The sequence below is a fragment of the Odontesthes bonariensis genome, chromosome 16 (genome assembly GCF_027942865.1).
Source record: "Odontesthes bonariensis isolate fOdoBon6 chromosome 16, fOdoBon6.hap1, whole genome shotgun sequence".
NCBI classification, from domain to species: domain Eukaryota; kingdom Metazoa; phylum Chordata; class Actinopteri; order Atheriniformes; family Atherinopsidae; genus Odontesthes; species Odontesthes bonariensis.
In genome coordinates this window covers 35,851,762-35,917,837 of record NC_134521.1, presented here as the reverse complement: position 1 = coordinate 35,917,837, position 66,076 = coordinate 35,851,762, and the positions used below count along the sequence as shown (strand labels likewise).

General features: G+C 42.1%; 5 protein-coding genes across 9 annotated transcripts; 4 read left to right on the top strand and 1 right to left on the bottom strand.

The window, feature by feature from the left end:
• Nucleotides 1–1,060: 1,060 nt before the first annotated feature.
• mks1 (MKS transition zone complex subunit 1) lies at nucleotides 1,061–13,717 on the bottom strand. Of its 3 annotated transcripts, none has more exons than XM_075486979.1 (18): nucleotides 13,408–13,717; nucleotides 13,214–13,335; nucleotides 12,403–12,458; nucleotides 12,077–12,244; nucleotides 11,423–11,520; nucleotides 11,056–11,184; nucleotides 5,230–5,334; nucleotides 4,486–4,594; nucleotides 4,319–4,375; nucleotides 3,971–4,013; nucleotides 3,814–3,876; nucleotides 3,646–3,716; nucleotides 3,493–3,562; nucleotides 3,296–3,403; nucleotides 2,677–2,810; nucleotides 2,351–2,433; nucleotides 1,857–1,954; nucleotides 1,061–1,566 (listed from the first exon to the last, which is right to left on the bottom strand). In XM_075486979.1, the coding sequence occupies exons 1-18, from the start codon at nucleotides 13,482–13,484 to the stop codon at nucleotides 1,463–1,465; spliced, it is 1,695 nt and encodes a 564-aa protein (XP_075343094.1). In that variant the 5' UTR covers nucleotides 13,485–13,717; the 3' UTR covers nucleotides 1,061–1,462. The 3 variants fall into 3 exon arrangements, with proteins under 3 accessions (XP_075343094.1, XP_075343096.1, XP_075343095.1); XM_075486981.1 differs by having other exon boundaries at nucleotides 11,423–11,517; XM_075486980.1 differs by having other exon boundaries at nucleotides 12,403–12,455.
• A 7,742-nt stretch (nucleotides 13,718–21,459) lies between these two features.
• zw10 (zw10 kinetochore protein) lies at nucleotides 21,460–32,484 on the top strand. The gene is made up of 16 exons (XM_075486975.1): nucleotides 21,460–21,657; nucleotides 22,323–22,457; nucleotides 22,725–22,826; nucleotides 22,904–22,981; nucleotides 24,237–24,396; nucleotides 24,750–24,902; nucleotides 25,107–25,304; nucleotides 25,419–25,555; nucleotides 25,640–25,822; nucleotides 27,674–27,891; nucleotides 27,995–28,066; nucleotides 28,160–28,329; nucleotides 28,476–28,606; nucleotides 30,678–30,809; nucleotides 31,182–31,384; nucleotides 31,494–32,484. The coding sequence occupies exons 1-16, from the start codon at nucleotides 21,553–21,555 to the stop codon at nucleotides 31,612–31,614; spliced, it is 2,298 nt and encodes a 765-aa protein (XP_075343090.1). The 5' UTR covers nucleotides 21,460–21,552; the 3' UTR covers nucleotides 31,615–32,484.
• Nucleotides 32,485–32,841: 357 nt separating this feature from the next.
• On the top strand, nucleotides 32,842–39,281 carry LOC142401520 (G protein-activated inward rectifier potassium channel 3-like). 3 transcript variants are annotated; one of them, XM_075486977.1, is made up of 4 exons: nucleotides 32,842–32,918; nucleotides 35,526–35,762; nucleotides 37,212–38,298; nucleotides 38,980–39,281. In XM_075486977.1, exons 2-4 carry the CDS (start codon nucleotides 35,568–35,570, stop codon nucleotides 39,174–39,176), a joined length of 1,479 nt encoding a protein of 492 aa, XP_075343092.1. In that variant the 5' UTR covers nucleotides 32,842–32,918; nucleotides 35,526–35,567; the 3' UTR covers nucleotides 39,177–39,281. The 3 variants fall into 3 exon arrangements, with proteins under 3 accessions (XP_075343092.1, XP_075343091.1, XP_075343093.1); XM_075486976.1 differs by having other exon boundaries at nucleotides 37,113–38,298; XM_075486978.1 differs by lacking the exon at nucleotides 35,526–35,762 and having other exon boundaries at nucleotides 32,876–32,918; nucleotides 37,113–38,298.
• Nucleotides 39,282–40,163: 882 nt separating this feature from the next.
• On the top strand, nucleotides 40,164–55,489 carry pom121 (POM121 transmembrane nucleoporin). The gene is made up of 13 exons (XM_075486974.1): nucleotides 40,164–40,755; nucleotides 43,471–43,677; nucleotides 43,960–44,109; nucleotides 44,435–44,515; nucleotides 44,614–44,785; nucleotides 44,871–44,959; nucleotides 45,034–45,113; nucleotides 46,203–46,324; nucleotides 46,432–46,531; nucleotides 46,654–46,926; nucleotides 47,117–48,598; nucleotides 49,616–49,714; nucleotides 53,818–55,489. Exons 1-13 carry the CDS (start codon nucleotides 40,184–40,186, stop codon nucleotides 53,916–53,918), a joined length of 3,528 nt encoding a protein of 1,175 aa, XP_075343089.1. The 5' UTR covers nucleotides 40,164–40,183; the 3' UTR covers nucleotides 53,919–55,489.
• A 606-nt stretch (nucleotides 55,490–56,095) lies between these two features.
• tbl2 (transducin beta like 2) lies at nucleotides 56,096–62,417 on the top strand. Its single transcript, XM_075486973.1, has 7 exons — nucleotides 56,096–56,290; nucleotides 57,273–57,394; nucleotides 57,642–57,826; nucleotides 58,252–58,403; nucleotides 58,955–59,081; nucleotides 61,349–61,501; nucleotides 61,795–62,417. Exons 1-7 carry the CDS (start codon nucleotides 56,164–56,166, stop codon nucleotides 62,252–62,254), a joined length of 1,326 nt encoding a protein of 441 aa, XP_075343088.1. The 5' UTR covers nucleotides 56,096–56,163; the 3' UTR covers nucleotides 62,255–62,417.
• Nucleotides 62,418–66,076: the final 3,659 nt, after the last annotated feature.

Below are 66,076 nucleotides of genomic sequence, written 5' to 3'. Positions count from 1 at the left end.
CAAATAATCTTTCTCTCTGTACAGTGATGAACTCTATTATTTGTAATATGCTTTCAAAACCCTTCAAAGGTTGATTGGCAACGGTTATTGCTTCTCTAAGATAATTGATGATGTTGTTACGCCTCTTAAATCCTCCCTTCCTCCATCTTGAAGGAATAATGACACAGTGTAAATTGTTATTTGTTGTCTTAAGAATGGTCTGTGTAATGGAAAATGCAGCTTTTTTGTGTGTGTGGTTATTGCCTATGTTCAATGTGTATATTGTATGTTGTTCATTTGAGGTTGCATTTATCTCATTTTAATTTTAAGACCTAGTATGAACCAGATATTTTTTCTAATAATTCCTGATGATAAAACCAAATAACTGAAAGAGGGGACACCTTTTGTTTACACAAAATGCAATAACTATCTGTTTCATGCTTTACTGTGTACAATACAAAGCATCAGTGAATAACAGCCGTACAGTTTAATTTGATAATCTAATTATATTGCTGTTGAATTATTGTTTTAGATATATCATAAAACGCTGACAAACTGTTGAAGTGAAGCAGAGAGAGAGGTGTGGTTGAAATCTTATGAGACAACATGGACAGCTCACGGCCAGCAGTTCAAAGTCCAAGATAAAGAGATTCTTTTTTCCCCTTCTTCTGCATCCTCAATAGTGCTCCAAGCTTGTCCATTTGACCTGCTAGTGATCTAGTTCCCAGGTTTAAACTTCCTCCTCCTTTCTCTCCATTTGTTTCTGCTCTGCATTCTAGACATATCCTCTTCAACTCATCTGGATTGGGGCTCTATCCTGGACATTGGATAGCTCAATCAGATAGTTCAACATGAAAAACATTCCTGTAGGCAAGGTTACACATCGTAACACAACATGTGTTATGATCACTGCCCCAATTACTTTTAGTGCCCCACATGTAACACACAATAGTTCTTGTAAACAAAATGTACATGGTCTTAAACTGTCATGTATCAAAATTCTAAAAGCAAACCTTGTTTTGTATGACATTACAATGAAAGTGGTTATAATCACATCGGAAAAAGTACACAAAAACAGTGGTAACTGTTGGTATTAAATGTTTATTTTACAGAAAGTATGGTGACCACGATTGGACATAATCCACTGAAAATAAAAAATCTAAATGTAAGATTTAAATCTGCAAGTTACTCTAGAAATGAAACCTCTCTGGATTGAGATACACAGTATCTACATAAAGAATTGCAATACCAAATTAAATCATACTTAGCAGACATAATGACACAGCTCCTTTTGAATAATTATTTAAAACCAAACCAGTACTCCTCCCAGCATCCTGCTTAGTATCCATATATACACAGAGCAAAAGATCTATATGCTGTACTCTGCTCTTTTAGTAAAATACACTGGTTACAGCATTAGGGTCAGTTGGTGTATTGTCACTCTTGCTGGTAATATAACTTCTGGTAATATAACTTCCACTAACTATGCAGTGGATTCAAGTTGGAGTTGAGAAGTGGAGTCGATGACATCTCTTGGAAGACTTTCTCTGGCCTCCTGCATCTTTCTCCTGGCCCTCTGGAAGGCCTCTGAAAGAAAAAAAAGCATGTGAATAATAATAATAATAAATAAAAAAAGATTGCTATAACAATGCTGTATAAAGGTCAATATGTTTTTTTTCTTGAAAATATTTTTGGTTTCAATAACCAACCTTACTGCAATGTGGAGTTTTAATTCTGTAATACTTTGTGCATAAGAGCTGGAAGGAAGTTGTGTCTTCAGAAACCTTCCAACTCATTCTGACTTAAAATCTTTCAACCTCTAGAACTTTAGCACTCAGGATACTGAAAATCTAGAAATTTAATGTCAGTGTTTTTACCCAGGACAGTGCAAACAGCTCCCTGCTGACTAAATCCTCCCAGCTGATCGACAACTTTCTGTCTTCTCTTCTTCAGAATGGCAGCATCAACAAAGGACCTGAAACATCCAAAAAACATTATTATTATTATTATTATTCGTTATTAGGAAACCTTCAATAATAAAAGCAAATAATCTTTGCGTGTGCACTGATGATGTATTTAAGGAACGAGTTCTCTCCTAAGCAGTTTGCCTGTGAGGAAAGCAAACTGAAACTTGCTCTGAAACTAGAGCTCATCTTTGAAAATGATTGAGTTAACTGAATCTTCCATCAAAACATGTGTCAGTGTGTTGATACAGTATGTTGATACCGTGGTGCTGGAGATGTGTGATATTGCAGAAATGCTGCCGTGATCAAACTTATACATTAAACAGAACTCCAGTGACAGAAATGTAGAAGTATGTTTATTCCGGCCCATGGTTGACATGGCACGCTTGAGACCATCCTGTCATTACCTGGCCTGCTGGATGCAGTGGAGATTAAAGGTGACACTTCCTGTGGTTTCAGTACAAAAGCCAAAGCGACTGAGCCTCTCTCCCTGAAGCCAGACACAAACATAATAACTTAACGTGAAACATATCATTAAATATTTTGTAACAAACCTGCAAAATATGCCTTTGCTGATGCACAATGAATGTAACCACCAGAGCGGTATATATATTTTTTAATTCTCAGGGTATATTTAAAAAATTTTAACTCTTTGGGAGCTCCATGTCAGAACAAAAAAACTGAGAATCAGTACTCCTGGACTTTGTGTGTAGTTTACCAGTTCTGAGCTCACCTTGAAGGTCCCTGGTATTCGGACATAGCTGTGATCTTCAAGCTCCGCAGAACCTCCAATAAAGAAGCGCCTCAGAGCAGAGACGGTCCCTGTCTGAAGGGGTCTCCATGTGTGACAGGTCACTGTGTGTTTACCTGGCATGCACGCAAAAATACAAACAAAATATATCATGCACGCCAACAAGACTAAGAAACTAAGCAATTTATTGAGCAAATGACAATTAGCTATGTTTAGATGGTGATTTGAAATTCAAAGATAAGGGCATTCATGGACGCTAAATGAAGAGATCTGATAGGTTGTGTTTTTACATGCCTCAGAGAATAAGCGAACTGGGCCTGCCGCTAAATTGTGTTAAATATAACAAAATAAGGAGAAAAGGCTGGTTAATTGATGAACTGGATATATTTAGGCTTTGGACTGTTGGTCAGAAAAGACAATAATGGGGATATTTAATAATGGGAAAAAAATTACTTTCACCTTTTTAAAATTCTAGATAAAAAAAATTGTATAAAAGAACAAGCTGCAAAATTATTTTAATAATAAAAATGTATGTATTTTTTTTTTATTATTATTATCAGCCTTAAGTTAAACCAGTCGGTTTTCAGTGCATGTAGTGTACCAGGCATGGCAGGAAAAAGGAGATATCCATAGCCTTCAGTTCGATAGCGCTGCCACGAGTCCAGAGACAGAACCTTGAAATAAAGGACTGGCCACTGGAGAATTGATTCTGAAATTAGAAGAAGAAACTTTTGTATCAGTAAAATCTTTTAAATTTTGTTATCAACTTAAAGTTAGCATTCACTGGTTGATACGAACCCTCACTCTCCTTTTCACTCATGTAAAAAGCCTCAAAGTTGAAGGGGTAACTAAACACAGCGACGTTTTCCTGTTGGCAGAGATCAAATTGTGGTTATTATTATCAATCGCAGTAGCCATCCTCTGAAGCTATGCATACAGGAAAATACACACCTTCCCAAATGACTTGGTCCGGCAGGTCTGAGTAACACCTGACAGAGACTGGAATGGCAAACTGGACCAACCTTTAACAAGCAAATATTAAAGAATTAAACTGGCAAAATGAGGTCTCAACAACACCAAGGCAAGTCAAGTAAGTTCCATATACTGCATGGGACTCACTGTTGGGCAGTTCCATGTAGAAGTGAATGTATAAGTTATCGTATTCAAAGCCTTTAGCCAAAACTGTGAAGAGAGAAGAAGAAGATAGAATGCTTGTAAATGTTAATTGTGAATCTAAAAAGATATCTTTCATGATGAGCACAGCCTTTCTACTCACCAATCTCTCCATTCATCAGGTAACGCAGAATACCTAAAGGGGGCTAGACGACAGACATGTTGTTAATGCAGAAACCTTTGCATGGCCAGTTATCAACTGCAATTTAATCTACTGTTAATATGTGATCCATTGTTTTGGATATTTTTCATCAGATAACGACAAACACTTTTTAACTCCAGAGGCATATACTGTGTCTTTAAAAAAAAATTATTTTTAACATGGTCATATATGATATTGCTATTTTAAAGATAATCAGATTATCCACTGTTAAAGTGATAAAACAGGCAATGAGAACATGCACCGCTCAGCTGTTGGAAACCATTATTAAATGCCTGTTAAATGCCTCACCATTTCAAAGTCCAGTCCAACAAGGCTATTAAGATAGTCCTTGTGCCTCACATACAGCTAGAAATAGAAAGAAGTGAACGTGTTAATGTCTTCATTTCACTTCATAATCAATAATCTCAACATGAACAGTTCTTGGTGGTCCTGAAGAAAAAGTAATGGTGACTCACATCTTTGTACATGTTCTGCTCCCTGTCTTTTTCCTCTGGCTTCATGGCTGTGGATACATTCTCCAGAGTAAGACGCCAAACTTCTCTCTTCTCCCCTTGTGTCACAATCCTGCACAAATATACAGACACGCTGGCTTTCATTTGATTCACTGTGCATTTTTAATTGTAGTGAATGTTATCCATTCATTCACTAATACATTTTCTATACCCGCGGCAGGACGCCAGCTGCCACTGGACGAGAGGCATGGTTGCCAATCCATCAAATGTCCAAAACAGACAAATGAGATGAACAACCATTCACGCTCACATGCAGTCCTTGTGTCAACTTAGAATCACTAATTACCCTAACATGCAGGTTTTCGGACTGTGGGAGGAAGCTGCACTACCCAGAGAGGACCCAAGCATGGACGTGCGAACATACAAACTTCACACAGAGACGCTCCAGCTGAGATTTCAAGCAGAAACTTTTTTGCTATCAAGCGACTTTGCTAAGTAGGTTTCTTTGGAGCCCTCAGAAAAAGTCCCATATTTCATCCTTTCTTATCCAGTGTTGGTCAATCATTAATATTTCAGTCAGGATCAATGTGCAGATATTTAGCAGCTAGTGTAGCTAAAAATCTGTAATGAAATGTTAACTGTGTGTTTATATCATACAGTAAAAATATGATATTAATAACACGATAATATGACAGAAGATTGGGTTCTGGATGAGGCCCAATGTGTCCCCTGATGTTACAGACTTACCTGTAGGGATCTCTGCCTTTATTGAAGTCAGGTTTTATAATGATTGTTCCACTGCCATCTGTTTTTATGGTCACCAGCAAACACTCATTCTCTCTCTGGCCTAGCCTGGGAAATAGTGACATGGCCAGTGAAGCTTGGTATTAGACAGCTCGGAAAACAATTTATCCAACATGTTGCAGACAAGCTCTTCCACCAATAAGGATTAAAAAGGCAGGTTATTTACAGTACAGGGAAAAATTCTTAAGACAACCCCTCATTTCTTTATATTCTGCTGGGAAAAGGGGAAATAGATGCAGTGATTTATTGAAACATGCGAACCGGAACATGCGAAATGGAAAAACAGTATATTAGGAAAAAAACAGAGCTTGTGTATTTTAACGAGCTTGAATGTCAGTATTTGGTCTGAGCTCCTTTGTTGTTCATCACAGCCTGAACCCTCTTAGACCAGCTTTCTGTCCTTACTTTAAGGAGTCTTCAGGAATAGTTCTTCAGGCTTCTTGAAGGACATCCCAAAGCTCTTCTTTGGATGTGGGCTGCCTTTTGTTCCGTTCTCTGTCAGGATGATCCCACACTGCTTCAGTAATGTTGAGCTCCGGACTCTGGAGAGGATTCATCCCTCCATCAGACCTGCTGCCACTGATTTTCAGTCCACTTCTTGTGTCCTTTGGCACAGCTCAGCCTTTTCTCCCTGTTTCCCTTCCTTAAGAACGGCTTCTTGACAGCCACCCTTCCATGGAGCCCATTTCTGATGAGGCTTCAGTGAACGGTAGATGGATCAACTGAAGAGCCAGATGCATCTCTCAGGTCCTGTGTCAGGTTTGGGATTTTCTGCTGGATTTTTTCCCTATTTCTTCACTTTCAGATACTGTTCAATAGCAGTAGCCGAAGAATCGTCAAACTGTTGGTATCAACAGAGAATATGTAACATCACCCGGAATAAAGTTAACAAACAGATTTTTACCACTGTCAGAGCCAAATGTGACTGAGTGTAACAGACAGAGAGACGGTACAAAGCAGCAGATGGACAGAGAAACTGTGCCGAGTGTCAAGGTCAAAGATACTCTTGTGCTTGGAGACGTAGCCATATCTAATATAAACATAAACAGAATGGTTACATGCAGCTATCCAAGTGCCACTGTCTCTGACATCACAAGATTACTACCAGAGGTACTGGCAAAACACCAAGGGGTGAAACAGCTGATTGTGCACGTGGGTGCAGTGGACATCAGAGAGAATCAGTCTGAAATCTTAAAAAAAGACTTTGAGAAACTGTTTGAGAGTCTTGATAAAGTGACAATACCAACATTCATAAGTGGACCTGTCCCAAACATCGACAGGAGGATCAACAAATTCAGCCGGCTGCTTCAGTTGAACACATGGCTGTCCAAAGTCTGTGAGTCCAGAGGACCTCATTTCATTGAGAACTTTAATCTTTTCTGGCAAAGAGATGATCTCTTTCAAAGAAAAGGCCCACACCTGAACAGAGGTGGAGTGAGACGACTGACGGATAATCTTCTCCACGCTCTGAGGCATCAGAAGGGGCCAGGGCCAGGACCAGGACCAGGACCAGGACCAGGACCAGGACCAGGACCGGGTCCTGTGCTGCCGCAGAGAGAGAAGACGAGCCAGAGAAGAGCTCCTGCCTCGCCACCCAAGGACCCAGCAAAGGATTCAGCCACAGCAGCCACAGCAGCACCTCCAGCATCCCGAACACAGGATTCAGCAGCTCCACCATCGCCTTCACCACGGCCCTCACCACAGGCCTGGGACCCACCTGCTGCATCTACACCCTCCAGAGATGTTTCACCATCGTTCTCTTCTCCACCGTCACCCAGGAGATTCCCTGATCACCTTGAAAGCTTGGTGAAATCGGGGATCAAAATGGTTCCTCTCACGCCAAACATGGCAAGATCAAGAATTCTATCCTCAAAGAAGCATCGAGCCCCTCTCCCTCCCCAGCCTACTCCATCGACCAAAGCCCCCCCAGCTTGGCCCCCACCACCGGTGCCCACAGCTGTCATTTCCAACAGCGTCAATGCTGTTGTCTAGGACGCTAAGGGCCTCTGTGTTGGTAAACACCATCTCAACCAGAGGTCCAAGGATGGAGTGAAGAGAGGGACAATCAGACTGTCCAATCAGAGAAATCTTATCCATATCCCTTGCAAGAACACAGCATCCAGTTCAACTATAACTAATCTCAAACACGCAGTACTCAATGTCAGATCTTTAAGTAACAAATCATTCTTAATTAATAGTTTTATTTCCTCTCACAATCTTGATTTTATGTTTTTAACTGAGACGTGGCTTGACAAAAACACAGCAAATGCAGTCCTGATTGAGTCTAGTCCACCTCACTTCAATTTTGTGTCTGAAACACGAGAAAACCAGAGGGGTGGGGGTGTTTGTGCCATGTTCAGGGACAATATACCCACCCACAAGTTGTCATTTGGGGTTTTTTTCATCATTTGAGTATGTGTCATTCAAAATGGAGATAAAACAATCTTCCATACTTTATATCACCATTTATAAACCACCACAGAATTGTTTTATTGATGATTTTACTGAACTACTTTCAATTGTGTGCACTGCTTTTGACTGTTTAGTCATAACAGGGGACTTGAATGTGCATGTGGACGTAGCACATAACAAGGAAGCTAAAGAGCTCACTGCTGTCCTTGAAATGTTTGGTCTAACTCAGCATGTGACTGAGCCCACCCACAACAGAGGGCACACTCTAGATGTGCTCATTTCAAGGGGTGTTGTTATTTCAAACGTGAATGTCGTCGATGTTGCTTTATCTGATCATTTCTGTGTTTTCTTCGACCTATCTACTTTACCCAAAACACCAGCTGGGTCTGCAGTTGTTCGGGGAAGACTCATAAATGACAGAACAGGGACACAGTTTATGGAAATGATTAGGTTTGAGAACACCCTGTGTTCTGATGTTGATGATCTGTTGAACTCTTACACATCAAGTCTCTTAAATGTTTTGGATACCATTGCTCCTGTCAAGGTTAGAATGGTTAAAAGTAGGCAAAGGGCACCATGGAGGAAAGAAGAGTCGGTCAGGGCACAGAAAAGGGAGTGCCGGAGAGCCGAACGGAAATGGCGCAAGTCAAAGCTCCAGGTTCATTATGAGACTTACAAAGAAAAGCTATGTGTGTTCAACCAGACTTTGCGTAGAACAAGGGAGAGTTATTTTTCTGAAATCATCAAAAACTGCACTAACAACTCTCGTGTCCTGTTTGCTACAGTAAACAGATTAACAAACCCTCCAGTTTCACTGCCTTTAGAACTCATTTCTACATCCAAGTGTAATGAGTTTGCAACATTCTTTAATGACAAAGTTCAAGGCATTAAAAATGCAATAATTTCCACAACACAAATAACTACTCTGCAGCCAGCTAGACACCTAGAGCTGACACATTTCACACCTGTTACTGACAAAACAGTCGAAGAGACCATCTGCAGTCTGAGTTCATCAACGTGCTGCCTTGATGAGTTGCCCACTAGATTCCTAAAGTCTGTGCTGAGCAGTTTGTTACCACAACTTGCTCATCTAGTCAACATCTCACTCCAGACTGGAACATTTCCAAAGGCCTTAAAAACTGCTGTCATTAAGCCTCTTCTAAAGAAGAGCAATCTTGATGCAACAGTACTGAACAACTACTGGCCCATATCAAACCTGCCATTCTTAGGCAAAGTCCTAGAAAAAGTTGTATACCAACAGCTTAGTGACTTTCTCCTGTCTAACAATGCTTTTGATACTTTCCAATCAGGCTTTAGGCCCCACCACAGCACTGAGACAGCTCTGATCAAGGTGATAAATGACATCCGCCTGAACACAGATGCAAGTAGAGTGACAGTCTTAGTTCTGCTGGACCTGAGTGCTGCCTTTGACACAGTTGACCATGCGATCTTATTACAGAGGTTAGAAGACTGGGTGGGAATCTCTGGTCGTGCTTTAAACTGGTTCAAGTCCTATCTGGAGGACAGGAAATATTTTGTTGAAATTGGTAACTGTGTCTCAGACCAAATGGCTATGACCTGTGGGGTTCCCCAGGGGTCAATCCTGGGACCCGTATTGTTCAATCTGTACATGCTTCCACTAGGCCAGCTTATACGCAGCTATAATGTGTCCTACCACAATTATGCAGATGACACTCAGATCTACGTGTCACTGACGGCAGGAGAACACGGGCCTGTAGATACACTGTGTCGCTGCATCGAACAGATCAGTGTGTGGATGCAAAACAATTTCCTCCAGCTAAACTCAGACAAAACTGAAATCATTGTCTGTGGCCCACAGAAACAAAGAGAAAGTGTTATCAGTCACCTTGAGACTCTCTCTCTAAAACCTAACTATCAAGTTAGAAATCTCGGGGTAATATTGGACTCAGACCTGAACTTTAACAGCCACATTAAATCTGTAACATCAGCAGCTTTTTACCATCTAAAAAACATTGCCAGAATCAAAGGAATAGTGTCTAAACCAGACTTAGAGAGACTGATCCATGCGTTTGTCTCCAGCAGGTTAGACTACTGTAACGGCCTGCTCACTGGGCTCTCTAAACGGGCTATAAGACAGCTGCAGTACATCCAGAACGCTGCTGCTCGAGTCCTGACTAGAACCAGGAAATACGACCATATTAGTCCAGTGCTCAGGTCTCTGCACTGGCTTCCTGTCGCTCAGAGAATAGACTTTAAAACAGCTCTGCTTGTTTACAAGTCTCTTCACGGTCAAGTGCCAAAGTACATCTCTGACATGTTAGAGCCATATGAACCAACTCGGGCTCTGAGAACCTCAGGGAGGGGTCTCCTGCTGGTGCCCAGAGTCAGGACTAAACAAGGTGAGGCTGCGTTTCAGTTTTATGCCCCTAAAATCTGGAACAGTCTTCCAGAAGATGTGAGACAGGCCTCAACTCTGACAATGTTTAAATCCAGGCTGAAAACAGTTCTATTTAGCTGTGCATATGACACCTGAAAGTATTTTATCTGCACTCTTCACTTTTTAATTACTTAATGATTATTTTAATGGGTTTTAAATTTCTTTCTTTTTAATTTCTTTCTTTTATTTTTTTTATTCCTTTTTAATGGTTTTATTGCCTTCTTGTGATTTTATGTAGCTGTAAAGCACTTTGAATTGCCCTGTGTATGAATTGTGCTCTATAAATAAAATTGCCTTGCCTTGCCTTGCCTAGATAGTTTTGTTTTAGGCCTAACACTTCTTTTGTCCTCCACTTGTCCAGTTTCCTCAAATGACTTCATTAAGGACACACTGCACACCATACTGAGATTTACCAAGTTTTCAGCTGATAGCTGAAATTTATGTCTGTCAAACTGTGTTATCTTTGACATGGGAACTAATTATGTGTCTTTGTGACATGATTCAAGTGACAAAGTGCTTAAATATACAACTTACAATTGCCTGGAGAACTACTGATGAAGATCTCCTCAAAAGATTACCATGTCTGCCTGCTTGGAAGCAAAATCTAACGAAAGTTTTCAGGGGAGGCTCAAGACATTTGGACAGTGCTGTACAGCATAACATATTCATTTGAGATGAGACGTTGCACGTTTACAAACAAGTCAATGAGCACCACCTATCTAATTTACATAGTCACATATCTAAGATTGCAATTTGAGCAGGTACACATCAATAAGAATGTGATGACATATAATTATCCTGTAAACATATCCTGATACAGACTGCGTGTTATAGCAGGTGGACCCACATAAATGAGGTTAATGGATGAGTGTTGTTCCTCCATTTCCCAAATAGGATGATATGACTGAAGTAACCCTAACTGAGGTTTCTGGTCTTACCTTCCTGGGGGGCCCAGGTCTCCCATGATGTGCATGGTCTGCATCGCATTATTCAGCACATGACTGCTCTGCACAAACTCCTCTGTGGGCTCCCAGTTGATGATTCTTGACTTAGGGATGCTTGAATCCCTGCAAAACATGCCAGACCATTAACTGTAGAACAATGTCAGTTGATGCCAGAAATGCTGTCCTTGAGGATTAAAAAGCCGTATTTGGGTGGAGGTCCTCAAATGCACAGCATTTATAAATGAACATAATACAAGTTTTATATGATCCACAGACAGAAACTCGAATTATGAGTATTTCCCAATGGAAGACAATCTAGGTTATGAATCCATTTGAAAACATAAGCTGGTCTTTCACCTACATGGTCCGCCTTTCTTGTCGTCTGTGTCTCACGCTGGCCATCCTCTCAGCCAGGAAGGTGGGGCTGGATTTGGTTGTGGTCAGTAAGTCAGTGTGCTGCTTTCAGGGTCAAAAACATTCAACTTCAGCACAGTATTCACAGGTATGACACCCCAAAAAATGAATGAAATCTTCAATTTTTCAATGTCTTAAGGAAGCATCTTTAATTTTCTCAAAATAGGAACCAATCACCTTGGACTGTGCAACTGTAGACAAGAGTTAACGTCTTTTTGAACAAATTCATGAAACTTTCAAAAGTAATGAAGAATATCCTTACTTTTTTCGAAAAGTCAAGCCATGGTGCTCTATCTACAACATTTTGTAATTCAACAAAGTGATGTAAGATATTCAGAGATTGAATTATGTTTTTTATAAAAGAAATAAAGACTGCAACTTTTCCTTTTAAATATACTGGGTTTATCTGGATGTTAATCAGCAATGATCGTCTGACATGCAAACAATTAGGAAACTCGATTTCACTATGTTTCTACTGAATCTTATATAGGCTTGAGTTTTATGTGGTGACAGAGTAAAATAATGCTATAGCGTATATTACTGGTGACACTGTCACATTACTGGTGACAGTGTTAAGATTGTGGGATGGAACATGAAATACCAGTTGGTGGAGCGGAAGGCAGTTGGTGTAGCGGTCATGATCGGTGTATGTGAAAATTCTGTGGTTACGACGGCACTTGGCCTTGTTAAGGGCCTTGATTTCTGAGTGATACTGACGGTCCAAAGGGGTCTGACATGCTTCCTCGTTCTGGAACAGCTCCATCTCATACTGGAACCACAGACAAATAGACACAGTTTTGGAGAGGGTACATTACTGGGACACTGTTGTCATGTTTTAGTGATAAATTTAGCTTCAACTGATGACCTTTTGGTTGTTTTCACAATCATTTGGGGTACGATGAGGACACCTAACACTCAAACCTCTACCTGACTGAAGAGTTTCTCCTGCCAGCCCATCACCATCTCCTCTTCATTATCACCTGCTAACAGAATAACAATAACGTCAAGTTGTTGAAATGTGATTTGAAAGAAATACCCACCGTATGATAAAGCATAGTGCTTTCTGTGGACAGCAGAACAAAGACAATATGACTTCACTGTACGCTCTGCATTCAATCAAAGTAGGAAACGCCTGTTTTTCTGTGTTTACATGTGTATTTCTGAGGATTACAATCTTCACAACTAAAAATAAATAACAAAATCACAAAGTTTACAGCAGCTCCCCTCTGCATGCGTGGAGCTGGTAAACGATTTCCAATCCCAAGCTATTGTAAACTATACAGGGAAATACTAACAGGAAACAACACAAACTGGCATGAGATGTGTACGGCTGAGGACGGGAGTGCCCTCAGAGTGATATCAATGAGGTCTTTGTGCTGAGCTCAAAGGATAATAAAAGGCAAAACCCATCTCAGCGCTGTTGAGAGTGGTACAGAATTGAGTTCAGATCACTTTCTTTCACCAGGCCATGAGAAAACTAAATTCATCTTGTGCTTTTCTTCACGAAAAGCATTTGCATTTCATCATTTACACATGCTTTTTGTTGTTTTTTTATTTATTTTTGAAGCAGCATAATAGGACTAAATTTGAAATTTCTTCACATAGTCTTGAGTTGTATCAGTTGTATCAAATGAAATCTTAAGATTGAATTTTTTTCGATTAGACACAAAAATGGTGTCAGCAAAACAAAAAAAGAGGTTGTTAAACTGTCCTCTGACAGTCATGATAGATATTTTACCTGTCTGGCCTTGTGATGTGAGGGTTTCCAGCTCAATATCTCCCCGGTCTTGCTGAGAGAGAACCTGGTGCTGAAGATGCTGAGAGAGGACTGCAGTGGAGGTCACCCTCTCTATGTGCACCCTGTAGTAAGCACACAGATTGATACCATGATCAAAAGTCTAATCTTATTCCACTTTAACTTTAGCTACTTACTTTATTTTCAGATTTTTGACAGTATCCCGGGAGCGGTACACAGATTCCCCGGTATCTGTGTTCCAAAAGTCTGCCATGGGAAACTATTGCGCTAGCATCCACGACAGACTGGTTTGCTATTAGCAACTGTCATGTTAGCAGTTAACACATTTTACTTGCACGCATAAAGCTGAAACCTGTTAGCTAGCTGCACTTAACATTTATAACTGTAAGCGGCGAAAAATATAAACCGAATAGATTATGTTGTATGTAAACGCTACAATGAGAAGATAACGCGCTAACAGTTCCGTTCAGACCACTGCAAATAGACGACGCTGAAGTTGGCATCCGATTCGCCAGCCTCCGATTCGCGCATTAAAGGGGTGGGCATAAAGGGCCATTTCACTGCTTTTTTGCATTTTGATCGACCAAAACAAGGTCCTGTATGGAAACTACAAAAGTTACACTGCTCAAATCTGGATGGAATTATTCTAAAGAGGTTGTAGATTCATTAAAATCTTGTTTGGGATTTGTGAAACCTTTTTCTGATTTGTGAAAATACAGAACAGGGCCATTTCACTGCTTTTTTGGTATTCTGATCACCCTGAACTGGGTCCTGTATGGAAACTACATTACTTAGACAGCTCAAATCTTGATATAATTATTCTAAAGAGGCTATAGATTCATTAAAACCTTGTTTGGGATTTGTGAAACCTTTTTCTGATTTGTGAAAATACAGAACAGGGCCATTTCACTGCTTTTTTGTTATTCTGATCACCCTGAACTGGGTCCTGTATGGAAACTACATTACTTAGACAGCTCAAATCTTGATATAATTATTCTAAAGAGGCTATAGATTCATTAAAACCTTGTTTGGGATTTGTGAAACCTTTTTCTGATTTGTGAAAATACAGAACAGGGCCATTTCACTGCTTTTTTGTTATTCTGATCACCCTGAACTGGGTCCTGTATGGAAACTACATTACTTAGACAGCTCAAATCAGGATGGAATTATTCTAAAGAGGCTATAGATTCATTAAAACCTTGTTTGGGATTTGTGAAACCTTTTTCTGATTTGTGAAAATGCAGAACAGGGCCATTTCACTGCTTTTTTGTTATTCTGATCACCCTGAACTGGGTCCTGTATGGAAACTACATTACTTAGACTGCTCAAATCTGGATGGAATTATTCTAAAGAGGCTATAGATTCATTAAAACCTTGTTTGGGATTTGTGAAACCTTTTTCTGATTTGTGAAAATACAGAACAGGGCCATTTCACTGCTTTTTTGTTATTCTGATCACCCTGAACTGGGTCCTGTATGGAAACTACATTACTTAGACAGCTCAAATCAGGATGGAATTATTCTAAAGAGGCTATAGATTCATTAAAACCTTGTTTGGGATTTGTGAAACCTTTTTCTGATTTGTGAAAATGCAGAATAGGGCCATTTCACTGCTTTTTTGGAATTCTGATCACCCTGAACTGGGTCCTGTATGGAAACTACATTACTTAGACTGCTCAAATCTGGATGGAATTATTCTAAAGAGGCTATAGATTCATTAAAACCTTGTTTGGGATTTGTGAAACCTTTTTCTGATTTGTGAAAATAAAGAACAGGGCCATTTCACTGCTTTTTTGGTATTCTGATCACCCTGAACTGGGTCCTGTATGGAAACTATATTACTTAGACAGCTCAAATCTTGATATAATTATTCTAAAGAGGCTATAGATTCATCAAAACCTCGTTTGGGATTTGTGAAACCTTTTTCTGATTTGTGAAAATACAGAACAGGGCCATTTCACTGCTTTTTTGTTATTCTGATCACCCTGAACTGGGTCCTGTATGGAAACTACATTACTTAGACAGCTCAAATCAGGATGGAATTATTCTAAAGAGGCTATAGATTCATTAAAACCTTGTTTGGGATTTGTGAAACCTTTTTCTGATTTGTGAAAATGCAGAATAGGGCCATTTCACTGCTTTTTTGGTATTCTGATCACCCTGAACTGGGTCCTGTATGGAAACTACATTACTTAGACAGCTCAAATCTTGATATAATTATTCTAAAGAGGCTATAGATTCATTAAAACCTTGTTTGGGATTTGTGAAACCTTTTTCTGATTTGTGAAAATACAGAACAGGGCCATTTCACTGCTTTTTTGGTATTCTGATCACCCTGAACTGGGTCCTGTATGGAAACTACATTACTTAGACAGCTCAAATCTTGATATAATTATTCTAAAGAGGCTATAGATTCATCAAAACCTCGTTTGGGATTTGTGAAACCTTTTTCTGATTTGTGAAAATACAGAACAGGGCCATTTCACTGCTTTTTTGGTATTCTGATCACCCTGAACTGGGTCCTGTATGGAAACTACATTACTTAGACTGCTCAAATCTGGATGGAATTATTCTAAAGAGGCTATAGATTCATTAAAACCTTGTTTGGGATTTGTGAAACCTTTTTCTGATTTGTGAAAATACAGAACAGGGCCATTTCACTGCTTTTTTGGTATTCTGATCACCCTGAACTGGGTCCTGTATGGAAACTACATTAGACTGCTCAAATCTGGATAGAATTATTCTAAAGAGGCTATAGATTCATTAAAACCTTGTTTGGGATTTGTGAAACCTTTTTCTGATTTGTGAAAATAAAGAACAGGGCCATTTCACTGCTTTTTTGGTATTCTGATCACCCTGAACTGGGTCCTGTATGGAAACTATATTACTTAGACTGCTCAAATCTGGATAGAATTATTCTAAAGAGGGTACAGAGTCTTTAAAACACATTTTATTATTTGTGAAAACTTTATTTGGTCATTGAAAATTCAAAAAGTTCCTCTGAGCTTTCTTTCTTCTTTTCATTTGGACCATCCAAAACCAGAACCTGTATGAAAAATGATTAAATATGGGTTTAATCATTGATCACATGATATAAATGATATCAAACACACTTTAGAATTTGTGAAACCTTTCTTTGTCCCAAAATTCACAGGAGTCCTCGCCTCTCCATGTTCATTTTAATTTCCATGAGGATCTCCTGTCTTTCACTACATAGGAAAAAGAAAAAGTTCATGCATTTTACGTCACTAACTACTTACAAGAGTCTTCTTCACTTGTTGACTTTATTATCATGTTCTTTTATCTAGAAACAATGACTTCTCTCACCTTTCTTCCATCTGCCCGTGGTCAACCTCTGCCACAGATTCAATCCGTTTCATTTTTCTGACTACTTCCAGAGCCTTTATTGTTGCCTGCATCAGACATCCCATAGTCCAACCATTAATATGCCCTATTCTGTATTGGATGCTTTGATGAAATCTGCATCACACATTTATTGCTGTCATCTCATGAATCTTTCCACTAACATGTGCTATCATTTCAGACCCTGCTTGTCTTCTCCTGCTCCCATCATAGTCATCTTACCTCCCATCTGAGTGCAGACAGGACCTTCTTCATCCCTTCATTAACACTATCTTAGATACTGTACCACAACTTCCTGATTATATCGTCTATCAAACCCGTAGTATTTTGCCATTATGTGTTATGTGCACTGATGAATTGGATATTAAACATTACATTTTGCTGTTAGAGTTCACCCTATACCAGACAATTTGTGAATGTAAGGTTGAAATACATTTACTTAATCAAGATTTGTCTTTCTGGAATGTTGAAGATGTCTTTTGGGTTAAACTATTTCTTCATATCTTCAAGTGGTTGCCAGTGAGAAATAAACTTCTTGTTAAGTTGTTGTAATATAGATAGAACAGTGTGTAGTTTGGTCAGTTAAAAATGTGTAGTGTTGTTGTGGCTCCAGAGTAGAGTAAAATAAATTACAATGGGAAAATGGGCTACTGTAATGAAGGTAATCTTCATTACTGACTTTTGGTCTTTGAGGTCACATGAGTAGTATTTTTAATAATGTGGCATAAATAAATTGTCAAATGTTTTATTGAATGTGTATATTAACAACAGGTGGGTGTGCAGGTCCTGTGTTGCCCTCAGCGGGGAGTGAGGGGGGACCAGGCCTGTAAAGGGAAACATGCAGTCAGTTAGTAGCCTGAAATGCTCTGTGATAAGGATACGTGTAGCTAAAGGATGTGATAAACTGTGAGGTGACTATGCTGTTTGGAATTGTGAATTCTGAAATTTGTGTGTAAAGTCATTCACCTATGTCTCCTCTCCAGGGTGCTCAGTCAAAAGAGTCCCTACATTCAGTCTGCAGCGTTTGAAGGTTCCGGGTCGTACCATGTGCTGATTAGTGTAGGGGGGAGTGCACCAGAATCAGTTAGGGGAAGTCTTTGGTAGATTTGGTACTTTTGTTTAGACATGCTAGGAATTGATTGATTTTATAATAGAGGGTAAATGTATTTTAAGGTTTTTATGTGTTGTTGTTATGGGGATGTGTAATGGGAGGAGCAGAATCCCCTAGGGGTTTGGTTGGTGGAGCCAGAGTAGGATATAAGGCTGCCAGTTGGACCACGTGAGAGAGTTGGTCCTGTTACTACGAATGCTGCTAGGACCACAGTGCTCCTGGTCCGCAGTATGTGTCCATGTTAAAGTGTATGATTGATGTAAATGTTGGTGAATAAAACACCCGGTTGGTTCATCACTACCTCTGCCTCAAGCCTCCTACCTTGCGTATCCAGCTGCTACATGGCCATCCTAACAGATACATATGTCCATGTACAGTATTCTAAATCATGTAAGCACAACCTAATGATTACTGTTGGTCTTAACCACCCATTATTTTACATTAAATATGTCAAATAAAATAAATTTTTATTTTCTTGACGTGTCTTGTAAAATGGCAACTGGAAACAAACTTTAGCCAAATAGACAGTTTTTAATCTCATTATTACAATGGCAGGTTATCACATTCACAAACAGGCTAAAGGGCTGCAAGGCAAAGACAATGTTGAACAGTTGTTTTACAGACATCTAAGATAGTGTTAATAATGGGATGAAGAAGGTTCTGTCTGCACTCAGATGGGAGGTAAGATGACTATGATGGGAGCAGGAGAAGACAAGCAGGGTCTGAAATGATAGCACATGTTAGTGGAAAGATTCATGAGATGACAGCAATAAATGTGTGATGCAGATTTCATCAAAGCATCCAATACAGAATAGGGCATATTAATGGTTGGACTATGGGATGTCTGATGCAGGCAACAATAAAGGCTCTGGAAGTAGTCAGAAAAATGAAACGGATTGAATCGGTGGCAGAGGTTGACCACGGGCAGATGGAAGAAAGGTGAGAGAAGTCATTGTTTCTAGATAAAAGAACATGATAATAAAGTCAACAAGTAAAGAAGACTCTTGTAAGTAGTTAGTGACGTAAAATGCATGAACTTTTTCTTTTTCCTATGTAGTGAAAGACAGGAGATCCTCATGGAAATTAAAATGAACATGGAGAGGCGAGGACTTCTGTGAATTTTGGGACAAAGAAAGGTTTCACAAATTCTAAAGTGTGTTTGATATCATTTATATCATGTGATCAATGATTAAACCCATATTTAATCATTTTTCATACAGGTTCTGGTTTTGGATGGTCCAAATGAAAAGAAGAAAGAAAGCTCAGAGGAACTTTTTGAATTTTCAATGACCAAATAAAGTTTTCACAAATAATAAAATGTGTTTTAAAGACTCTGTACCCTCTTTAGAATAATTCCATCCAGATTTGAGCTGTCTAAGTAATGTAGTTTCCATACAGGACCCAGTTCAGGGTGATCAGAATACCAAAAAAGCAGTGAAATGGCCCTGTTCTGTATTTTCACAAATCAGAAAAAGGTTTCACAAATCCCAAACAAGATTTTAATGAATCTACAACCTCTTTAGAATAATTCCATCCAGATTTGATCAGTGTAACTTTTGTAGTTTCCATACAGGACCTTGTTTTGGTCGATCCAAATGCAAAAAAAGCAGTGAAATGGCCCTGTTCTGTATTTTCACAAATCAGAAAAAGGTTTCACAAATCCCAAACAAGGTTTTAATGAATCTATAGCCTCTTTAGAATAATTCTATCCAGATTTGAGCAGTCTAAGTAATGTAGTTTCCATACAGGACCCAGTTCAGGGTGATCAGAATACCAAAAAAGCAGTGAAATGGCCCTATTCTGCATTTTCACAAATCAGAAAAAGGTTTCACAAATCCCAAACAAGGTTTTAATGAATCTATAGCCTCTTTAGAATAATTCCATCCAGATTTGAGCAGTCTAAGTAATGTAGTTTCCATACAGGACCCAGTTCAGGGTGATCAGAATACCAAAAAAGCAGTGAAATGGCCCTGTTCTGTATTTTCACAAATCAGAAAAAGGTTTCACAAATCCCAAACAAGGTTTTAATGAATCTATAGCCTCTTTAGAATAATTATATCAAGATTTGAGCTGTCTAAGTAATATAGTTTCCATACAGGACCCAGTTCAGGGTGATCAGAATACCAAAAAAGCAGTGAAATGGCCCTGTTCTGTATTTTCACAAATCAGAAAAAGGTTTCACAAATCCCAAACAAGGTTTTAATGAATCTATAGCCTCTTTAGAATAATTCCATCCAGATTTGAGCTGTCTAAGTAATGTAGTTTCCATACAGGACCCAGTTCAGGGTGATCAGAATACCAAAAAAGCAGTGAATGGCCCTGTTCTGTATTTTCACAAATCAGAAAAAGGTTTCACAAATCCCAAACAAGATTTTAATGAATCTACAACCTCTTTAGAATAATTCCATCCAGATTTGATCAGTGTAACTTTTGTAGTTTCCATACAGGACCTTGTTTTGGTCGATCAAAATGCAAAAAAAGCAGTGAAATGGCCCTTTATGCCCACCCCTTTAATGCGTGAATCGGAGGCTGGCGAATCGGATGCCAACTTCAGCGTCGTTGCAAATAGATAGTTGTCGTTTCCATAGAGATTTTGGTCTTTCTTCTTCGCGTAACAGTTTTCCAACTGTTTGAACGGAGCATTAGCGCCATCTAGTGACAGGAACGTAATCATAAAAAGTAAACAATAGGAATTTTTTATTTTTTTTAATTGCTTGGTTTAATTACGAGAGGTAATATCGTTTCCACCATATGGAGAATTTTTTTTTCGTTATTCTGACCTGAACTATGATTTGATAATCCATTATGCTCTCATAATTATAATTCATATTGTCGTATTTTTTAAAACATAAGATATGTTCATGTAAACATAGGCAGTCATGATTGTGAGATATAGACTATTAAATATGAGATTGCAAATAACAATTAAACGAACACAAGTCCAAGATATGGTATATTGTATCATTACGAGATGAGCTCAAGTCATAATCATTCGATACAAACATTTGGTTTAAGTAATTCCCAGAACAATGTTACAAGCTTTTTTGGGGGAAACGGGTGAAATACTTGCAATAGAAAGTCCTGTATCCTTCCAGTACAAACTACTCATTTTTTAATGCACACTGTACATTGTATACTGCTCTTTTGTGCAATTATTGTGCTGATTTTTAAGGTTTTTGTCACACTTTTTGCATATGGCCTCCTTTGTTGTGCAGTTATGAAGTTTCTACATTCAGCCCTATTACTCCAGTTTACACTACAACACTTGGCAGCGGTACAAATGCAAAATACTAGAACAATTTGTCATCAAAAGAAAAGGACGGCGAAGAAGGGAGAACAGGCGGGAATGGAGACTGTCTGTCATGTTTTGTTAGAATGCCAAGAGTACAGCATAGAAAGAGGTATTCTGCTAGAGGAGGTTAGAGAACTGGGGGAGACCAGGCTCTCTCTTGAGGGACTACTTTCCTTTTCTGTGTCCTCAGCTTGGAGATTTGTGTTTAATTTCTTAAAGACTACAGGACTTTTTGAAAGGATTTAGTTTATTTTTATTTAGTGAATTGTTTATTTATTTGTCTATTTATTTTCTTTCTTTCTTTTATTTGATTTTGTCACTCCTTCGTCGACGTTCCACACCCGCAGTTACATAATTGTACCGTTGGTGGCGGTAATTCAACATTACGGATGCTAACCGCCAATAAATTACAAGAAGAAGAAGAAGAGAACAGGGGGGGTCTGAGGTCTCGGAGCTCACTGTAGCCAATCAGGCAGTCTGGCGGTTCGTGTTCATCGGACTGTTGTGCAGACCTGTGACAGTGTTGTTAAAACAATATAAAGTTACACTACACAGGATGGCGTCGTTTGTGACCGAAGTGCTCGCCATGTCTGGCAAACTGGAGAAGGAGGACCTATCCAGTAAAATAAGCAAAATGTCGCGGAAGGTGGAAGATACAAAGGTAATCTACTGGCTAGCATAGCATCTGCTAACGTTACGCTAAGTTAAGTTTGAACTACCGTTAGCTGGCAGCGCCTGACTGATACTTTCAGTTAACCTCTTTTGGTTTAACGACGACCCCTAAGGTTGCACTCAGCTGTAACATTTACCACAGTGTTGACTAACACAAGACAGACTATCCAGAAAGCTAGAAAGACAGTTTGGTTCGTTTGTAGGACTGGTGGTTAGCCATAAGTAGTGCATACTCCACTGACGTGTAGCTACGTGGCTACACAGTATCAACAACACCAGTTGAGGGCACACAGTACAAATAATAGTTTGTCGATATTTTTGATTGAATGCAGCTTTTCCTTCTTTAATTTAGTGCAACACAGTCGTATGATTTTCATGATTGATTGATATTATTTGTTTTTTTTAAAGTTCTCACTTTAAAAGACACACGATTAGTTGGTGAATAGTTGAATGACAAATGCGCAACTAATTACATGAATGTCAGTATCAACTGTTGTTTGGACAAGTTGGGGATACTTAATAATCATTTGATTTCAACATAACTCATTTCAGCCATAGATGACATTTGTGTTCTGAGCTTGGAATAAAATCTCCTTACAAATGATTTTTTGTTTCCTTACAGTTGATGGGTTTTTTTTTGTGCATTTTTCTCAGGAGGAAGTCTGTGACATGATAAACAAGAGGTACAATGAATTCCTGCCAAGCCTTCAAGGATCTGAGGAGCTAATGCTACAGGTTGATGTGGTCTCCAAAGAAATGGATGCTCTTAAAAACTGCATCGAGACAGAGGTATGTGTAAAAACTTTGAATAAAAGAGAGGATGTATCCAAAGTAGGGCTGGCCATGGATGAGCAGGTAGTGTGGTTGCCCAACAACTAGAAGGTTTATGATTTGATCCCCTGCTCCTTCATGTCAAAGTATCTTTGGCAAGAGACTGAACTACGCATTGCCCCTGATATCAGAACTGATGTGTTTGTTTTAGAAAAAAAGTACCGCATGTACCACTTTATTCTCAACAGTGTGGATGTTTTTAACTGTCTGTGTATATGGATGCAGGTGCATCAGAATATCCATGTGGCTGTGACTGAACACACAAAGTTGAAGCAGCAGCTGGAGAAAAACACCATCGTCATAAAAATGCTTGAACACTTGAAAGAGGTACAACCGTACAGGGTGATTTTAGCATTTGCATGTTTAAATATTTGTGTGTCTGACCATTCCTCTGCGTGGCTCAGTTTCACAGTGCAATGGAGGAGTTCAACAAAGCTTTACTGGAGAAGAAGTATGTTGATGCAGCCAATCATCTGGGAAGGGTAAGAGTTACTTTCCTAATGTTCACACAGTCTTTCCTCTAAAGTTTGACATAGAAAAATTTATCAAAAACATTTCCAACTAATTACCATTACCATTCTTAGATACTTCGCTGACACCCCTGAAATCACACTACTTTTAAATACTATCTGGCATTGTTATGACATTAGTCCTTTGCAGTTGTTCCGTGTGTGTTTAGGTCTACATTTTTTCTAGAACTTGAGAAAAAGTATCAGTCGATAGGTGTCGATCAAATCAGCACCTCCAAATCTGAGACCATGGTCCTCGGCCGGAAAAGGGTGGAATGCTCTCTCCGGGTCGGGAATGAGATCCTTCCCCAAGTGGAGGAGTTCAAGTATCTCGGGGTCTTGTTCACGAGTGAGGGACGAATGGAGCAGGGGGTTGACAGGCGGATCGGTGCGGCGTCTGCAGTGATGCGGGCTCTGCACCGGCCCGTCGTGGTGAAGAAGGAGCTGAGCCAGAAGGCGAAGCTCTCGATTTACCGGTCAGTCTATGTTCCTATCCTCACCTATGGTCACGAGCTGTGGGTAGTGACCGAGAGAACGAGATCGCGAATACAAGCGGCCGAAATGAGTTTCCTCCGCAGGGTGTCTGGGCTCTCCCTTAGAGATAGGGTGAGAAGCTCGGTCATCCGGGAGGGGCTCGGAGTAGAACCGCTGGGTTAGGGTTAGGGTGAGGTGGCTCGGGCATCTGGTTAGAATGCCTCCTGGACCTCTCCCTGGTGAGGTGTTCCGGGCCCGTCCCACTGGGAGGAGGCCCCGGGGAAGACCCAGGACACGTTGGAGAGACTATGTCTCTCGGCTGGCCTGGGAACGCCTCGGGGTCCCCCCAGAAGAGCTGGAGGAAGTGGCCGGGGACAGGGACGTCTGGGTTTCTCTGCTTAAGCTGCTGCCCCCGCGACCCGATCCCCGGAGCAGCGGAAGATGTTGGATGGATGGATGGATGAGAAAAAGTAGCACCTGTAGTGCCATTTTATTCAGTGCTGTGAGAGGGAAGTTGGGGAGAAGTCTCCTAAGCTCCATGAAACCAAATTGTTGAGAGGGATCTCTTCATATCATTTTGGGTTGAGCTGGACCAAACATGTCTTCGTCTATAAAGAAGTAAATTTGGGCTTTTATTGAGGGTTGAAGGTGCAGTTTTCTGAGGGGAATGGATACACTGGATTTGTAACACAAGACAGAATCTGAATTACTGATTTGAGTCATCTTTTTTTCTTTTCTTTTTTTTTTTTCCCAGGCAAGGAAGAGTGTGGATTCTCTGAAGGGCTGGAAGACTTCTCATCTGCCACTGCTCAGTGCACTGAGCTCTGAATTAACAGTACAGAGAGAAAACTTAATCTACCACCTGGGAGATGAATGGAAGCGCCTCGTCATCTGGAAATTACCGTCCATGAAAGGTAGGACATCTTGAGGAAACTGATCAAACATTTTCTTTATGTTAGATAAAGAAAATGATCCATCCATCATCTTCCGCTGCTCCGGGGGTCGGGTCGCGGGGGCAGCAGCTTAAGCAGAGAAACCCAGACGTCCCTGTCCCCGGCCACTTCCTCCAGCTCTTCTGGGGGGACCCCGAGGCGTTCCCAGGCCAGCCGAGAGACATAGTCTTCTTGGGGAAGGATCTCATTCCCGACCCAGAGAGGGCATTCCACCCTGATGGAAAATGATCTTTTGCTCCATTTTATCTCATACAATTAAAGCAGATCTACGTGGAAGCATTCATTGGCAGTAATTGGTGGATGTTTTACCTCAGAGCCTGCAGGTCAGAAGTCTTTCCTGAAGGTGGAGCTGACACTGAGTGATGACTGCAGAAAGGATGGTGAACCACAGCCAACCCCTCTGCTGTGCTCCGTTCTGCAAGCTCTGGCCGTCCAGGGAGACCTTCAGCACAAGATCAAACTCTTCAGTAAGAAGATGCAGCACTGATCACTGTAAAACATGCATGTCATTCATCAGGATTTGCTTAACACATTTTTGAGAGAAGAGTGTCTTTTTAAAAGAAACAAAAAAAAAAACATGTGGGAGTGCTTTGGTTTAGCTGATGTTCATGCTGATATTGCTGATTTCCAACACCAGAACCTGCTCCTTATTGGCTTCTGTTGTTGTCCAGGTCAGGTGCTTTTGAAGAACATGTTGAAGCCGCTGGTGATGTACGCGTCGCTGTCAGTGAGGGTATCAGAGCAGCAGGGCGAGGGAACCATCCTGGCCCTGCAGTGTTTGGAGGAGAACCACGAAGAGCGATCCACCCCTTCACAGGTCTACAACAAACTGCTCCTGGTGCTCAAGATGCTGCACTCACACCTGCTTGGTAAGTATGCCCAGCCTCATGTGAAATGAAAGGGGGGGGGGGGGGGGACTGAGGGCGCTCTGTTTTTGTTCGCAAAGGCTGTGAAAGGGAAGTCACGTGACTGTTGTTTTTCAGATGTGTCCATTGAGGATAAAAAGCTCTCAGCTATCCTGGGGGAGCTGATCTGGGAGGAAATGTCGCAGTGTATCATCCATGAGTGTCTCGTCTACTCCATCCCCACCAACAGCAGCCAGCTGGACAAATACAGCACTGTACAGACAAAAAGATTTTTTGCATCATTGTCAATTGATCAAAGTTAAATTTTCACAGAATATTTGTATGCCTGTATGTTCAAGGTGATCAAAGAAACGGAGGAGTTTGAGAAGGCTCTGAAGCAGATGGATTATCTGCAGGGTGATTCCACAGATCTGATCAAATATGCCAGGGATGTCAACTGTCATTTTGCCAGCAAGAAGTGCAAAGATGTCATCGTGGCAGCACGCAAGCTCATGACCTCTAAGATGCACAACACTGTCAAAGTATGTGTGAGCCAGAACTGAGTGTCTGTATGATGAAAACAGGATAGTGGTCCAATGACCTTAAACTAGAATAGTAGATGGGAAGTAGAATAGAAAAAATACTTTATTACTTTATTCAAGTACTGAGAACGAGTCCAAGGAGAGCATTTTCTTTAACCTGAAAGGCTTTACTTTTGTAAAAGAGGGCATTGAAAAAGGAAAACAATACTATCATAAGCAGGCCCTTTCCTTATGTAAAGATCATTTTCTCCCATCATTTTATGCTTTTAAAGTCTTGAGTTCTCAGTCATGTCATTTTCTGTCAGCAAAATGTTTTGCCTTACAAAAATTGGGTTATTCTCTGGTTGGCATCTAAAATCTGGTATTTTAGATGTTTTTTTTAAGGGAAATTAGCTTGGCTTACTTAACACTTTAAATGCTTAAAGGTGGGGTAGGGGATCTTTTTCTGGAACATTTTTTTTACATATTGCTTGAAATACTCTTCACACCCCCATTGCAACCAATTAATTAAAAGTTTTGACACAAATATGAAAAGTTTTAGTGGCCTCTAGAACGTACAATCTAGGAAAAACACTATCCAATCATACTGAACGGACCGTTAACAATGAATGGATTCTGATGCCGTCTATCAAACTGCAATCTGCTCCTCCCTCCCCCTCCTTCCCCCTGTGCGTGTACCCTGCTCCGTGAACGAATTACGCGTCCAGAAGCTTGGCAGGAAGCTAAACTAGAGCCAGCTTGGCTAGCACCTAGCATTATTAAACGTATAGTTATCATAAACTAATTACTAAATACGGCAACGATCGATGCTTGCTGTCAGAACAGCGCTCGTGCACATTCGTGCGCGTTCATGTACTCTAGAGGCGTGCCTTCGGGGGGAAAGTGAAGAAAAGGGTTGGGACTTTTTACCTGTGTATTTTCAAAATGCAGCTTCGCTGGACTCAAAATCCAGGATCTCCTACCCTACCTTTTAAGTATAAACGATATAAACTGAAGCTTGCTCTCAAAATGTAGCATGCTTACCTTAGAGATGAGACTAATGAGCCTGTCCTATAAAGTTTTAGAGAAAGGTGTTGTTGGGAGTTTGGAAACATGTAGTCCTGTTAAAATGTTAAATACAACCATCCCCTTTTTTAAACATCCATTTTGTGTATTTCCAGTCCCCTGTTACACTCATAACAACATCCAGTGTAAAATGACCAGGATGTACTATAGGCAGTTTTATTTACAGATCATCGCGGTTCTGTTTTACTGATCAGTGCAGCGGTCGGTTTGTAACTGGTGCACGTGATGCCACTATTTTCCACTCCAATCGGTGGTCCGCAGTGTCTTTCCCCCCACTGTTTAATATCGGTTCAGTTCACTTGGAACCTCGACTCTTAATAAGCGCTGCATCACATGCTTGTTTTTTTGTTTTAACATTCAGTTGAAGTGACATTGACAATTGTCTCATATTTTGGCTGTTACGTTGTCGCTAAAAAGAAAATGAATTGGGTATGTATGTGTTACCTGGTTTGGAGCAAATTAAGTTGGAGCTCACCAACTGGAAACAAAACCTCTAGATGGAAGAAAGAGGTTTGGCCTTATAGTGATGAAAATATAGAGGTCCTAAGGATTAGTTTAATTAATAGTTAAATAATCTCCAGTGCAACAGTATCCCCAAAAAAAAGTATACACTGAATTGGTAGTTTCCATTCAGTGAATGTTTTTCTGGTACTGTATTCCAGATTTTCTTCCACCCATTGACACAGCCGTCCCACTTTACATGATCTATGTCCCCATGTCTCTGTTCGTTTTGTCATTTGTCTTGTTTGACTGTTTCCATTTTTTTTCTCACACTTTCTCCGATAGATCACTCCTGACTCGAAGCTGCGTCTTCCCAAGCTGCCTGCTCCCAGTTCAAAGGTGAAGCAGGAGGCCACAAAGGAGGAGGTGACGATGGAGAACTCAAAGCAGCTGTCTGCGTGGAGTCTGCGCCTGCCAGCCTGTCGCATCAGTGAGTCCGTGCAGCAGCTGATGGAGCTGGCACTCAACACCCTGTGTGAAGCTGTTGGAAGCTCCACACAATGGTATGTTCCAATGCATCTCCCCAGACATTCTGCTGATCGTGCAGAGAAATCGAATGCCTTCTGTGACGGTAACCCCAGTGATCAGTCTTTCTGTTCTTTCCAGTGCCTTGCAACTCTTCTTCACTGTGAGAAACATTTTCCAGCTGTTCTACGATGTTGTACCGACGTACCACAAGTGAGAATGTTTCCATCAGGCAACATGATGCAAAGCAAATGTTTCTACAGAGGTGTAAATGAGTGTCTCCTGGTTCTCTGTTACGCCATCTAGAGAAAGCCTGCTGAAGTTTCCTCATCTAGCTGCCATCCAGCACAACAACTGCATGTACCTGGCTCATCACCTGCTCACCCTGGGTCACCATTTCAGAGCCCACCTGCCGCAGCCGCTCAGCGAGGGCGTTGCAACTTTTGTTGACATGGTGCCCGGATTCAGGAAACTGGGTGAGCAAACAATTCTACATCAGTCAGCTAATTCCTGTGCTATAAATTGTCAATAACGTATCTACAGAGTTCTCCATCTACAAATATAATCTGCTTTATGCATCCATATCTTGACAAGCTTAACCCTTTCTGTTGTTTTCCCGTAGGTGCCCAGTGCTTCTTAGCACAGCTGAATGTTCAGAGAGCTGAACTGCTGGAGAGACTTTCCACCGCTCATAACTTCTGCAACCTGGACGATGAAGATAACTACATTGCAGCCAGCAAAGCAGTGCGACAGGTGAATGGAGAGCCCTTGATAAATTAGTTGTGGTATTGAGAGTTTATCAGGGAGACTGGTTATACTCTTCAGCTGGTAATTGAGCAGCAGCTCTGTGCCTGTACTGGCAGCCCGGAGTTGAAAGTCACTCAATTTTCATATATGAAGTACAAGAAAACAGACTTTTCTCTGACTACTCGAGAGCTGCATTGAATGAAATGGAGCACATCTGTTTGATCAGATGCTCAGGACACTAGACGCATTCGCACTGTATGAACCTTTGGCAGTTCCTATAACCTTTTAAGGAACGGGGCCGCAAATACAGGAACTCGGGACCATCGCCCTCAGTTCCTAGTAGGGGTGGAACGGTACAAAAAACTCACGGTTCGGTACGGACCCTACGGTTCGGTACATTTTCGGTACAGTGCCGAAGGAGGCGTGTAGCGAGGTTCGAGCACATGTAATAGATATCTGAATCCTGCCTCTTCTACAGTGGAATATGGGCGCATAGCAAATGCGATGTAAATTCCAATTGCTTTGGTAATTTTTTTTGCTCTGCATGTATTCGTATCCAGGGGTTGTTGTAATACATTTGGGAGACGTAATTGGTCGGGTCTTTTCATGGTTCTATAGAACGCATCTGACGCAGGTGTGTGGTGGTCGGTAGCTACGCCCCTCATGCTATCACGGCTGAAATGTTTCCTCATACACACAGACAGAACCGGCACGTGTTTAATAAGTTAAACTTACACTGGTCTCCTTTGTCTGCAGCGCTCTGCTCTCCTTTCTTCCTTCATGAAACGAAGAAGTATCGCCTGCGCTCGATCCTTCGTCTCCTGACTCTCTGTGAGCTCTTCCAGCCTCCATGTTAGATGCCTGATGTGATCGTCCATGATTAATATCACCATCATGCAGACCATAAACACAGTGGCCTCCCCGCTCTCCATATTAGCTTCTTTGTGGTGTTTTTTCTTCTCTCGGGTTTTGTTTTGTTTTGTTGTTGAATGTAGCGCTAAACGGCTAACGGCTAACACGTCACTGACGCAGACGGCTGCGCGCAGCGCATCAGTCCCTATCAGGTCCCGACTCATGTGCGAATGCAGACTGAAACAGAAGGACAGTTATCAGAACGAAATTCGAGTAGGACAGTTCTGATAACTGCGTTCTTATAACTACTCTGTCCGAAAGCGTATATCTCTACGGACCAATCAGAGCTTGCATGTGGCAGTGTTTAAATGGGTCCTGAAGGAAACTCTTGCAAAATAACAGTTCCGTGTTCAGATCAATATTAAACTTCCGTACCGTGTGTATTCTGCGTGGCAATGCGCGTACCGAACCGTGACCCCCGAACCGTGACCCCCGTACCGTGACGGTTCGGTACGAATACATATACCGTGCCGGCCCTCAGTTCCTATAACCATTTCAACTCCTCCTCAGCTGGGTCTGTTCTGGGTTCTATAAGAACACATCTGACGGAGGTGTTTGGTGGTCGGTAGCTCCGCCCCTTGTCATGCTGTCACGACTGAAATGTTTCCTCATAAGACACAGACACAACCTGCGTGTGTTTAATAAATAAAAAGTTACACGTGGTCTCCTTTGTCTGCGGCGCTCTGCTCTCCTTCCTTCATGAAACCAAGAAGTATGGCCTGCGCTCCATCCTTCGTCTCCTGACTCTCTGTGAGCTCTTCCAGCCTCCATGTTAGACGCCCCATGTGATCGTCCATGATTAATATCACCATCACGCAGACCATGAACACGGTGGCCTCCCCGCTCTCCATGTTAGCTTCTTTGTGGTGTTTTTTTCTTCTCTCCTTACTTTTACCGGGTTTTGTTTTGTTGTTAAATGTGGCGCTAAAGTAACACGTCGCTGTCGCAGACGGTTGCGTCCCATCAGTCTCTATCAGGTCCCGACTCGTGTGCGAATGCAAACTGGGGAAGGGCAGTTATCAGAACGAAATTCGAGGAGGACAGTTCTTAGAACGGCTCTGTCCGAATGCGGCTATTGATGGTGGAAAACACAGCTTTCTTTGTTTTTGTTTGTTCATGCACTGCTCATGTTTTTTTTTTTTTTTTTTTTTTTTCATGACTGCAGGTCATTCATCAGCTGAAGCAGCTGGGAACAGTGTGGCAGGATGTCCTTCCAGTCAGCATCTATTGCAAAGCCATGGGCACCCTCCTCAACACGGCCATCACAGAAATCATTTCCAAAGTTATGATGCTCGAGGTTCGTCTTCTCTGCAGAAACTGCGCGCTCCCACTGGGTTGCACTTTGTGGCTCTCTCTATAGCCCCCCCCCCCCAGCTACAGTGATTTTACTTTAAAGCATGATTTCCTAAATGAATGTAAGATTTGCAAAGTGGGGAAAGCTCCCAATTAAAGTGACAATTTTCACACGGAACTCATTTTGTAGCCTCAGGAGTTGTGTTCTCCAAGCTGTTAGATAGTATACATACTTCATTTCACTTCCACCATGTTATACCAGCCCATCAACAAACCGTTACAATATTTTGATAAAGTACAAAGACACTCTGCTACATTCTCATAATAAGACATAATTATTGATTTAATTAGTGTTTTGTCACCCAACTGTCAACAGGATATTTCCTCTGAGGATGGAGAGCACCTCCACACTCTGTGCCAAACCATCATTGAGGAAGGCCCGCTGGTCTTCATCCCTCTGGCTGAAGAAAACAAGAACAAGAAGTATCAGGAGGAAGTGCCTGTTTATGTGAAGAAGTGGAGCACCTTCAAGGAGCTCGTCATCGTGCTGCGGGCGAACCTGCAGGAGATCATAGACAGGTGAGGGGGAAGAAACTGCAGGACAAAACACTCGTGATGGGAGGTCTTTTGTAAGGCAAAAAGCTAACTGTGTGCGTGTGGCTTGTTTATCTGCGATTGTTCTCCACAGGTGGACTGATGGTAAAGGTCCGCTCGCGTTGGAGTTCTCCAGTTCGGAGGTGAAGAGTCTGATCCGAGCCCTGTTTCAGAACACAGAGAGGAGAGCTGTCGCGCTCACCAAAATCAAATAGATTCTTGGAGAAAAACAATGACCACCAAGAACATTCTAAAGCACTTTTTTCCTCTGTGGAAAATTACGCCTTTATTCATTTCTATTTTTGCATCATATCCATAAAACGTTCACACGTATGTAGGATTAACTGTCACAGAGAAATGGCTGAAGGTGCTGCTGTTGTAGTCCGTCTGCGGGATACGTTTCTCTTCAGCATTCAGACCGCAATTAGTAGATGTGGAGGTTTACAGCTACAAGGCCAGCAGAGGTCGTGTGGTGGGTAGCTTCCATCTGCTGGCAAGTGATGGAACATTGAGGGTTTATACGACTTCCACTTCAGTTTATTTCAGTTGTCTCTGCTTTTCTGTGTTGACGTCATTTCAGGAGCGAGTGTATGACGCTTGTGTTTGAAGCTCAACAACCATGAAGTGACAAGCAACTTCAATAACTGTACTAAATTTTCTTGAAGAAGCCATTCATCTGAGCTTTTCCACATTGTATTTATTACTTGTCCAATTAAACCAAAAAGACCCTTTTTCAAACTCTTTTTTTTTTTCCCCATGAACACAATTATCCGATCCTTTCAGTGCGATGTAACCCCACTGACTGATGATTTTGGTGACAGCTTTGTCAGCAGTAATGTAATTGCTGCGTGTTTCTTTGGTCTTGGGTAAGTTCTATATTTTCAATGGGACATGCACAGATGTTGAATAACACCTAATATGTTTTGTTAGGCAGTGAGAGCCTTGATTGTCCACATTATGGAAGACTTGACCTTGTCTTAACCAAAGAACATCGTGATTTGCAAAAATCTAACACAAATTCCGTCTGAATATTAATGGAAATGTCTTGGAAAAACCCTGGAATAAAAGTGGGAACAGGAACTATATGCATGTGGAGCCTCCTGACTGAAGAGCCTGCTAACGTCTCTCCTGTTTGACTGTCTTGTTAATAAGAGTAAAATGTAAAGTGCTGCTTCTACCAAGTACCCTGCGTTTAATAATGCACACCAAATGATCAAGGATTTAGCAATTTTATATTACAGAGGGATACACTTGTGTTCTCACGTTACAACTTTTTTTTAGTATGAAGCTGAAGCATACGGGGCAACCTCAACTTTAGGACAAATGCTGTGGTTCCTGTTGGTAGAGCTGCCTGAGCGACATGCGGCGCTTTGACTTCAGAGTTCAGAGTTGTTAGTACGGCTGTGACTGATGTCGGGGGAGGAGGCTTAACAGCTGGACAGTGCCACAGCTGCAGCTCTTCATTCCAAACCGTCTCCTCCTTTAACCGGATGACTTCAACGAAGTAATGCTTGCAGAGGTATGTGCTGGTTTCTTCTTTGTGTAGTCGCACTTTCAGTGGAAAACTGAACCTTTTGACTATACATTGATGTAAGCTTTGTCACGACTGTTATTTTGTATTATAAACTTTTAAGTAAGATTATCTAATAGTCTTAGTCCAGTTCTTTTTCATTCTACAGTTCTGCATTTTCTAAATGTTCTCAGGGTTATTGTCATTGATTCTGTCCTGACTGATTCAACTTATTCAAGCAGTAACTCGAGTTATCTAAAGCCAAATGCAACCTGGAAAGTCTTTCAGGCTGTGCACTGCGAGGTTAATGTGTAGAAATGTGGCTGCAAGCTACATTTAACACATCATGTCTATCCTTATTAATTAATAGGAAAATGAAGTTTTACTTGAATTAGGATTTTATTTCAGGAAAAGTCGGTTATTAATTGCGATGACTGGATTGCGAGAAAACACGTGAATCTTAAAAGTCGATGTTAAAACGTCTTTCTTTAAAAAGTTTTAAAAAATTCAAATAAACTCAAAGTTTATGTTGTTTTTAAGTTAATGTTGAATATAACAGTTTGATTTTAATATTGGCTTCACTGTTAAATGTTTGAATGACCCTATTCACGCAACGCTTGCTTTACGGTAAATTTAGTTCCTTCTCTGCACAGCTCTACCATAAACTGCAAAATAGTCCTTTTTCCTTTTTTGAAGTCATCCTAAATAACTGTTAAGTGGTTGATGTTTTTGTAAACACTTCTTAAACTCCATGCTTCCATATAAATACATATTTCATCTTCCATAAACCGTATCATACAAACATGATCAGAACATGGCTCCTACACCTAAAGCCGAGTGCAACTAGTTTGGATTCATCCAACAACACTCATAAATAAAATAATAAAAAGCTGCGCATGTTGTGATTTAGTAACCCGAGTTATTTCGTCAGTTTTCTGTCTGATCCCTCACAGTAAATTCCTGCCTGCTGCGTTGGCTCTGCTTGATATCGGCAGGGTCACACGTGTGCTGACGGTTCAGACACTTGTTCACATTGTGCATGTGTAAATGTTGGACTCACGTGCACAGTGAGCGTGGCACTGCTTAAAGATTTTCTCACGAGATGGATGAATTTACTACAGTTCCTTTGGCTACATCTGGATGATATAATTCTAAGCCTCGTGACAAGTGAAGCTCGTAATCTTTTCAATCCATCGTGCTCCTTAGTGTTTGTCTGATTAATTTTGAGGATGAGTGATAATCCCTACATGTGTGATAAACTGCAGCAGTGACTAAGACCGTGATCATCCTCCAGACCAATGAAACCCCATGTTCTCCTGATGAGGAAGTAAGGAAACATTTGCTTTTAGCTCATGCCCATAGACCATCAAGGATCAGTCTGATGATGTACATATGTACATATCTACATATATCTGTTGTCTACTCTAAAAAAAACTCTTTGGAGGTAGGAGCCAAATACAAATAATGCAGCTTTGCAGTGTGATGTGGCCACTTAGAATATCTTCTCCCCGTCAAAAAGTCAGTCAGTAACTTAAGATTTTTCTTTTCTTAATATATTTGCTAGTTTTCGGTCTATTCCCTTTATTCCTGTGGAAGCAGTGAGTCCATCCTTACTGCTTCCAACGGAAATCAGAGGGTATAGTAGCAGCCAGGTGGTGCTAATCAAATGCACTTGAGTAACTGATCATCAGCAGGTGTGAGCACCTCAATAAAAGCAGCATTTTTGTCAGTTTGCTGGTCTGCAGCATTCAGGTTTGTGTTAAGATAATGCCAAGGAGGAAAGACATCAGCAATGATCTTAGAGAAGCAATTATTGCCTGTCAATCTGGGAAGGGTAACAAGGCCATTTCCAAACTATTTGGGTCCATCATTCTACAGAGAGCAAGATTATTCACATGTGGAAAACATTAAAGATAGATGTCAATCTTCCCTGGAGTGGACGTCACACAGCATATAGTCGTCATATCAACACAAACACCTCGTACATCATAACTGTCAAGCCCGGTGGTGGAGGGCTGATGGTTTGGGATTGTTTTGCAGTTAGGACCCGGACACCTTGGAGTCATTGAGTCCACCATGAACCCCTCTGTATAACAAAGTATTTTAGAGCCATCTGTCTGACAGCTAAAGCTTGGCTTAACTTGGGTCATGCAACAGGACAACGATCCCATGGCAGCAAATCTGCAACAAAACGTCTGGGGGAGAACAAAAAGGAATGGAAGTGTTGCAATGAGTCCAGACTTTAACCTCACTGAAATGCTGTTGGACCTCAAGAGAGCTGCACATGAATGCATGCCAGCAAAATTTAACTGGATTAAAAGATAAATAAATACATTTTTAAAAAAACTGACACGTTGTAAAGAAGAGCAGACCACATTTCCACCACAATGCTGTGAGAGACTGAAAAATATCATACAGAAAATGATTGCCTCAAGTTATTGCTGCTAAAGGTGATTCTACAAGCTGTTGAATCATGAGATTGACTCAGTTTTACACTGTTTCTGAAATTTGTCTTTGTATTTTTGTAATTTTATTCATACCATTGTGTTGCCCACTGTTACTCCTGTACTGCCTCCTGCCTATTGAAAGACTATTGAAAATGTTTTGCCCAAACAGAAGCAGAACTGAGGATCAGTCCACATCCCGAAGGCCTTAGCAATGTCCTCCACTGTAACAAGAAGCAAAGACACTCTGCAAAACATTCAGTGCAACGGTCATATTCAGAACCCCGACAGGATCGAGTGTCGCAGGAACACCATTCCGTCAGCACAGACTCTGACTGATAAACACCTGCAGGAATACTTGCCCAGAGCCCGGCCAGTATCACTCTGTCACACACCCAACACCGACAAGGTACAGCATTTTATATCTCACTGCAAGTCACTGCAGGTGTTGGATGGCTGTGCTGTATGTAATGGCAAAATTTGTGTTTATCCATGGCATAGGGTTAAGTCATTACAAGCTTTCCAATAGTTCCTCAAAAAACAAAACATAATTAAAAACCTCTAAAAAGGGGCGGTCGGTGGCGTAGTGGGTTAAGCAGCCGCCCCATGTACAGAGGCTACAGTCCTCGCTGCAGCTGGCCCCGCTTCGAGTCCCGCACTGGATGGCCCTTTGCTGCATGTCTTCCCCATCTCTCTGCCCCCTGCTTCCTGTCTCTCTCAAACTGTCTATCCATTAAAGGCATACATTTTTTTTTAAAAACCTCTAAAAAATATGTAGTAAAAAAAAAAGACAACAGGGAAGTATTTTCTTTATGGACCCAAAGGTGAAAATGGTGCAGATCATTCACTGCTATTGTGAAATAGGAATCCAATTTCTGATTAAAATAATTATTTGGTTCCAATATTAGTAGATTAATTGTCATTGACACAACGGTTTGTTTGCTGTTATGTGACCAGTGACATTGTTTTTGGTTTGAACAGTTTTGTTCCATTGAATCAACATGATTTAAAAGGCACTTTGCAGCTATTTAAACACAATTACTCTTCAGTCATCACTGGAGAGAGCAATTGTGCAAAAGAAAAGGCTCTGCAATGCATACACTTTCAACATGACCCAACTCGATGATCTGGTGGTCTTGTACTTAACTAAAAACTCTCGATTCAGGCTGTCGATTCAGTCAGTGGCACTGCCTGGATGTATTTGGTGTGTAAGATTTGTTTTCTCTGGATCTTTCCAAAATGAGAAATCCAAAGATGCACAATATGAGTCTTATTTTTAAAAGATTAAAAACTAAACTTGAGAAAACAAAGGTTATGTTAGGGTTAGACTTAGCAGCTCACTCACTGACGGCGCCCTTGTTCAGAAAGATGTCGGAATTTTGGATGGGTTGGAGGTTGCAGCATTTTGGTTCAAAACTTGCAGACTAGGGTTTACTTTCAGCCTTCGTACAGATCAACAATTTCTTTCTAACAAAAGCTTTCAACATTGCTTGCCCCAGCGAACGGAGATTGCATAATTTATCTGGCCGATCACCCTAAAGCTTTGTACCCTCTGAGTCAGTATTAATACACAACATTTCTGTACATAATGACTGAGTTGGCATCAGGGCTATTTATTAGTTTATAAACGACAGTCTCTTACCTCTATGACAGCTATGCAACTGCTTGGCTAATAGGTGATTATTTTAGGATGTAAAGTATAGATGATTTAGGAGCTAACTAGGAAGTTTAGGAACTAAGCTTTGTCTTATCATTTCAGGCTGCCGCTAAATCCGCTGTTGCCTCCATGATATTCACAAAAAGAGCTCCTCTGATCAAGAACTTGAACATTAACTTCTCATCACTCCCACCATCTCAGGAGACAACTCCATCCCAGAGTCCCTGCAGCCAGTTCCCACAAGCCCTCACCTTGACCAGTCAAGAGCCTCCCCAACAGCACACTATCCAACCAGTAGAAGAGATCCAGAAACCTCAGCGTTCGCATCGCAACAGACACCTGAAGCGTTTCAACTCTAGATGGCAATCAAGGAGTTCCACTGGCAGTTGCAATATTTCAGTCTCTGCAATCGAGAAGCTACATGGTGCAAAGAGCCACAAAAAGCGTTGTAAACTGCTGGGTGATGAGCCCTCATTACATTTTGTGAGCAGCAATCAGCGGCAGCGTTATGTCACCAAGGATGGAAAGTGCAGGGTCAATCTGGGACCTATTGAAGACAAGAGCCGCTTTATATCAGACATTTTCACCACATTAGTGGACCTCAGGTATCGCTGGTTCCTTCTTGTCTTCAGTATGTGCTACATTCTCACATGGGTGGCCTTTGGGTTAATCTATTTCTTTGGTGCTTGGTTGCGTGATGATATTTCCCATGTTCACGACTCTCAATGGCAGGCTTGCTTCCAAAATGTAGACGGTTTCCTTTCAGCCCTGCTGCTGTCACTGGAGAGCCAGAGGACTATTGGGTATGGTTCCAGGATGGTGACAGCTAATTGCCCTGAGGGCTCACTGATCCTCATGGTCCAATCCATCCTTGGCTCCATTATTGATGCCCTAATGGTGGGCTGTATGTTTGTTAAAATCTCCAGGCCACAGCAGAGAGCCCAAACACTAATCTTCAGCAAGCACTGCGTCATTTGTGAGCGCGATGAGAAGTTGTGCTTGCTCTTCCGGATTGGTGATCTGAGAGAGAGTCACATGGTGGATGCTAAGATCCGAGCCAAGCTGATCAAGTCCAGGCAGACCAAGGAAGGCGAGTTCATCCCGCTGGAGCAGTCAGAAATCAATCTGGGCTACGACACTGGGGGGGACAGGCTGCTCCTGGTGGAGCCCCAGACCATCACCCATGTCATCAATGAAAGCAGCCCCTTCTGGGAGGTGGGGGCAGAGAGATTGACACGGGAGACATTTGAGATTATTGTCATCCTGGAGGGCATCGTGGAAGCATCAGGTTTGTTGAATTATATTTTAGTCTTGAAGATTGAATGGTTGACAAGTTTTAAAAACAACTGCGAGGCCCTCCTGCTGTGCGTGGATGCTGCTTCAAGATTTCCCAATACAAACATGCCAACAATATAAACTGCAGCAAATCTTACTGATATTTGACGTTTACTGTTCTTTTTAATATCAAAAATACTTAAAAGTTTGGTTGTCAACTTAGAGCTATCACACAATGTTTCTGACATTTGTTTGCAAAACTATATCAGTAATATTGTGCTACCTCCTATTTCATTTATCATTTAATGGCAGCAACTTGTCCTGCAGCTTAAGGTGAAAGTTGTCTTTAGGATCTCACACTGTACTGCCAATGGCTGTGGTGTCAAAAGACAACAGCCAGGCATTTATTTTTCATCGTCTTTGTTGATAAAGAACCTTAAATTAGTGCTTCTGTACTTTTTTTTTAATCAACGCTGCTAAAAGCCTCAAAGTGCCCTTGAAAAAGCTTTTTTTCTTCATCAGAAATGTTGGTTTAGTGTGGTTTCAAGAAATGGACAGATAAATGTGTAATTTCATCACCTCCTCAGGTTATTCAAAATACAGCATTATAGTGGGTGTCCAGGCACAATCTATTCTTTTTTTTGTAAGATAAAACTTTTTTGCCAAACCAATGTGATGGCTTGTTGTGCTGCAGGTATGACGTGCCAGGCGAGGACATCCTACACTGAGGATGAGCTCCTGTGGGGCCACCGCTTTGAGTCGTGCATTTCATTGGATTTGGGGGCGTTTCGCGTGGACTACAGTGCATTTGACAAAACGTTTGAAGTCCAGATGTCCTCGCGCAGCGCAAAAGACAGAAGCACTGTAAAAGACCAAGAAGCTCTACTTTAGAAAATGAGAACAAGTCTGTTTTACGGAAGCTGAGAATGGCTGTTTTATTGTGTAAAATGAGGAATATGCAAGAGAACAGAATAATCTTTCTTTTTTTTTTTTTTTTTTTTTTTTTTTTTTTTTTTTTTTTTTTTTTTTTTTTTTTTTACAAAAAATCATTCCTAATGCATCAAGGGGATTATAAACTACAAACCCCTGTCTGTATATTAATGAGACAAATGACTTAAAGTAATTGTGAGTTGACAATTATAGTCGTGAAAATATATCACAGGGTACCTAGGGTAGTATGTGCAATAATTATTGCTGAATATATCTAGTAACATATTTACAGTATGTGTTGAAATAAGAATTGTTCATGTTTGAACCTGTTTTATTATGCTAAATAAAAATAAATAAACTACTTGAAATTTACATGTAATCTGTTAGTAATTCTAATCAGCACTGTATCATCAACAAAGTAAAAAAAAAAAAAAAGAATATTCATCATAGTCCCTGGTGAATAAATTAGCTATAAAACAATAGTCAGATGAAAAAATGTAGTGACACTAGATCAGCAAAATGAAGTGGAAACTACCAAACTCAATATGAAAAAGACTAAATTGAAACAAAATGGCCAAAATGAAACAAAAAAGATAATTAGATTTAACACATAATTGAAACAAAAAAAAAAACAACGACCACATTCACACTGAAGCAACCAAAATAAACATAAAATAACCTCAATGATACGCATCATAATGTAAAGTTTCTTAAATATACACTGTGGGACTAACCTAGATTTTGTTTCTGGGTGTCGAGTAGCGTTCATTTTACACTTAAATGCACATTGTTTCATGATGCGTCCATAGTGTAAGTGCGCAACAAACTTTTTGTTGTTTTATTCAATATGGTGAAGTCTGTAAATTATGTCTGTGGTCGGTAGATGGCGCTGATTCACCAAAACTCAGATATGTAAGCCCAAACTCTAAAGAAGAAGAAGAAATTTCAGAAGAGCAGCATGATGGGATATGAGAGTCCTCCGGCGGCGCGTTGCCGCCATGTCACCTAGAGAGAAACATTTAGTGCTTCTTTCTGCTTTAGGCTTAGTAACTCTCGCTTTTTATTATATTCCGACTTTTCTTTACGCGACTTTAATTCTTGCAGGTTGTTGTTTTGCTTGTTACTATCACAGCGGAGAACCTCTTCCCGCCAGGTTAGGCCCGAATCCGCGGGGTGGGCTTAACGTCCCAGGCGTGCTCAGGCGCTGGTTGTGGGGCTGGGGGGCTACCGGCGAGTCGGTGGTCGCACGGGGAAAAACGAGGAGCAGCAGAAACAGAGCCGAGCTCCGAGAGACAGAGGGACACTTTAGACAAAGACCAAGTGAAACCGGGATTTATCGAAGGGAAGCTTTGACGAGCGATTCGTTTCTTTTCAGCCCCCGGGATTTTCTAATGGGGAGTTACATCGGAAAACCCGAAAGTCCGTCAGCGAACTCTGGGAGGCCGAGAGTCGGAAGAAACCCCCGAGAGCAACTGCGAGAAAAACTGTGTAGACCCAACAATGCCGTCTATACACCAAACAGGAGGCTTTCATTCACTGGGTACGTTCACAAGGTTAAATCGCGCTGTTTGAACGTCTACAACTGCGGTCTGTGAGAGGCGGCTGAGTTGTTGTCATTCAAAAGATTCAAGCGTCTTGGCGGGTTTTAATCATTGTTGACCTTTGAGCCATCAGACGAATCTTAAACGGCAGAAACGCAAGAATTGCTCTTATTGATAAACCTCAGTAGAACTGAACAGGAGAAGGGAAATAAAGTGTCATAGGTCTACATCTACAATATAACAGTGAAGTTGTCAACTATTCATCGGGAATGTATGTTTTATGATTTGTCTGTACTCAGTTGTAGAAATGAAAGCCCGCATGCTTTAAAGCTGCAGTCTGCAGGATTTGTTGTTGTCATACGTAAAGTCCTAATTTTTGGCATTTTGAGTTTACATGATCTATCAGAACGCTTGAAGTTGAAAACGGTGACCTCCGTAGTCGCAAAATGCAAGAAATGCTTATTTTTTAACCGAAAAATAAAAAGTTATTCAACTTCCTGTCCCGCCCCATCAAAACACATGAGAACTCGTGCACGTCTAAGTGCACGCCAGATGCGCGTACACGATCCTCATTCATCAACTCACCTGTCATTTGCGATCATGGAAGACACAGTAAGTAGACTAGCCCGTAATAAAGTTCAATAGTCTAGATAAATAAGCGTGGGGACGAGCCTACCTTGTATCGCGCGTGCACAATCGGTGATTGACAGGCAGCAGAGCCCAGCTCGTAACCTGATTGGTTACCTTTTACCGGTCCGGTCTGCAATTTTGTGAACAAACCTGCTGGCTTTGGAGGGACCTAGCGGGACATATAGGGGACCTAGAGAACTCATTTTTGGGGGTCCTAGCAGCGAAGCTGCAGGAACCCATTGGAATAGTAGCTTTTCCTATTATTATTGTTCAGTTTCTGCTGCAATTGAAGTCCATGGCAGCCCCATGAACGTAATGCGAGAAAGTTGTGAAATTTGGCACACGTAATTAGCCAAGTGCCAATCACAAACTCAAGAATTTTCATGGCCCAAGAGTCTACTCTCTAGCGCCACCAACACGTCAAAGTTCAAAGTGCATTCAGCCTAATAACTTTTGACTACTTGGTCCAAATTTCACAAATGAGGCATCCTTGGAATCCTTGGATCATGACAAGTCCATTTGCGTATGCCTAGATTTTCCGCCATTTTGAATTTAATCAAAAAGCTTAAAAAAGCATTTCAGGTCACAGAGATTGTCCAATTTTCACGAAACTTGGCACATAGACTCTTAAGACCAAGCCGCACAAAAGTTATCGTGTGGAATTTTTAATTAGGCTTCCGTTTTCCAATAAAAGCCAATCAAACTCGAGGTTGACGCCGCCAAACCGGAAGTGAGGCCATATCTTGGCAACCATTTGATGTTATGACGTCAAACTTCTGACAAAGACTCAAGACCAAGGCCGTAAGAGGCCCAAGAAGTTTGGTGACGTTTGGCCAATAGATGGCGCTATATGTAGCAAAAATGCATTTTTGCTCATATCTTTGGACCCCTTGATCCAAATTTCACAAATGAGGTACCGATGGAATCCCTGGATAAAGACGAGGTCAACGCACGTCATGGCATCATCAGCGCCATCTTGGATTTTCCGCCATTTTGAATTTAATCGAAAACCTTCAAAAAGTATTTCAGGCCACTGAGATTGTCCAATCTCCACGGGACTTGGCACATAGAATCTTCAGACCAAGCCGCACATAAGCTATCATGTTGATTTTTTTTTATTTCACTTCCGTTTAACCGTGGCAGCCAATCAAACTCTACGCCGACGCGCAAACGGGACATTTGGCCGCATCTCTGCGATGCATTGATGTATCGATGCCAAACTTGGCGCATGGACTCACAACGCCTTCCTGAGCGGCCCAAGCCTTCCCTATTGTGCCATTCTGCTAGGACCCCCACATCGCTGCTTGCAGCTATATTTTTTATTGTATTGGGGTATTTAATGTACTACTTTCAGAATCCCCGGACAGTTCCAGGCATTATGCTTGAAAAAGAGTTGCAGACTGCAGCTTTAACTTGAGCTAGACTGAAAAAACTTTGGGCCATCCCTGATCCTCGTGTTTACTTAGTCACACATGCTTAGTCTGCTGTTTAGAAATAACAGACATATGAACAAAAAATCAGGAAATGTAATCATGTTATCTATTTTCAATGGTCCACTACTCCAGGAAAAGTCCAAGAATAGTTTCTTTGTATATTCTTTCTTTGTATAGTTTGTGTGAGTAATCAGTTAGTTTATTTGTGTGAGATGGTGAAAGGCAGCTGGACGAGCTCACACTAAAATGCACACATGACATCTTAGATGATTCTTTTTGGGACCTGATGAGCAAAAACACACGGCATCATTGGCTTTGGTCTCATTTAAAAACATTTTTTCATTTAACTAACAGCACATTTCAGCTTCAGAGCGTCTCATCTGATGTCTGAATGATGGTGTTGTCAGCCTAACTGCTTTTTATGAAGAGAGCAAAGTGGAACGGTGCAAAGTGTGCCTCCTTGAAGATGACCGGCATCTGTGGGGTCACAAAAACATCACAGCAATAATGGTTGCTGCATTAAAAAAAAATGAAGGACAGAGGTCTCAAATGAGGCTCCAAGAAAAGGAGGATGTGGTATGTTACGCGTATTGTATAATAACTAGATGCGCATGTTCTTACTCTTGCATCACATTGCTTGGTTCCCTGCAGGGAGTCACTGGGCACAGTGGGCCGGTTCCACATCACCCCACAGCGCCATTACCCACTGCAGCAGCCGGGCGTCTCGTCAGTGGGAGTCCTACCTCCTGTCAGGTGGGACGGCTTCAGAAAGAAGAACATCCTGAGCCCTCGTAACTCCCCGGCTGCCCTCAGCCCGGTCACAGTGAAGATCGCCAGGCCCGACCACAGCAGCCCCAGGTCTCTGCAGATACCGTGCTTCACATTACTCTGTCCTATTTGCAAATGATTTTCAACCAGTTCAACAGTTTTGGCTTTGGAAATTGTGTATATTTGATATCATGTGGTCTTTGATTAAGCCAGTAATGCAGCATTTATCAACGCAATGTTAATACAGCTCTTGAGATGCCACAAGTAGTTCTTTACGGATCTACATTGCATTAAGAAGTGTTTCTAATACTGCGTTCACAGCTTGCAGGCATTGTGATTTGAACTCTTGTGATTTTGCTTTTTTGTTCATAGTATGGATCATCTGAGTTGTGCAGGGCTCATTAGGGTCCCCGAAGACCCCTGCTCCAGAGAGAGCGTCCTCAAGGTGTTGAAGGAAAGCCGCAAGAGAGAAGTGGAGGATGAGGACAGAAGCTTCACAACCGAGCAGAAAAGCAAAAGAAGGTACCAGACTGAAATGCTCTGAACGTCGGCACATGAAAGCTTTTATCATGTCAACTCGAATTTTGTTGCAGATAGAACTTCTAACTCTCATACCACATACCCTTTTTCTTGCGCAATTAAAAAATAATTCTAATGATTGTCAATAATTTATTGAGTTGAATTCTCAAGGAGGCACCCTTTACCACCCTTTTCTCGAGGTGGACATAAACACAGAGTATGAAGACTGTACTGAAGCTCAAATATAGTTTTCAAATAACATCACTGTAAGAAATGGTCAAGAACAAAATTGATAATATGTGCTTTGAAATCCATCTTCGTTTCCTAGGCGTAATGACAGCGGTGGAAGTGCACACTCTGCTTTTGAGCCTCTTCTGCCCAATGGAACACTGTTACAGCTGGTCCCTAAGTGAGTGGTTAGTGGATCAGATGAAGACCGTAGTGCTGGACGAAGTGATGTGCTGCTGTTTAGGTGGAGGCTGAAATGTTTTCCCCTCTGTTCCCCAGACCAGGAAGTTTGAAAAGAGGCATGACCTCGGTGGCAGAGGAGCACATCATGAAGAGGTCCCGTACCTCCTCCATCAGCTCTGGCACTGTGGTCCACTCCCCCAGAGGAACCCCCGGCACCCGGAGAAATGCCATCCAAAGCTCATACAGCTCTTCAATGGGCCTCAGCCAAGTATGTTATCTACTGTATTAATGCTGCACGTCTGCAGAGATGAACTGGAGTTGTGACGCTTTTATATCCACCTTTAAATTTACAGTGGAAGAAACCATCAGCACCCAGCTCTCCTCTGTCCAGTCCTGGATCGTCTCGCTCTCAGACTCCAGAGGGAGCCTCCAAAAGACTCAGGTCTGTCTCTGTTAGCTAAAAGTCATCAACAAAAATCCAGAATTAGACTTTATAACTTGGGATTTTATCAACAGAGAGGATGATGCACAGTCTCCCAGCTCGGCATCCTCAGTGAGGTCGGATCAGACGGCGTCTGACAAGGCTCCTGTTAAATGTAAGTCCCATTTTCACAGGATCTCTGTATAGCTAATATCAAGCTTCTCTGTTCTCGTCATATAGTCTGTATTTGTGTAGAGACTGTATCTGTCCAGCACATGGATCAATGCACCTTTAACATGACTGCAGATAGGGCTGTCGCGGTAACCGCAAAAATGAAATATCGCGATATGAAGAAGCCCACCGCACGTCACCTGATCTCACCACAACACACGTTGAGAAGGAGACAATGGCAGTTGCACTGGTATCAAAACTAAATGTTACTTCGCCCCTTTGTTAGCAATTCGGCTTTCAGCCAAATGAAAAGGGGGAACCAGCTAATTTAAATGAGGCAATCTCAAATCTGCGGCAAAACGGTTCAAGTAAAACGAGTTTAAGGGCTCATCTAGCAAGCTACCATCCAGCTATTGAGGCGCGGTTGCCGCGGCCTCCTGCCACACAGTCGCGGAGCACCTCATGTCGAGGCTTGCCGACAACTTGGAGTCGACGAAGCCTTTGCTCGAGTCGCCAAGTACAGCAGAGACGGTGACGAACATAAAGGCCTAACAGGCGCCGTTACACGGTGGCTGGTTGACCTGCCAATGTCACGGACAAGCACGTTGGCAACCGTTCCGAAGAGAGCCGACCTACCTGCAGGAGGAGCCCATCGACCCTAATGAAAACCTCCTGGCATGGTGGTGCAACAACCAGGAGAGATTTCCTCTTGCTCTCCACAGTCGCACGCAAGTACACGTGCGCAACCATCGGAGAGGGTTTTCATAAGTGTGTTGTTATTCATGTACAGCACTTTGTTTCTGCCACGGCTGATTTTAAAGGACTTTATAAATAAAGTTGAGTTGAGTTGAAACATTGCAATGAGTTTAGTAATTTGGTAATTAACAAACGAATTTGCTAGATAGATGGAGTAAAAAAAAAAGATAGTGCAATAATATCGCATACCGCAATATTGAGCTGCCCTGACTCACCGCAGGGGGAATTCCTCAACTGCGACAGCCCTAACTGCAGATCTGTTTCACTAACCTTACTTTAAAAAGGACAGATCTGACATGGCTTTAGATTAAATGTCCATTATATGTTGATGTTGCAGCAAAACTGACTCCAGTCCCCAAGGTCCCAGTCACTATGTCAACAGACTCTACTGGCAGTGGTGGGAAGAGAAAACGGAAGATCCAGCTGGTGTCCAGCCACCGGGATGATCACATCTCTCTGGTTTGTGCAACCATCTCAGACTTGACTAGAAACCCTTGTTAGTGTACTTTGCACTTTGCAGTGATGTAGATTTCTCTGTTTTACCGCTGGTGCTTGTGAACTTTCAGCCCCCACCTCCTGAACTGGGATACACGGTCACTGCGAAAGATCTCGATGAAGAGAAAAAGGCTGGCATCAGTAAGATCCAGAAAGTCCTGGAGACACCTGGTGAGTAAAATCAGCCACAGTTTGCTTTGCACTTTAATGAGACACTGTTGACCTCCACTTATACAAACAGTTAAATTTTAGTTCTCGTTTTAACCTCTTACTAATTTTTCAAACAAATTTAGCTCCAGAACCAGAGAAGTCTGTCTCTCCTCCAGCCTCCACCTCCACTCAGCCTGCCTTGTCTACCAACTCTACCAGCACCACCACCCTGAGCAGCCTTCTGGCAGCTCCCCTGCCCACAACATCCAGCTCTGCCATCCCAGTGATTAACCTTGATCCCAGCCCAGGCAGCAGTGTCAGTATAGCACCTGCAGCCTCTAACCCGCTGCTGGAGGCTCTGAAGATGAAGACTAGTGCCTCTGCTGGCTCCACATCTGCTGCCAGTACAACCACAGGTATGCTTACTGAACTGAGGGTGTTCGTAAAGGTTTTCCACATATAGCGACAATAAAGGAATCTTTATCAATATTGTATACTTGTTCTGTAAAACTGAAGTTAGATTTCACAAAGCTTAAATCTACATTTTCCCATATATATCATGCTTTTCTGATCTAATTTTCGCTCTGTATCTCACTGTGTCTGTAGTGTCTGTATCTACCACACCTGTACAAGGCAGCAGCTTAAACCTGAAGCTATCGACTACAGCCCAACTCCCCCCTGCCTCCCAATCTCAGGCCTCCTCTGCTGTTGTAGGGCAACCCTCTGCCTTCACTCAGGTGCTGGGTCAGGTCTCCAAGGCTCCCACCAGCACCCCTGCAGCACCTGTAATGGGACCAACCCTGTTTGGTCTGTCCACCCCGATCAGTACCCCTTCTGCTTCTTCCACCTCTACCCCAGCCACTGTTTCTGCTGCCCCTGCGAGCGGCTCTCAGTCAGTCAGCAACACTAACCCGCGGCTGGTTGCAGGGTTCAAGCCCATCTTTCCTGCTACAACCACCACGTCCTCAGCTACACCATCTTCACAAAGCGGACCTCCTGTCCAAAATTTCAAGCCCATCTTTGGAGATGCTCCAGCTGCTGCAGCCTTTGCGCAGCCCCCTTCCATCACCACCACCTCCGCAGCCGCTACACTTCCAGCGAGTACTACATCCTCATTATTTGGCGCATCAACGAGCAGTACCACAGTTGCCCCAAATGCTTTTTCTGGCTTTAACAACAACATCCCTGCCAGCACAACCTCCACAGGCTCTATCACCACAGCAAAATCACTCTTTGGAAACTGGCCCACCCCATCCACAACAAGTAGCAGCTCTGCTTCAGTGCAGCCTCCTAATACAGGCAGCACGTTTCCATTTGGGGCTGCAGCCACCACCACTGCAGCAGCACCAGCTGGTGCCCCTGCTGCTGCCCCAGCCGCTGCTGCTACCACCACCACCACCAGCAGCCAAGGCACCTTCGCATTTGGTGTCACACAGCCAAACCCTCAGGCTGCCAACCAGAAGGTATTTAGCTTTGGCCAGACAGCACCCAGCCAGAACACAACCACTGCTTCATTTGGAGGCTTCGCTATGGCCAACACAGCTTCCACTGCTGCTGCCGCCACCAGCACCACCACCCAGTCCACTTTCAGCTTTGGAAAGCCGGCGTTTGAAGCGCCAGCGACGCAGGCAACCTTCGGCTCTTCAGCAGCACAGGCAAAGCCGTTCACCTTTGGAGGCAGTGGTGCACCATCTGCGCCTGCCTCTAACCCCGCCTCTGCCCCTTTCACTTTTGGGGCTGCAGCTGTTACAACAGCAACCACTTTTGGAACTCCAGCTAAACCAGCTTTTGGATCCAGCTCCACTGGTTTTGCTTTTGGTGCCGCCCCAGCTCCTTCAGCTGCACCCTCAGCTGCACCCAGCTTTGGTGCAGTAACCCAGACTCAGAGCTCCTCCTCAGCCACGTTTGCATTTGGCGGTTCTGCTCCGCAGCCGGCTCCCTCCGGTCCTGCTCAGCCTGCACCCGCCGGTTTTAACTTTGGTGCCAGTATGCCATGCCCACAGTTTGGAACTCCTGTTTCCAATAATCCTGCAACACAGATGGGAAGCTTCAACTTTGGGGCTACTGCTACAGACAAACCAGCTTTTGGTGAGCAATAAAGAAAGCTTGTGTTTTATTTGTGTTTCAAACCTAAAAAGGAAAGTTCTGAATCTGACGTCAACACACTTTTGTCTTTAATAATTATTCAAAATTGGGTGTGACATTTGTAGACAGGCAGTATCCAAACTGTGTGTTTGATCATTAGGTCAGAATCATTCTGTTTACAGGCTGTTGCAGCTGTGCGCTCTGTTAAGCCTGGTTTATAGTCGGTAACGCAAGACGCAAGCCGCAACGCAAGCCCTTGCGCGGTTGCAAGCCCCCCCTTTGCGTGCTTGCGTGTGTCACCTCAATTTTCTAAACTTCACGCAAGACGCAAGCGCAAGCCACTGGCTGTGGTCGAAACCGCCTACTACTTGATCGATCTGACAGTATGCAGAGCGTTTACACACAGTGCACTTCACTCCTGCCCGAGCCGAAATCAGCCGGCCTGAAAAGCTGATTTCCCTTAAGCTATAAACTCTGTAAATATATAACTTTAGTAACATTTGAAACATTTTCATGCGAGAAAGTAGTCGTTTAGACCCCCAAAGTGTTGAAAATCTGACAAAATACCGGCTATTTACAAGAAGAAGAAGAAGAAGAAGCATGAATCTATGGAAGAGAGACTTGCCAAAGAGGTCCTGGCGGTGAATTTCCTTTTATCATAGTAGGCTTGTCATTGAAAAAACCCGCTGCTCCACCTACTGTCCTGGCGGTGAATCGCCACGCAGCACACGCAACCGCCGACAAAGCAAAATGAAGTATAAACGTCTCGAGTCATTAACATACGCGCAAGACGCAAGCGCAAGGGCAGTTAAAAGAAGTATAACTCAGCCTTTATACCGTTCAGTCAATATCCTTTTCTATTTAACTTCTGTATGAAACTGGCAGACTGGCACTTTTATTGGAAAAAGTTAACGGAAATAATTAAAAATGTTACAGTTTAAGAGCAGCCTACATGTGTATTTGTTGAATTAAGCGGATGGTCTTTTGATCTAATTAATTTGTGTGCTGTTTCCTCTGCAGGGACATCCACTCCATCGTTTGGTCAGAGTGCTGCTCCAGGTCCAATTCCCTTTGGAAGTCCTGGAACTCCGGTCCAAGGCTTCAGCGCTGTTCCATTTGGTGAGTCAATATTAGTCAGTCTTTGACCAACAGTTCCCAGAACTTAGCCCGGGGCTTTTGCTTCTCGTGATCCTGCTGGCTGGTCACAGAGCAGCCTACAAAGCAGTCCCAACCAGGAAGTGCTCTTCAGCTGTATTAATGCAAAATCTGTTAATGTTGCACAGTTCTCTTTATTAACTCCGCCAACACATCTCACAGTGCACCCGCGTCTTCTCAGCCGATTGAAGTTAGCTTACCAACAGTAATGACTATACCTGCAGTACAGCATAAATTCAAAATATTTTAAGAGCTGTGTAGATATGAACGGTGAGATAATTGAGAAAGAAGAGTGGAAATGTTCAGTACAAGCCCCAGAGCAGTCTCAAAAGTACCACCTCCCCACCAGGGCTGTTTTTTGGGAGTGAAATATGTCCCATGGAAGTCCAGTGTTTCCCGCAGTGCATTATTGTCAAGATTAAAAAAAAAAAAAAATTATTTTTTTTTTAAACCGAAGTAATAATGCTTTGCCAGGCTCAGACATTAAGGTGCTGTTTACACATACCCGGGTATTTTGAGAAACGCATATTTTCTAACCTTCGTTTGAAAAAAAAAACTAGGTGCACACAGCCCCGTTTTTAAAAAAAAAACACGTCTACATTGATCCGCATAAATACGCTATCAAGAGCTGTTAAATTACACCAAGCCTGACCGTGGCAGTGTTACAACAATGAGAATTCCACACAAGCCAATCAGAAGCCTAATAGAGAACCGCTGACAGGAAGAACTTCCGGATCCTTTTCAAGAAGAAAATATGGCGCCAGGCTCATGTGTGTGGACTGATAGCGAGACTGAGCTACTTTTACACGTTGCGCTGGACTATAAAACTGCTAAAGCCGTGAAAAATGTCTTTGTTGTTCAATACATTGTATGACTGTAATTTTCAAAATCACACAAGCGAGTATAGCTCTCAACAACAGAAATGCTGCTAGTACCTCCATGCTTGCCAGATAAACAATGGACGGAGAGAATGGCATTATCACGCTAGCATCCTGCCAACATGGCGGATAGGGGCGGGGCTCTAGCCTAGCAAGCCAGACCCGTACAGCAAAAAGCTGGATAGCAGTGTGGGCGGGATAAACGGCTGTCTGTCAAGTTCAACGCCACGCAATAGGATGGCGCAACAACCAATCAGAGCGATGAAGAAGTTTTAAGTAGTCAACGCGACGGAATGTACATTGTGGTCAGTAGTCTATGGCCTGAAAAGCTGATTTCTCTTAAGCTCTAAACTATGTAAACTTTAGCAACATTTGAAACATTTTCAGGCGAGAAAAGTAGTCGTTTAGATCCCCAAGGTGTTGAAAATCTGACAAAATACCGGCTGTTTACAATTTTGTTCCCACGAATTCGGCGCTGCTAAAGCTAGCCGCAGTGAGCAACGCACTTCCGGTTTTGCCGTTTTGACTACTCTCGTCCTGTTAACGGAATTTGACCGTTCAAATGCCTTACCAGAGAGTTTTGTCACCGCTGAGACGAAGATCGGCCCGCTGTCTTTGGTACATCATGCTCGCAATTGACTGGGGATTGCTCTCAGATGTAAGTTTACTTCGTTTCCCTATAAATCTAAAGAGAGCTAGCTAATGGAACTTTTTTTTTTTTTTTTAAACCTCTCTCTGGAACTACACACTGAAACGTCGCACCTCTGTCGTCACTAGGTAGCCTGGCCTCCGACCCCGCTCCTCACGATTTGATTGGCTCGATTAAAGGAGAATTCCGGCATTTTTACAAACATATCCTATCTGTTGGAGACCAAGGAAAGTTGGCCAAAGGGAAAAACGCGAGAAATTTTCATGCCCGCTGTGCAAAGTTTTCCGATTGCGCTGATTTCCATGAAAGCGGGCTCTATCGGGCAATCTTTTAACCTTTCGTGAGGCTCTTAACATGTATCAAAATACTTTTTACCGAATTGGCCGTGGTGTCAGTAGCAATACAATTCAACCCAGGGGCTAACCATACCATTAGCTAGCACAGACATGATACATTTTGAGATTTTAAAAACAGCGCACCTTACCTCTCTCAGCTTCCGTGTTCCACAGGCGTTCCACAGGCGTGCGCACAAATCAAATAGAGCCCGCTTTCATGGAAATCAGCGCAATCGGAAAACTTTGCACAGCGGGCATGAAAATTTCTCGCGTTTTTCCCTTTGGCCAACTTTCCTTGGTCTCCAACAGATAGGATATGTTTGTAAAAATGCCGGAATTCTCCTTTAAGTTTTGATTTGGAACCTCGCAAAACGACCACAAGTGACTAGACTAGCCCCGGAGTAAATTCCATTTGCGGCCCCTAGGGGCGTCTAGATTTCTAGGCTAGCGGGGCTCTGTACTATGACGACAACTCCTCATTCCATTCCCAAAACTCCGTTTGTGTCTCTTTCAACCAGTTTACACACAAACGCTAAACGGAGTTTTTAAAAAATCTCCACTTTTGCCGGAGGAAAAAACTCCGTTTGTGTATAAACGAAAGGCACAAACGAAGGGAAAGGTCTTCGTTTATCAAAATACCCAGGTATGTGTAAACAGCACCTAAAGCTGCCGTCGGCAGGTTTTCAAAATTGCGAGTCTAAAGTCGGAAAATTCGAACTGATACAACTTTCAGGTCCCTCCCCCAACCTCTAACAAGCTCCGAATCGCCCCCCAAACCCCTCCCCCTCTGTGGACGAGGTTGTGCACATGAGTTCACACCAGTGTTGAGCGCACACAAGCTGGGGCAGATTCACGCTCAGCAGCGTGTGCACAAGCTGTGATTGACAGGTAGGATTCCTCCACCCTAACTTGATTGGTTAAAAACAGCCGGGAGCGCTCGGTTTTTGCAAGCATGATTACAGGCTTCAGAGGGAGCTACAGAATTCGTTATTTTTCCTAAACAGCCTATTTAATATTCTACTTCCAGAATCCCATGACAGTTCAAGCTAATATGACTAAAAAAAAGTTGCCGACCGCAGCTTTAAAAGACAGCATTGATTTGAATTGATTGAACATTGAATTGCGACACCTACTGTTTGTTAATGTAAATAGTTAATAATGTAAATAAAAAAGTGTTACAGCTCTTAAACAGCTTTGTTATTGCTCTAACAGCCCCCGTCCCAATCCTAAGTATCCCCCCCCCCGGCCGACGACTCATCACCTTGACTAAGCAATTTCCTGCGGGAAACACTGAAGTCTCCTCAGCAACTCGATCCTGTGATGAAATGGAGTGGGTTGATGACAGGACCTGCTAAAGAACTGGTTATTGGAAAAGGTTCCTGGAGTTTAAATATAGCTAACGGTGGTGATGATGACAGGGTTATCCTGAACAATCACAATAGCTGAAAGTTGATTAACAGATGAAGAGCTGCAGAGCCTCTCGTGTCTTTCTTTTTTTTTTTTTTTCATTTCTTTTTATGCCTGTCTTTTTTTTTTTTTTTTATTTTTTTTTTTACCCGTTTCTTTGTTTCTGTACTCGCATCCCTCCTTGGAATGTCTGAATGAGTAGGATGTGTGCAGATAGCTGAAAAACTTTGCTGCTACTATGGATCTGTAATTCTGATTGGGCCAACAAATTATAGGTACTTTATTGATGTACAATTCTGTTTAAATATCGGGTGAAAGATTTTACACAGCTAATTGCCTCTGGCCAACATTTTATTCAGTTGTAAAGTGGGGTGTATCAAACTAAAGTGGCACTGTATGAGCAAAATTGACATGTGGACATGAATCTGCAAAGAAAGAAGGCTGCGTTGTACTTCAAATGGAATGGCATTAAATGTGACATTCTACAAAGTTAAACACGCCTCACCTGGAGCTCCACCTGCTGTGGAATGTGAGTTAAATGATGCTGACTGTTTCTGTGGTCCCTGGGTCAGCTCGGGTGTAATTCTAGCAAAACTCCTCACAAAATAGACACTGGCGTAGCTTACAGGTTCGCCATTCCGTGTGATCATCGCCACAGTGCTCTGCAGACATGTTGGCCCAAATTTGATCAATTTTTAGTCTTTCATAACATTTACATGGATATCTGAGCCATAACTAAATGAGATGAGGAAGCAAAGGTTGTAGTAGTACTTAACACATGTTGTATTATATTTACAGGGTCTCCTGCAACTCCCTCCTTCTCTATTGGAGCTGGATCGAAACCGTCTGGAGCCCGCCAGAGGCTACAGGCACGGAGGCAACACAACAGGAAGAAGTAACCTGCTGCATGTGCCCAACGCCACCTTCAGAGGACTCCCTGCAAACACTGCTCCCTTTTAAGTCCGACATCTCGCAATCAGGCCTCCACCATGCCCTCTGATTCCCTCCCATCTGCCATTGGGTCGTGCTCGCCCCGAGCATTGTGCTTGCAGATGAGTTAGAAAGAGCACAACCGCTTGCTGAGATCATGCTGCCTGGAAGACTACGTGCAGGATGTAGCAGCGGAGAGAAAGAACCCATAACAATGTACTATACTTGAAGAGGAAGAAAAGACATTTGAATAGTTTGATTCTGAACAAAAGCATATCCAAAGTTTTTTTTCCTTTTACAGTATGTGGACTCCGATTGGTTTGTCCTAAAGAGAAAGCCGAGTCGGGCAGAGACACAGAGCCTCGGCTCAGACATTTATTTTTTTACGGGATGCGTTCACTGGTTTGTATGTTGATGAATGTTTGAGTACATTCTCTGAGTCTGAATGGAGGGAATGCACAGCTGATTCAGATAAGGTACACCACGCCGGAGTGGAAATGTAAAGTTCTGAGATGTTTGCATTTAAATTATTTTTTTAATTGGCTCTCTGACCCTGGAAATGACTGATGTGTTTCTGCACCTGAAGGGCGACCTTGTAAATGTCTTAATGTAGTTTGTGCAGAGGTTTGTGTTTTTGTTTCATATTGTTTGTCATTGCAAGCATTCCCAGAGTCCTCCTGTGGATGGCCTTTTTTTTAGATGGTGATTGCCAACACTGATGTAAGTTGCGGGTTTGTTTGTGATTCGGATGACTACTTTAGACTTGTGCTGACAAACCAAAGCCAACTGTTCAACTTAATGCCTGTGATAAGAATATGTGATCTTTTATTTCATCTTAAAATCCTGAGACGTGTGTGTTTGTGCCAGACTACCTCTCTTTTTCTCCCAGGCACTGAAGCTTTTGGCAGTTTATTAAAAAGTAACAGATCTTAAACAATAGGTTATATTTGACCTTTAACTACTGTTGATGCAAATGTATGGTAATGAATATTGAGTTTTTAAATATCTGCACAACAGCACATTACCCCCTGCTTCAGAAAAATCAGTTACAGTAGATTACACCGCACGAACCGAACAGCAGGTTGATTTAAGTTGCTGTCTGGTCACTTGAAACCCTTTTCTTCTTTGTGACGACTGAAAAGTTCAGTGATGCAGGGAGTTTCGTTTTAATGTCTTACATGCACCATCATTTGAGGTGATGAAACTTTCGTTAAGCAAACATGACAGTAAAATAGTTGTCAGCTGTTTAAGTAAAAATGAATTGTTCTTAGTAATCCTTGTCGAAAATGAGCAGCATCGGTTTTGAATTAATGAAACCTAAATTTTAGATGTGGATGTTACAAATAGACATTAAACTCCTCATGGTCTTGTTCTGCTTTTCTGCCCTGACATCATGTCACCAGATCCACTGAAGTTTAGTTTAACTGTGTCCAACTCCTCATTATATATTGATGTTACCGGTATACTCTTTTTTTGTAGTTGTAGTTTCCATAAAAGTTTGAATGCTGTGTAAAATGTAAATAAAAACAGGTTTAAATTATTTGCAAATCCTTCAAAATTCTATATTTATTTGAAAATGGTACTGAGGCAGTACATTGGATAGAGAAACTGACATTTTCATTTTTATGTATTATGTGAGTGTGTGTGTGTGTAATCATTCCAAGGAAAAAAAAAACGTCTGCTTTCCAATCCGTTAGAGCCGTTAGGTGGCGCTGAAGACTGGTAGTGTATGCTGCGTTCACTGACTATCGGCGGAATGAGCGAAATGTGGTGTTCGTGTATTAGCTACGCATTCAAAGCAAATGAGTTACTCAAACTTGTTATATTTTCCACAATACCTCTTTGTAGTCATGCATGTATATGAGGGACGGATCGAAGAGATCTAAAAATAAAAAAATTGCTGAAATATCCATCCAAACATTACCACTGAATTTAAATTGTATATAACTGTCATCATTGGCGCGCATGCAACCATTCTTCCGAGTTTTTATATTTGTTTCAGAAGATTCGTAGTCAGAGGAGGTTTTTTATATTTTTTTCAGAAGCTTCGTAGTTGGAGGAAGTTTTTTTTTCACTTGCATTGTCCTAATTGCGGTTTAAACCAGGTGTTTAGAACGCGGCACCATAGGAAGACTTTTTGGGCGCATGCGCAGTGCCCTTTCAATGAGGGCTAGCTATTAGCGTTGTAAAAATACGTGGCAGAAAGCTTTCAACATGGAGGTAGCTGCTCTTGTTGCCTTGACTTTATTATTGGGTGCACTGGTTGTTCTGGTCGCATTGGCGGTGGGCAAGCGGAAAGAAGAAATAAGAGAGGAAACAGAGCAGGCAGCGGAGTGTGCAGGTAAGAACCAGCTAGTGTAATTGTAGCTAGCTACTGAGGCGGTGATCGTCGACAGGCGGCGACTCACCAACGCAGTCACAACGTCAGCGGTCCCTTGCACGAACTCAGTCATTCATTCAATCTTTCATTTGGTGTGTACAATAGAGGCATCGTGTCAGCCATATTCATTGCTAACCATAAAAAAAACTGACAGAAGAAAGCAGAAAGTAAAGTAACTTTTGAGTGACTGTCACATGTCACTGTCCAATCGGTAAATGTTATGTTGAAGGACCAATGGGATAGCGGCTTTCTGTGGAGTAACTGGTTCTCTCTTCATTGATGACAAAGTTTAAACGGATATTAGTGACACGCAACGTGAGATCACTGCAATGCTTGCATCATACAGGTTAGAAACCAAGTCAGTTTTGCAGATGCATCATGAATAAATTATTCTCTAAATTTCCAGTGGTATTAGTTTTCTCCCCAGATCTGACTGAAGTAAATAACTTTATTAATCCCCTAAAAAGGTACACGTATAATACTGTTTTAAGCAGAGGTGTGTGCACAGTTACTGAAGACTTATATCCTGTTGCATGGCCCAGAAAATGTTTCAGAATGGCAGAGTCACAGGAAAGGAATTGGACTTCTGTATCTTGTGACAGAATCATGATCAGTATTCACATCTACCCATTCTATCACAGGAATGGTGGGTTATTGAAATTAGATCTGCCTTTTTCTTTGACTGACCTGAGAGTGAAAAGCAGCTCCACTTATCCGCTCCTTACAGGGACCTTTTAGTTTGACACTGTAATCGTGGGTTGGATCTGTTGTCCGTGATGTGGAGCTGCAACCTGGAAATGTGTGTCACTGCTGAATCCATCGGCCACTGCGTCCCCTCTCTGTCAGAGCTCTTCTGCGATAATGATAAACGCCTCATCCGAGGAGTTTTAGCGGCCTTCGGCACTCATAAAATTGATCCTCAGTACTTCTCTTTGTCTTTCAGCCGAAGCCAGTGTTGTGAAGGGCCCTGCCTCTAAGAAGCCGAAGCAGGACAAGCAGCGCAACCGTAAGGACAAACCTGCACAGCACAGCTTCAGCCATCCACTGCTGGCAGCCTCACTGAAGGTGAGCTGGAAACACTGTCACTCAAAAACACAGAGATTGAAAGAGCTTGTTGTTTATGCACATCTTTGTTCACCATCTCTGTTTAGTCTATGCCCACTGATATAAAGCCTTTTACAATCTTTTAGTTTTGTCTTCACTGCTACAACTAATAACAATACTAATAATAATCCATCTCTGTCGATACTTTGTGCATTTTTCTCCGTGTTTTTTCTGAGCATGTGTTTATATGTGCTCTCATGCTTTTCAGGGCCACAGTGGGAACGTGACGTGTTTTGATTTCAGCAGCAACGGGAAGTACCTGGCATCCTGCGCTGACGACCGCACCGTCCGGATTTGGAGCACCAAAGACTTCCTGGAGCGGGAACATAAATGTCTGAGAGCTAATGTGGAGCTGGATCACGCCACGCTGGTCCGCTTCAGCCCAGACTCCAGGTGTGTCCCTCTTACCGACATAAAGCAGTCCCTGTCTGTGTCGGAAGTCACCGCATCCATCGACACAACCAGTGTGACATACATCTCTGCTGTATGTACTGTAACATAAACCCTTAAACTAGACCCCTCAGATTAAGTCCAAAATGTTTGACTTGAAAATTTGCTTGTTACGTTACTTAAGTTTAGTCAGCTGTCAGACTATTTCAGTTGATTAATCGGAGAGTTGTTGCTGCACTCGCAGGCCAACCAAGGATTAGAAGTCTGCACTGAAGTATATTAGGTCAGTTTATGATCAGAGGGTGATATAAATTACTTAACAATTTAAAGAACCAGGTGCACACAGCCACACCTGTAACATAAGGCTACTGCACAGTTCCATCATAATCCCACCCTGCCTTCACTGACTCGCTGCATTTCACCTGCAGGGCTTTTATCACCTGGCTGGCCAATGGAGATACTATTCGAATATTCAAAATGATCAAGAAGGATGACGGCACCTTTAACTTTAAAGCTGCCTCGGAGGATTTCCCACCGAAACACAAGGCCGCTATACTCAACATCGGCATCGCAGAGACGGGTACAGACCACGTGAATATCTTAAAGTTACACATTAACCTGCAGTTCTTGTTGTTGTTAGTGTTGTGTTTTTGATTCAGTGATGCACAGTAATTTGTTTTTCAGAAATGGGTGAACCCAATCTTCAGAATGAACCGTGCCCATAGCTAAAATTTACTGAGTGTTTAGTGTATGATAGATCATTTTGTGATATAACTGATAAGGATTTGGTACAAGTTTGCACTTTCTCCTTCGACTGATTCCCAGCTGACACATCGATTTGACACCAGTTACTATTTATTTTATTCCACATAGTTGCAGTAATAATGTTGGAACTCGTGAATAAAGCTAAGATCAATGTTTAACAACCATAAGTTGTTGTTTTTTTTCTTTTGTTTGCATCCGTTAAAACCTCAACGTCAGATTTTATTCACATGAGCAGAAAGGCCTTCAAATCTGTCAAATCATTGTGTGATGAAATGTCTTTGGAATTCTTTAGATACTGGAAAGATAACTAAAGGTAACTTCTATTTTGTCATCAGTTTTAGACTTAATTTTGTTTCTTCTCTGCAGGAAAGTTTATAATGAGTGCCTCCACAGACACCAACATCCTCATTTGGGACCTGAAGGGAGAGCTGCTGGCCTCCATCAACACTAATCAAATGACCAATTCTTATGCTGCAATCTCCCCCTGTGGAAGGTCAGTCCTACTAATTTGAAGGTTTTTATAGTCATGTTCCAGCCCTCATTTCTTTATATTCTTGTAATCTTTTAAAGTGGTTTTCATCAGCAGTTTTCCAGGTTGGCTGCTTTTTCACCCATTTTCAGTCCAGTCCTTGTACCTGACTGTTTTCAGAGGAATATTTTTTTAACAACCTATGAATCATTCGAGCATTAAAAAAGATACATAACTCAAGGGATGAACCAGTGTTGTTTCTATTAATAACAGAAAACTTAAGAACCAACATTAAAGGGGCACTAGGTAGCATTTTCACCTAAAATTATAGCCTTCAGGAGTTTAACAAAGGTTAAACAAGTCAATAGTAAGCGAATGAAGCCTGTCTCGCTCCCAACAGGGGTCTGTATGCTGAAAATCCCATATGTAACTTCGGCAGGAGCGACCCGCTTCTGAAGTGTCGTGATGCGCGAGAAGAGTCGTTTGTGTTTACGGCACTTAGCTAGGTACTGTATGCTAGCTGTAGTTGTAGCTATGTGTTCGCTTGCGTTGAAGAGCCAACACCAAGCGTTTCATATTCTGCCTTTCACAGACTGAATATGAAACGTTCGATGTTGGCACTTCCCATCTTTGTGAAATTTCTCCAAGCGTGATCTTGTTCATCTACCATAGTGATCTGCGTTTTAGATCGCAAAGAGACAGGTGATGATGGTGCTCTAATTCCTCCTGAGTTTGAGACGTAGCCTAGCTTCAGAAATACACGGACTGACCTGATTAGAATAAGAATAGCGTTTTGATCCGAACAAGAATTGTTATCTACAAATGAAAATTGATTAATTTGTGATTGTAATCGGAATAGTGTAGAGCTAGTCTGCGTTTATTGCGGCGTGTATGTTGGTAGTGCCTGCGCGCATCTGTCTAAGATGTAACTTTTGTAAGTGTCTGCTAATACAAAGGAATCACTCCACGAATACACCATGATGAGGGAAGAATCCCATTCAAGATCAGCAACAGTCCATCCATACATCCATCCATTCATACATCCATACATCCATTATCTGCCGCTTGTCCGGGGGTCGGGTCGCGGGGGCAGCAGCCTGAGCAGAGAAACCCAGACGTCCCTGTCCCCGCGGCCACTTCCTCCAGCAACAGTACTATAGCATATTATCTTGAGTTCTCTCTTCAGAAAATCTCTGATTATAGTATCTTACGTGGGCAGTCTACACTTGTGAATCAGATGACCTAACTGCACTGACTAAATAACACAATGGCAGCATTCGCCACGATGGTTAGTGGGTGTGTACAGGTGGGCATTTTTACGACAGTGTAGAATTTCAGTTTGACCAATAGAGATCGCTATACTGCCGCTAAACTACCTTGTATCCCTTTAAATTGGATCTTTAGGCGCTTTTTGCTAGCAGCCTAAATGTATAATTTGATCCTATTTAGTTGGTTTCACAGAAAATACAAAAGATAACACAGTGTGACAGACAGAAAACAGGATTTCTGCAGCAACAAGGTGATTCCCAAAGAGCTGTTAGCTGAAAACTTGGCATATCTCAGCATGGTGTGCAGTGTGTCCTTAAAACATTTGAGGAAACTGGACAAGTGGAGGACAGAAGAAGAAGTGTCAGGCCTAAAGAACTATCTACAGCAGATGAACAGGATCTGAAAGTCAAGAAATAGGGAAAAAAATCTAGCAAGGACCTGACACAGGATCTGAGAGATGCATCTGGACCTTCAGCTGATCCGTCTGCTGTTGGCCCAAGCCTCATCAGAAATGGGCTCCATGGAAGGGTGGCTGTCAAGAAGCCGTTCTTAAGGAAGGGAAACAGGGAGAAAAGGCTGAGCTGTGCCAAAGGACACAAGAAGTGGGCTGAAAATCAGTGGCAGCAGGTCTGATGGAGGGATGAATCCTCCCCAGAGCCCGGAGCTCAACATTACTGAAGCAGTGTGGGATCATGTTGGCAGAGAACGGAACAAAAGGCAGCCCACATCCATTGATTATGTACTATATATATATTTCTATTCTGTTTTCTTGTAAATATGTTTTTTTCAGCTTTGGAATAAGATTTGGTTTAATGTGACTTATTTATTTATTTATTTATTCGACCAAAAAATAAATATGACAGCAAAATAACGCTCCATGACATAGTAGTAGACATGTAGTTGTAGACTCAGTACTTTGTGATACTGTTGGCCAGCTGTAAAGGCAGCCAAGTTTTTACAACCGCTGCATGTCTGAGGCCCTTCTCATGTCTCATATGTGTCCTGCGTGTCTCTGCTCTCAGGTTTGTAGCTTCCTGTGGCTTCACTCCCGATGTGAAGGTGTGGGAGGTTTGCTTTGGGAAAGGAGGAGAGTTCAAAGAGGTGGCACGAGCGTTTGACTTGAAGGGCCACTCTGCAGGAGTTCACGCGTTTGCCTTTTCCAATGATTCTCACAGGTAATTTCCGCTTTCTGCTGACAGTACAGAGCTGAAGAGATGACTCTCGTTGCTTTGAGTTTAAAGGAAGGCTTGTGTAAGTTTGTAAACAAGACTGACCCAACCGACAACTGTAAATTATGTGATGTGTCCAGTGGTTACCAAGCAACCTCACATTAAAGAGAACTCCAGAAAGTTAATGCTCCAGCCCAGCACATAACCCTCTCCTGAACCAGATATCCTCTATTTTATACCTTTAGTTCATTAATTTAGCACGAGAATAATAAGTGATGTCTTTCTCTCTTATTGATCAGAATGGTCACTGTCTCCAAAGACGGGACATGGAAGCTGTGGAACACAGATGTGGAGTATAAAAAGCAGCAGGATCCCTACCTCCTGAAGACGGTTCCCTGTGCCTCATCAGAGGGCAGCCGGGTGGCCTTATCTCCGGACGGGCGGGTGGTGGCCATCAGCGACGGCTGTAATGTGGCCATGTACGACGCGGCCAGCGGAAAGCTGGAGGAGGACCTGCGTGGCGTCCACAGCGAGGAGATCAACGAGCTTAGATTTGATGTTAACGGCCGCTTCTTGGCGTGCAGCGGCGACAAGGCAATCCGAGTGTTTCACAACGCGCCGGGCTACCGGGCGGCCATCAGAGACATGCAGGACATGCTGAAAAAGGCCCAGAACGAGGCCATGAAGCAGAGACTGCAGCAGCAGATCAGAGAGGCTCAGAGCGCCCTGGACACTGTGCTCGCCGCTCCCGTTGACTGAATGAACCCACACACTGTGATTGTGACGGTGTCTGATACAGACTGCTCATCTTCTCTTTCAGTGTCAGCCGTCCTTCTGCCTCAAAATCATCCGGCCGGGGAATTTTGAAATTTGCATGCAGTTTTAATAAAGAATATCTTTTTATGGAAACATTAAATGCATTGTGTCCATTGCTGTCTTATGCGTCTTATTTGTTTAAAAATTCTGTTGAAAGTGGCTCACATTACTACAATGAACACTTAAACCCAGCATTTCTTCACAGGAGAAGTGCACAGATGTAAATAATAAAGAAGGTGGCTAAATTCTATTTAGCTGCTTCATTTTAAAGTCATGGTTCTGTACAGTATGCACTGACAGGCTGTCAAGCATTCTCAGCGGACCATGAGTATCTGCTGCGGTTTCCATAGAAACAAGTCTTCGTGGTCAAATACCAGGCTGATTAACACTGACACTGTGACTCCAGTGTGGACATGGTCATGTTTCAAGATATAGTAAAAAAAACAACTCAGTGCCACACATGCTGGGAGAAAAAAAAAAGGCCAGAAACCCCTGTTAGCTGCTCTTCTGGTGTCATAAGCTATATCTTATTCTCTTAATCAAAATTCTCCAAGAATTGTAGCTGCAGAGTTCAGAGTATCCTTCAGTCCTGGAAAGGTCGCACAGTAATTAACAATATCTGGAATATTCTGACCTAAAATTGTTCAGAACAGAAGCAGAATCTCATCCTTACCAGATCTTAGAATTAGCTCAAATAAAACTTCAAACGAACAACATGTGACATATTTCGCCATTTCAATATTTACTTAACAAAAACTAAGCCAAAATTCAGAGGCAGCGTGTGAAAAACTAGGTCCAGCCCATGATTCGTTCCTTTGTAAAACCACCTTTAGCAACAATAACCGAAAGTAAAAGTTTTCTGTATGACGTTATCAGTCTCTCGTATTGTTGTGGAGGAATTTCAGCCCACTCTTCTTTACGACTTTGCTTCAGTTCATTGAGGTTTTCAGCATTTGTACAGCTCTCCTAAGGTCCCACCACAGCACATTAATCAGGTTGAGGTCTGAACTTTGACTGGACCAATGCAACACATTGATTTTTTTCTCTTTCTATCATCCTGCTGTAGATCTGCTGCTGTGTTTGGGATCTTTGTCCTGCTGATGAGCCACTTTCAGCCCAGCTTTAGCTGTCAGACAGACGGCCTCACATCTGACTCTAGAACACTTTGGTATCCAGAGGAGTTCATGGTGGACTCAATGACTGCAAGGTGCCCAGGTCCTGTGGCTGCAGAACCAGCCCAGATCATCAGCCCTCCACCACCGTGCTTGACAGCTGGTGTGAGGTGTTTGTGCTGACATGCTGTGTTTGGTTTCCTCCAAACGTGCTGCTGTGCATTATGAGCAAAAATCTCCACTCTGGTCTCATCTGTCCAAAGGACATTGTTCCAGAAGTCTTGTGGTTTGTTCAGATGTAACTTTACAAACCTAAGCTGTGCTGCCATGTTCTTTTTAGAGAGAAGAGGCTTTCTCCTGCAGCCCTTCCAAACAAGCCACACTTGTTCCGTCTTTTTCTAATTTTACTGTCATGAACTTTAACCTTTAACGTGCTAACTGAGGCCTGCAGAGTCTGAGATGTAGCACTCTGACCTTGGGTGAACTTGTACAGGTCCACTCCTGGGAAGTCTGATTTGAATGTTTTCATCCTGTGAACCCTTTTCAGTGTAAAAACTTCAGCTTTTATCGACTTGTTCACACTTGCTGATGAATAATTTATCTTTCTTTTTTATGAATAACGACAATGAAACGTGTCATGTGTTGTTCTCATTCTGAAGCTGTATTTACCTCATTATAAGACTTGGTAGGGACCAGTTGATTTTCTATAACGTCGTAAATTGTCAAATCTTAGATTTTTCAAAAACGGATCTCATTTGCTTTGTTATGGAAAGAAATTAAAATTGCGCGTTAAGACCAGTGTTGTATAGTAACGAAGTAAAAATACTTCACTACTGTACTTTGTACTTTCCTCGAGTTTAAATTTTTTTGACAACTTTAACTTTTACTTCACTATATTTCCGAACTTAATTGCATACTTTTACTCCAATACATTTTCATTGTTCGGTTTAGTTACTCGTTACAAAAAAAAAAAAAGAGTGAGAGAGAGAGAGAGAAAAAAAACGCAACAGTGTTTTGACCCCATGCATGTTATGCCTGCCCAAAGACGTGGAAATTCTATCTTACAGAAACTCCCCTTTTTTAGGTTTTAAGGTAGTTTTACAAAAAAGGTCTTCCTCTTCAGATGCCAGATAAGCTGCAGTTCCCTCCCAATTCTTTTTTTCTTTTGTATAATGAGCGGTTGTGTGTGCACCTCCTATAGCTTGTGAAGTACAGTAATCGTAACAGCTTTTTTTCTTGGTGATGTTGGCCGCATTTTCTGTACTGAGTTATTTTATTTATTTTTTAGAAAGGTTTACAATAGGGGTTTCAAACTGGACTCCCTCTTCAGATGCCAGATAAGCTTCAGTTTTCTCCTATTTTTTTCTTTAAATTTTGTTTATAATGATGGCAATAACAGTAGCAGCCTCTTTTGTTTCATTTTTTTCTTAATGGTGTAATGTACGCCTCATTTTCAGCACTGACCTTACTTGAAGAAGAAAAACTTAAAGCTGCCGTCGGCAGGTTTTCAAAATTCCGAGTCTAAAGTCGGAAAATTCGGACTGATACAACTTTCAGGTCCCTCCCCCTCTGTGGACGAGGTTGTGCACATGAGTTCACACCAGTGTGCGCGCACACATGCTGGGGGCAGACTCACGCTCAGCATGGAAGACGTGGGGCCCGTTGCACAAAAGTAGGATAAGGGATTAAGCCGGGATATGTTGGCTATCCTGGATCAACTTATCCGTGATCCAGTTGCACAAAAGTGGGATAGAGGGAAGACCTAAGTTACCATGGAGATTTATTCTGTGAAGCTAGCCTGCTCCAGACCAGGCTAAGTTCCAGGATCTAAATCTCATTCCTTATCTCAGTCAGCGGTCGCCACAAATGGAAACCAATATTTATTCCACTGCCTAGAACATATTGTTAAAACATTTAACTATACCCACTATCATTATTGAAACATTTGTGATCATTAATTACAATCATTTTAGATAACTGATGATTTTAGATGAACCACTAATTTAGTTTCCCACAGACTACACATAAAGTACATCACCATATAAATACACATTAGAGTGTACCATGACGTTCCTTTATTGAACAAGGATGAATCAAAGCAGGTAAACCATCAGCTCCTTTCAAAACTGAAGTCACACAGTGCTCTACAAGACAAAAAGCACAGAATCAAAGCATGCAGTTTGAGACAAACTGTTTGTAAAAATAGGCTATACAAATAAAATTGCCTTGCCTATACAGCCCAAAAACCTAACAAAAATTCCTCTGCCATTGCAGGCCCAACTTAAATCAACATGCATATTAATTAAAATAATTGAACACATATTGGTCTCTGACCAGCCGACCACAGTCGTCATCCGGGAAGATGGCAGGAATGTCCCAGTCTATGAGAGCTGGCACTCTGGGGGCCCTCTCCTTTCTCAGACAGGCCACATTGTGGAGGACAGCACAGGCCACAATGATATCACATGCCCTGTCTGGGCTGACTCTCAGGTGGGTCAGACACTGAAAGCGTGCCTTCAGTAGGCCAAATGTCATTTCGATCCGGGCCCTTGTTCTGGCATGGGCATGTTTGTATGCCAGTTGTGCCTCCAGAGGGTCTGCAAATGGAGTGAGCAGAAAAGGCTGGCAGGCGTACCCTCTGTCACCCAGCAAT

Coding starts and splice junctions, on each gene's coding strand:
- tbl2 (XM_075486973.1), top strand. CDS start 56,164: ATGGAGGTAGCTGCTCTTGTTGCCTTGACTTTATTATTGGGTGCACTG. Junction 57,395..57,641: donor TGCTGGCAGCCTCACTGAAG/GTGAGCTGGAAA, acceptor CATGCTTTTCAG/GGCCACAGTGGGAACGTGAC. Junction 61,502..61,794: donor TTTTCCAATGATTCTCACAG/GTAATTTCCGCT, acceptor CTTATTGATCAG/AATGGTCACTGTCTCCAAAG.
- mks1 (XM_075486979.1), bottom strand. CDS start 13,484: ATGGCAGACTTTTGGAACACAGATACCGGGGAATCTGTGTACCGCTCC. Junction 12,459..13,213: donor CACATCACAAGGCCAGACAG/GTAAAATATCTA, acceptor TTATTCTGTTAG/CAGGTGATAATGAAGAGGAG. Junction 11,521..12,076: donor GCCTTCCGCTCCACCAACTG/GTATTTCATGTT, acceptor TGACCCTGAAAG/CAGCACACTGACTTACTGAC.
- pom121 (XM_075486974.1), top strand. CDS start 40,184: ATGAGAGTCCTCCGGCGGCGCGTTGCCGCCATGTCACCTAGAGAGAAA. Junction 43,678..43,959: donor CCCGACCACAGCAGCCCCAG/GTCTCTGCAGAT, acceptor TTTTGTTCATAG/TATGGATCATCTGAGTTGTG. Junction 45,114..46,202: donor TGACAAGGCTCCTGTTAAAT/GTAAGTCCCATT, acceptor TTGATGTTGCAG/CAAAACTGACTCCAGTCCCC.
- zw10 (XM_075486975.1), top strand. CDS start 21,553: ATGGCGTCGTTTGTGACCGAAGTGCTCGCCATGTCTGGCAAACTGGAG. Junction 22,458..22,724: donor AAAACTGCATCGAGACAGAG/GTATGTGTAAAA, acceptor ATATGGATGCAG/GTGCATCAGAATATCCATGT. Junction 28,330..28,475: donor GCCCGGATTCAGGAAACTGG/GTGAGCAAACAA, acceptor GTTTTCCCGTAG/GTGCCCAGTGCTTCTTAGCA.
- LOC142401520 (XM_075486976.1), top strand. CDS start 35,568: ATGTCCTCCACTGTAACAAGAAGCAAAGACACTCTGCAAAACATTCAG. Junction 35,763..37,112: donor ACACACCCAACACCGACAAG/GTACAGCATTTT, acceptor TTATCATTTCAG/GCTGCCGCTAAATCCGCTGT. Junction 38,299..38,979: donor GGGCATCGTGGAAGCATCAG/GTTTGTTGAATT, acceptor GTTGTGCTGCAG/GTATGACGTGCCAGGCGAGG.